The following is a 72,089-nucleotide window of genomic DNA, read 5'->3' on the forward strand; positions in this document are numbered from 1 at the left end:
TTCCTTTGATTACATCTTGTTATGAGCACAATTACAGAAACTTAAGATTCGTTGTAAGACCAAAGAGAGTGTACTCACTGGTATAAAAATAATATTGCACCCAAAAGATAAAACGAGGCACAAAGTGATTAATAAGTACATTTTACAAGTTACATTGTTTTCAGAATGGTACTGTCAAATTGATTCTAACTATTTTCGACAATCCCATTAATTGTTCTATAAAGTAATCAGAATACATGTACTTTATTTTTTGACACAAGTTTTTTGAAAGTACGCAACTATTATCTTGCTGTACCTTTCTACTAAAAAAAAAAGGCTGATAAACCCATTACAAATCAGTGAAATCAGGGAGGTGGAAGATCCACCTCCCTGGTGAAATGAAATCTGGCACACAGCAATTGGTATCTTTCCAAACTTCCCATTTCTCATATCTAGTACAATGACAAAATTATGAGATTGACAAACATGCGACAAGACTTTTAAAAATCAACATATTTGGAGAAATATTTGCAAAAAGGACATTTTCTACTCAATAATTGATTTTTTTTTCTGTACCACACTTAATAATATCTTTGTCTTCAGTTAATTGCATAAGGTCACTTGATTTTCTATAAATAGTAAAATAGGAAGGTAGAAAGTGTCAGTGTATCGGCTTTTGTTTGTAGAATTTGTTCGTATCATGCCACAAATACACTGCGCTCATCAATGTTTGATAAAATGTTCGCAGACAAACCAGTTTATACAAGTCCTAATCCCATAATGCTAGTATGTGCCTTACACATTTCTTCACGCCCTGGATACACAGACTACACAACGCCACACGGGCAAATAGTTGCATCGTAATGCTGTCAGCTTGTAACCACACTACGGGGACCTGTCACTACACTGCCGGTGGAAAGGAGCGGAAGGCGCACTTACGCAGCGGTTTCGGGCAATATCCGCATTGAAGAGAAGCTCGCCGAAAACCGCTGAGGGATCCACCACCGATATTGGGTCCTCCCGCGGCTGCCAGAACAGGTCCAGGCCTTCCATTTCTGAAGTCTCCCGTAATTAACGAAGTTGCGGTAAATCTTCTTTACAGCCGGCAAATGTTTTTCAAGTGAGGACGTTTGTGAATATCACCTCTGGGCACTGTGTGAAATGGTTGGTCTGTAAAGACTACATAAACTGTACCACATTATTGGTGTGTACAAAACGAGTTTGAGGAACATACATGGACAAACTAATATGGGCCAAGACTGAGAGTGACAGGGAAGGGGCGAATCTAACGGGGATGTGTCATGGCCGAGCCAGGCAGGATGCTCTGAATTACAGCTTCCTGTGGAAACGCCTGGCTGGTGCCTTGCTTTGTGGCCCAGGGTAAATGCTTCCCCTTTTCCTATCAGTTTCAACAACTCCCCCCTTCCCTGCCCCTCTCTCCTCCTACATTTTCCTCCCCCTGTTTTCCCTCAATCAACATTACAACACAAGCTCTGCACTCTCTAGCTCTAGCTCACTCCTATTTTAAGGCAACACACACACACACACACACACACACACAAAATTACAAAATCAGCCAAAAGAATGTAAAAAGCCATCACATGCCAAAAACTGGGGAGAGAAATCTTACTAGATTGTCCATGGGAAAAACAACAAAAGCTTCTTTTGTGATCTGTTGGGGGGGGGGGGGGAGAAACTGGTGCTGGAGCAGACGTTGATGGCAAGGTTGCATGAAAAGACTTTTAGGAGAGAATGCCTAGGGCTGTTCTGCATTCCATTTTCACAGTGAGTGGTCGCCATGGTAATCAGACAATAGAAAGGCGGGGCATAAGGTCGTGGGTTTGTCTGCATTTAGGGAGTCCAGTGTCCAATTTCTGGTTGATGACCAAATCATGGTGAAGAGTATAAACTTGCTGGGAAACTGGTTGTTGAGGGCAGTTTTTTGTGTGCAAAGTCTAAAATATATTCTGTTAAATAGTGAATCTGAAGGTCTGGTACACAGTACTCCCTTCATACTGTCATGATGAAATACATTTCATGTGCCTTGTGTACATGTACAGTTTGATATTTCATCAGTATCTTATATTACTGTAAAAGTGGAAACTTTCCAAAATCAGCACGAAAATAAAAGCACGCGAATATTTTTGCTTGCCATATTATGTTCAAGTAGCTGATGTCTGGATTCCGTGGAAGTACAGTAAAAACATGCGAAACTCTTCTTACCCGGCCGAGTGTGAAAAACTAGCTGCGCGAAAATATCCACTTTTACAGTAATTAGCACTCTGTATTCAGCCTTTCATTTTTAACCAAGGTTTGAGAAGGAAGGGCTCAATGCATCATCTTATTTGTCAATAGTCAAACTGCTGACCATACACAGGTTTTGCAACAATAAATTGTACCATCACTAGGCGTGTCTTCATCAGACCGAAGTTTCAAAATAGCGCGCTATCTTGCGGTTACCAAACTAGTCCGATGTCAAAATAGCGCGCTATCTGTGTAGTGAAGACGCATATAGCGCGCTATTTGATCGGGAAAATTTCCCCCAAAATCTTGGTCTAGTTCGTCAACTAGAGCGCTAATTCGTGAAATAGCGCGCTATTTGGGGTGCGTCTCCATCAGCCCGACATTTTCTCGATCCCTCCACGCTTCTGGTTAGCCAGCTGGCAATGGAAAACGCATGTACAAGCTAGTAATTGTGTATAGTACATTACCCCCCACGCACGGTGTATTCATCCAGGATCACATAGGCCTACACTGTTGTTGACATCATTAAAACCAGGGAGGTGATTTCTCTCACCTCTCTAAAATAACTAAGTGCCGTGCATGCTACTAAATAGCTGTTTTTTGTAAACTTCTTCCTTAGCTGAAAATTCTTGCAGATTGTGTGTATTTTTGATTGGTTTAAACATTGCAATTTGTTAACTTCATATAAGATGCCTCACCGGACAAAAGAGTAGCGTTATTAATATCCCTTTGGAGAGAATTTGCTGTACCGCTCACCTCCCTGGTTGTCGTATCGTACATACGGTGATATAGGAGATTTTGAGCGGGGAAATCCACTTTCGAACCGCGAGCTAGGCAGAGTAATATTGCAAAGTGCGCATGCGTTAATTTTCGGACTTTCCCGAAGCAGTCTGTTCGAGCTGATGAAGACGCACATTCGCTGTATCGGGCTATTTACTAAGACCGCAAAATGTCCCGCTAGTTTGAACTTCGGGCTGATGAAGACACGCCTACTGCCAATGTACAGGACTCAGTTTTTGATAAAGACCCGGTAGCGTACAGGGATACCATGAAGTGGGCAGGCTGGCTCGGCTTGGGTAAATTCAAGAATCCCCAAACAAATTGCGTACAGCTTTATCACAGATCTCTCTGAGTATTAAAGCCTACACACACACAGCCCAAGAATCTTGATTAGAGTCAACTGTTCCAGATGAGCATGTAGATGCACATGGACCCCGTTTACAGTGTGGGGCTGGGCCGAGCCGCGGCCGAGCCCGGCCTCAATTGCGGGGCCGAGCCCCGCAATTTTGTCCGTTTACACTGCCGGGCTCGGCCGCACTTTTAATTCAAACCTTGTCGTAGTGGCGCTGTGCTTGTAAACAAGTTACGCAATTTGATATCGTCTGGTTTTCAGACCCTTTGCCAACTGGATTCCGTGGCGACGAAGTCGCCGTTCAGGCAAAGGCCTTTGCCGAAGGAAAAATCCTTTGCAGGACAAAACCACCTTAAACTATACTAGTTTTCGACGTTGAGGGGGTTAATATCCTAAATAACAAAATAGTACGGGCAGAGGGTTTGGAAGCCAGACTAAAATTGGGTGCGCATTTGGCCCAGTTTGCGTTTACACTGAGAAAAGGCCGGGCTCAGCTGTGGCTCGGCCGTGGCCGAGACCACCTCCAGAGCGTGGCCAAATGCGCGGCCAATTTTGGCCCCGCATTTGGCCTTTTGCGCGTTTACACTGAAATGAAGGCGGGCTCGGCCGCAGCCTCGCCTCGCACTGTAAACGGGGTCATAGATGCACATAGATGCACATATTTGCAGACAGGTGCTGTTCATGGTTTTCGAATGTACCCCGGTGGGCTGCGAATGAAGATCAATTCAAATGGGCAACCAGCGTTTCCCCACCTATGTGGTCCTAGAAGACAGTGAAGCTATGGCTTCCCTCCTAGACAGTGGTACAACATGTCACGAGTATCCTTCACGTGGCTGAATTTGCAAGAGATGAGCCACTGTATCAAGCACAATGTACCCATAGGGATCTATTAACCCATCAAGGACTACTCCCGAGTACAGGCAGGTGTCTATGGGAACACTTGTGTTACATACTAATGTACTGTACAGCAAAATTAGCTCATCCTCAATGGGTTAAGCATTGTGACTGAAGGACAGAAGCAACAGGAGTATCACAAAGAGATTTTAAATCTCAATCTTTCGGCTAGGAACACAAATGAATACACAACCAACAATAAAACAAGACTTCCTATTCACTATGGATAGTTACCAATACCATACGATGTATCACCTTTTTCTGTTTGATTCCTCTCTGCTCTGTGTTCATATTAACTACACATATTGCTGAGGATCTGAAAAGGATTTACTTTCATCACAGCCTGCTCTCTTGTCTCGGAGGAGATTAATTTGACCTTAGCTACCACGCTTGTTCAAGTTCACTACAAATCTTGTGCATCACCTCTTACGCCAACTGATTTTAATAGGATGGCTCTCAGACACTGCCTCTTCAAGGGGAACCTCACACATGCTCATTAAAAATGTATGACCTGCTTTCTACAGGACAGCTTTACAGAAAGTTTTGACCTGACTGAATGTTCTTTTAGTTTCATGGTGAGAATGGTATAATATAGAGGTATGGTCCTGATATTGATAGTGTTATGAAACTAGTTGTAGCCTAACCATAATGTAAATTCTTAGTTTTGTCAAAATATACACAGCCATGAGCAACATACTGTGTGGTTTTGCATGGGAAAGGTCTGATACAAAGTCACATGGGAAGATGTACTTACATATTGTAGGTATCTGGTAACCCCCTCCCTTCCTGTACAAAACAAACTAGAAATGTCGCTACAGCGACTGGTTATACCCCCGCCAAACAACATTTCATAAGCTTTGGTCAAAACACTGAGGAAGTAGTTAAATCCGCAAGATCTTTCCTTGATCTTCTGCCATTAATATGCCGTTACCATGGCAACGTACTTTCGGGTACTGTCGAAAAATGCGTCTTGCACATCTACAACCAAAGGCACACATCTGTACCAAATTTCATGGAAATTGGGCAAAAACTGAGGAAGTAGTTTGCAACACAAAATTTTCCATCATTTTGGCTCATAATATGTGAGCTGTTACCATGGCAACATACTTTTTGTCACTGTCAAGAAATGTGTCATGCTGACTTATATCCTAAGACAAACATTCAATATGAATTCCATGAGAATTGGAAGAACACTGATGAAGCAGTTTTGCCATGAAGCATTTTGCCCTATATTTTACCAATAACATGCTGTTACCATGGCAACGCACTTTTTGCCACTGCGGAAATATGTGTCTTGCACATTAACATATTCAGATGAACATCTGTACCTAATTTCATAAAAATTGATCAAAAACTGTGGGAGGAGTTCGCGACGCAAGATTTGTACCCATTTTTGCCCATAATATGCCGTTACCATGGCAACGTACTTTTGGGTACTATCAAAAAATACGTCTTGCACATCTACAACCCAAGGCACACATCTGTGCCAAGTTTTATGGGAATCGGTTGAAAACTGAGGAAGTAGTTCGCGACGCAAGATTTGCAACGGACCGACCGCCCGACCGACCGCCCGACCGCCCGACCGCCTGACCGACCGCCCGACCGACCGTCCGCTGATTCCTATATACCTATATATATATCCTATATAACTACACAGTATCTTTATACATCCATAGGGTTCTTTAAATCGGTATTGTACTGTGACATTCATGTTCAGAGACAGCCTTTCAAGACAAGCAACTTGGTTGTGACTGCAATACAGCATGTTGTAACATTGAGCAACATTGACACTGTTACTACAGTACAAAAGATCAAGTCTTGCTCACCAAAGCGCAAGGACTCTTTCATTCAATACCGGAAGAATCTATGCATTTCGGAGCAGAGTACAATTCTATAAATGGGATACCACCCACAACCTATTTTTTTTTCCCCATCCTTCCTGTTTATCAGTATCTGACATGTTTGGATCAGTGTTCTCAAAGATGGTACACCCACTGCGGATCCTACGCATAAAATTTGCAATCCAGTCTGCAACTGCAAGATCTGCTTTGCTAGCTTGTAAACTGTCTTGTCTCTAGTATGCATCAAGTAGCAGTACGCTGGTTTTGCGACAGTACTCATGTATTCAGAACCTAATTGTACACGTACTGCAATTTTATACCAGTAACATAAGACAACCTGCATACTACAGTGTACATCATGTGATGCACAAATGTACACACATTGTAAGCATTTTTTTAAGACAGTGTCCTTGCACGCAATATGGCATATAATATATTGCATCATAACACTACAACCATGTCAACATTTGGGCAAACTATGCAGAATATCATATGAATCTAGAGCTACATTGTACATACAACTATATTGGATTAAAAACAAACAAAAAACAAGCAAACATCCAGGATAATACATGTAAATCCCTGCAGTGTGTTGCTAAAATAGTGATTAAACATTTCTTTAAAATCTGCTCTGTACTGGAAATATGCCACACTATTTTTTGTGATGCAGTGAAATGAAGGGAAATACACCATACAGTTGTGAAATTAAAGTAACACATCAATCTCATCACACTGTCTGATGCATAAAATACCTTCAAATGAACATATACATTGTATGCTGCATTTTGCATTTAAAACGAGAATTTCACAAAATCTTACTTTTTGAAAAAAGTGCACATTTCTTAAACTTGTCACTGATTAAGGGTAATATTATTCCCCCTGCCTTCTGAAAGAGAGAATTCGAGAGTTCTTTTGTTATGCAAGAAAAGTGAAAATATGTTGAATTTTCTTTATACTTTCTTTATATCGTTGTACACATGTGACATCACAAGCTATGGTAGTCTTCTCATCCAGCCGTGACTGAGCAGAAACTTCAAAAATTCATAACTTTTGAATGGATTGTCCGATTTTCCCCAAACTCTCACTGATGTGTTCTACTAATATTCCTGCATTCACCCAACCCACATGTCTATAAAGGTGAACTTGTCCTTTAAAATGCATGCAAAAGTTCTTGTCTATACTACAATTACATTATGTATATGCATTGAATGTTATACAGGCAACTCGCAAAAATTTCATGCCATGAAAAAGGCCGTCGACTCCAATTCGTGAAAATTTCATGCCGCGAAAATATTGTGTTTTACAGTATTGCATAGCCACTTTACTACAGTAGCCCATGGGGAATTACTGTATACGGCGAATATTTCGTGCGGTTTTATTGTCGCGAATTTTGCAAGTCAGTTGCTATTTGCGAAACAAGCGAAAATATTGACTCTAATGCCAATATGAATGCGACGTAGGGGTATATATTTCTCCGTTCAGTACAAGACTCCACGATCGCGAATTTAACCACTCGTGAAATTGTTGTGAAGTCCCGATTCGTGAAAATTTAGACTCGCGAAATATATGGCATATACAGTAACCTACATTGCATGTGTGTCATGAAATACAAGTCTATTATGCTCTGATAATGTACATGAAAATCAAGGCAAGCGTACCATACAACTGTACATGTTATCATTTTTAACCCATGGAAGACTAGACCCGAGTATACTCAGGCAGGTGTCTATGGCAAATGCGTGTTACAGCAAAATCAGCTCATCCTCAATGGGTTTTAATGTGCAGCAAAAATATCTTAAATATTTAAAAAATAAATAAATAACTAAATGAAACAAAAAATCAGCTATCACTGAATGAACATCTAATTATGATAAAATACAACTGGGCACAATGGCACTGTACATAGGTTACAATGATTTTTACCTTTAGAATTATTAGGTGACTACTACCTGATGGGGACTGGGATGCAAAATTGCATGAACATGCAATATTCTTACAGTATTTTTCTTTTCTTTTCTCTTCAATACAATGTACATGTAGCTATTCCTTTCACCTGCTATTCTTCCAGGCATTTGTATTTTATGTGCAATTGTGTGTTGTAAAGTTTGGTTTGGCATGAGATTTGTATCTTGTATTTAGTAGGCTTCAACAGCTATAACTTCTCAAACCTTTCAGTTTCATGGCCATACACTTGTGAAAAGAAGATAAAGATGTTTAAAAATGTTGAAGAGGCTGACTTATAACATTCACTAGAATCTACTGTATCAATCTAACATTCATACTGACCAAAAATCACACACACACAAATCAAACTCAGGCTTTCTGCACTCAGTTAAATTGTCAACTAGTTTGATTACTTAGATCCTACCAAGGTCATTCAAAGTGAAAGTGAAACGAATGCAAGATTGGGCAGAAAGGCACAGTATTGCACAAGCATTGACAATGTCACAAACATGGTCTACATTGTAGTTGGTCTACCCAGTAGAGCTCTGAGGTTACTAGCTTCAATTCACTACCACGACTGACTGGTTGCTTGCGATGCAGATCATGCATGTAATCACTGTCTTTAGTGCCACTGGCTCAGCAAAGCCAGTAGACACAAGACTAGACCACCTCTGACATCTAGCTCAGAAAAATAGGATATGACGCTCATCAATTGCAGAGTAAGATGATGGCTCATGAAATATGACAATTATTACTGGTCTCACTTCAGCTTTAATAGCAACAATACAGTACTATCCGACTTCTCCTATCTGGACTTGAAGGGGACCTGCACTCATCCGGGTAAGGGATTTGGTCAGATATGGGAGACTTGATGTTTAATACACACAGCCGCCTATCCAGGTACAATAGTACAATGTACGTATGTATCAATTTTGCATTCATGTCACGTCCTTGTCAGCCAGTCTGAGTTCTGATAACTTGCTCAATTAACGATCACCTGTACCGTGCCCTGATTTAATAATAAGTTTCTGTCCATATTCTTGCCATGATTTTGCCCCGTTTGGGGGTACCGGGTAGTGAGTGTCTGAATGCATGCTTACATGTGTAGGCCCCCCTATCAAAATGAGAATGTTATTTCCCCGTAATTATTGGATTAAAGAAAAAAAAATCATGCCAAGATCGCATCCGGATAATAGAGAGATCTGGATAAAGGTTCTGATTTTATTCTGTTGTTCTGATTTTATTTTTCTTGTTACAAATCTTTGTAAAATGATGTCTGACTTCAGCTTCATGGGGCTGATTCGTGCATGGAGAGGTGAGAGTCACAGCAAAAAGCACCGAAAATATTTAGTCAGATCAGGCCGCTAGGTGTGGCAGCCTGCATTGAGCGAACCCACTGGCGTCCCGTGTTTCAATGGGTCGCTGCACATCGGTTGATTGAAACTGATTTTTGTCAAAAAGCGCGGACATAATTTTGTCTTCTTTTCATCATGGAGAGTGGACACGTGTGTATAACAAAAAAAAATCACCGTGCGAAGTTGCACCAATTTATGTCAGATGTGAAATGGATGAGAAGTGAACAGGGGGAGCTCATGAGTCGCTCTCCCGGGGGCCTCATGAGGATGGCGGAGATACTCATGAGGCGGAGGGATACTCTTGAGGGAGAGCCCTCTCGATTCCCCGACTGATTCGCTGAATTACATTGTATGACCAGGTCTAGGTCACACCTTATCCGCTCAACTCCACTAAAAAAAAATTACTTAATTTACGACAGTTGCACCATGTTTGCGTGATCAGTTAACTTATAGATCTACTTAGCATTCTAAAAAATTGAAACTTCATGGTTTCCCAAACTTTATTAGCTACAGTTGTACATGGTACAGTGCACTCCCGTTATAACGAACATGGTTATAACGAGATTCCGGTTACAACGAAGTAAAAATTCAGACTGCAAAATCATCTGCTGTTTGTTCTTTAAAGTTCATTTGTTCTTTAATGTTTATTTGTTTGGTTATAACGAAATTTCGATATAAATTATAATAAAAGAAAATTGCCGGTCCAGAGGAGTCCACTGTACCTACGTTTGTACACAGAGCACAGACCAACAGAGATGGATCCACTCACTACGAACCGTCATTGTTGCAGTGGCAATGCCACACAACAGTGGTCTACGTCAAGAATCTATAATTTTATCTTTTTGCTCTGATGACCTCTGCCAAGACCGAGTGGATAACGTCAAAAACACTGACTAGGACTGACTGCTGACTTATACAAATACACAAGCAGCACATTGCAAATTACCGGTACATCAGTTGTCTTGTTCGACTTCCGAGTTCAGCTCCTGACATCATCACTGATCACGAATGGACATGTTTAATAATAAACTCCAACTGTCTGTATGGTGTAAATTAACTGCAACTCAGTGTCCAACTTAGTTAGATTCTAATGAACTACCAATTCAATTAGCTTAGCTAGATTCGAGCCATATCGGAGGACAGATGATTATTTCAAACCAGTTCTCGGTGACAGTGACTTGAATGGTCATGGATGGTGTTTTAGATCTAATAGTCTATGTAAAGATGTAATTTAATGTGTATGAAGAATCTGTTACTGTTAGTCCTCACTAACTGTTACGTTTAGGTAGGGAAACTGAACGCACAACTCCACAACATACCTCATGATCCAACTGCTGAATAACCATGTCTGACAGGGTAAAGGATCCCTGCGTTAGTGGTCCCAACGCCAGTTTATAGGATTGTTTTTCACGCCCTTTCTCCCACAAGATTTCCCAAGCTGTAGCGTTGACTACGTGTTTTTACCGGGATTTACACATCTGTCGCTGTATAGGATATCATCACCAACCTCCATCCCTCGTAGCGCGCCATGTACGAAGTCACTGCACTTGCACTCTGCACACAGCTAGCTAGGCAGCTAGCTAGCTCAACAAACCTTACACCTCTCTTTACAGTAGCTGTTCGTGGTTTTCGATCTTCAGCGCTGATAAATTATGATACTACAGTAGGACACTAGATGGCGCTATTCAATCAAAATCGATGGTTGCTATTGAGTCAGAGGTCAATCGTCGGCAATGCGATGGGCGTCGTGTCCTAGGATCCTGCGGAGCTGGTGGATGGGCGCACCCCTGGGTTTTTCCGTTCGTCTCGTTCACCCACACGCCGCCAAGGGGTAGGGGCGCTACTGCAGCCAAAGATCGTATACTAGTACTATTACTTATTCAATCGCAGCGCAGCCGCTCCCGGATGGATCCCGCATCCCGCTAACTCGGTCTGTCGGTAGTGCAGTGTTGTCGTGCGGCAGACACCACACACCATCAAAGGTAATAAACTGGCACTGACTGCATGCCGTATATTTGCTTTCACAGTGATACACCCTTTGGTTAGAAACCCTGAGCTGCTTTACTGCTCATTTCTGTTCACTGGAATCACGCAGCAGCGCAGAGTAGCGTGCCTGAGAAATTTTGCTGGCTGTTCTTGTCTAGTCGAGTGTGATCGAGGCGTTGAGTCAAGCGTACCCGCTAAGTCACCCTTTCTGGCTTTCATCGTGCATACTACCACTAGCACTACCCGGAGCGGAGCGGAGTAGACGCGCTGAGTGACAGTACCTGTATCACTAAATCAGATTCAGAGGTAGGCCTATTAAACATTAGGTTCTATTAGTATTAGCGAGGTGAGAGGACCTCTCCCTGGTTCTATGTAAAATTGTTATTACTAGTCTACAATTGGTACTGCCTAAACTGCTTCCCACCATTCTTCTTCTTCTTTTTTTTAAAATATCAATAAGTGAATATTAAAACTCTGTGACTGTCTGTGGTAGAAACTGTCTGTAGAAACTGCTACTGACATTTTGAAGGAATGTTCCCTTCGTGGGGAGTAAAGTCAGTATGAGTACAAAAATTTCTAATAAATATCTCTATATGTAATATCACATTCTCTGGTCACTGCAGCAAGATGGCTCAAACTGGTCTCCTGTTGCTGACCGCTCCACTGAAGCAACTTCACAAGCGCATCCAACTCATTCTGTCGAGTGCTGCCCGCAACATACGGCAGGTTCTCTACATTCAATTCCAGCCAGGTTTGGACTCCGGCGTCGTGAGCACCTCGGCACCGTTTCCAGCCACCAGAGAGCTGGCCAGCCTCATCACCCAGGTGTACTCCTACTCGGGAAATGAACACCAGTCGCTAGACGTCCGCATTCTCCTCGGCAACATCGGCAGTGCTTGCCCGGAACCGCCCATCCCGCAGCACCTCAGTAGCTCCCCCAATCTGGTACTGACTGACAGTTTTCTCACCTCGGACCAAATCATCCACCACCTGTCGAAGTGGGTTGTGATCCCGCCGGGCCCCCAGGTGGAAAAGCTGCAGAACGATCACCCATTGAAAGACAACAACTCAGGTCAGCAGGCCATTTCAGATACCAGGTCATCATCGGCAACACCACCATCCTCTGCATCTCCTTCCAATCCTAGTCTTCCGACCTACAAGCATGTCGTCCTTGGGGGCACCTTTGATCGACTCCATGCTGGTCACAAGATTTTACTCTCAGAGTCGGCCCTGAGGGCCCGGGAAAAGATCACTGTTGGCGTGTCTGATGGCCCTTTGCTGAGCAGTGAGTTTTCTGAAAGTTGAATCAACCACAGCACTTTGCAGTCTCAAAGACAAAAAAAATAATGTAATAAAAAAAAAAAAATGTGTTGTGGAATGTTGTCAAATATTGAAAAATGTTAAAGTGAGTGAGAAAAGGAACATCTGCCAGCAAAGACGAAAAGGCAAACTAGGAACTACTGTAAAAGTCTTTTCTTTTTTTTCTTTTTTTTGGAATTTCGCGAATCACAGTTGGATGGCAAATTCAAGAACACGCAGAAATGTCACCATGCACTAGGGTTATAGTGCAAGTTTACAATAGCATCTGTGTCAATTTGTGAAAATAAATCTTTTCCAAATGTTTATGACCTCATTCGCGAAAATGCATGTATCCGTACGAGTAAATAACAGCTTATACAGAAGTTTACCAGTACACCTTTCTCTCATATTTTTGTTGTTAATTTCATCCAATAGTAGGGACTACAGCTACAGGTTGATGCACACGCGTGAAACCTTTGAGAGATGTAAACATGTTCAGTTTGGATGATGTTAATGTTTATTTCAACCATATATGTACATGTATGTGGTAGCCATCAGGTATACCTTACATGTACACTAGCTGATTTATCTTCTTATATGGCAATGCACGTGACACATTGCATGGCCCATTGAATCATCCTTCATACTAAGTGTTTGAAATGCCCCAGTTGTGGCTGGCATAGATCACAGACTTTTAAAACTGAATCAGTCTGTACATTGCATGTACTGTACATAGCTATCTCCTGGGTCTGTACTGCTGTTCTGTACATTGACAAACATGTTGATGATATACAAAGCAAATGAAAATGACAACTGCTGTAGCAAATTGGACACGGGTTGAATGAGATGCCCACTGTGTTGCTTTGGCAGAGGAGTATGCAAAAAGATCTTGCTGGAATGGACCATATCATTATATGAATAGTGACTGGTCACGAGTGCGATGGTACAAGATATCAACAGCGACAGCGTGCAATGGCACTTTTCAACTGCACATCACATGATGAGCCTTTGACCAATCGGATGGCTAGAATCTTAGTAGGAGTTGTAAAAAATGATATATCTGTGCCAGTCTGTCTACTTGAAGGTCCTCACACCTTCAGACCACGTGACCAGCCACCTGATGTCTTTATGTTTTTCTTCTTTCAGATAAGACTCTGTCAGAACTCATACTTCCCCTTGAATGCCGCCTCGCAAACGTGACTCAATTCATCCGAGACATCAAACCCTGTCTCCTCCACCCAGAGGCAGTGGTTCCCATCACCGATCCCTTTGGTCCAAGCATCGTCGTGCCAGACATGGACTGCATCGTGGTCAGCGATGAGACACGGAAGGGAGGAGACAGCGTTAACAGACGCAGAGTGGAGAAGGTGAGATCTATTTTAATATGACACGATTGTACATAGTATACTTTGGTTTTTCCGGAACAAGGGAGGTGGATGGGGCGATTCTGGTGCATGTGTGTATTGGCTAGCTGTGCTCTCATGTTCATATGCAATCTCGCCTCAATAGATCTGAGTTCTTTGCCTTTTAACTGTTTATCTTTGGGGGAGTGGGGAAAAGTAAAATGGGTGTCTCATTTTAAGCATTTTAACAGTGGAACCTCATTTTCTCCAATTTCTCCTTTTTGCTTGTAGATTGTTGAAATGGTTTTCATTTATTAATCTGTGCACTCTGAATACAGTAAGACTTCCAGAATTCAGCTATGTTATCATTATGGTGAGACTGTTAAGTGTTTAATTAATGATTTGAACATATATTATGTATTCAAAGTAATGAATTCTTGCATTGATTTGTTCCTATTGCAACTAATTAACAAATTGCCCTTTGTCAATGTAAACTATAAGCACCGATTACTCAGTGTTTAGTAGTAGCTGTGATGTAAATGGGCATACTTACTCAGGTTGGTTATTATGTTTGTTACCCGGTGTCTTTACAATGTATACAAATTGACAAGCAGAGGAGTGTCTGTTTGCTGTTTTTTCAATATCAGTCTCCACCTAATCATTGATGTCGTGATCGACTTCCCCCATAATCAGGGTCTTACTCAACTTGACATCCACGTCATTGACCTGGTCCAGGACAAGAATCATGCGGAGTACGAGGAGGCCAAAGTCAGCTCCTCTTCTACCAGGGCGCGGCTGCTGGGGAAGCTTTTGAAGGAACCAAAGGTCTCTTTCTGTTCCTCTACCTCTTTACTCGGTCTCGACATTTCTCCTGCGACAATTCTTTTCTTCTTCTATGATACTGTCCAACACCCCTAAGTAGGGGCCAACCGGACAGGGGATGCGCTTGTGTTTATAGCGCGGAGAGAAATTTAGAAACTAGTTGCTGTGCTCTTGAGTCTTGGATGTAGAGAAGGATTGCTGCTTTGAAGGAGTCCTTGTTTGTGATGCCAGTGACCGTCGGTGGGAGTGTGTCCCAACAAAGATTTTGGTCGTTAATAAAATTAGTAACTCCAATCTAACAGATAAGTGAAAATTGCCAATTGTTATAACCTGCTGGCTCTACAAAACATATTAATACCTTTTCTTTATTACATATTTGTCCATATGAATGACTGCATATAGACAGGAATAACATAGTGATTTTTAGTTATCATCACTTTTATGAGATATAGTTTGTGCTAGGAATGGAAAGGAGACGGGGTGTAGTATTTTGTTGTTGTTGTTGTGTCTGTTTTATTTTCTCATGACTCACAGTGACTCTTACATTGTACTAGAGTTTACTCTGCCAAATAATGATGTAATTTTGATATTACCTTGTCATTCAGTAGAGGGTATGGTTGGAAGGTTGTCTTTTGTTGAACAAAACTTTTAATGTTTGTTGCGCTTCCCATGTGCAGGTTCTTCCAGACAAATCCACACCCTACATCATTGGTCTCACAGGGGGAATAGCCAGTGGAAAGTCTTCAGTCTGCAAACGACTCGCAAGACTCGGCGCAGCCATTGTTGACTGTGACAAGCTTGGTCATCGGGCCTACGAACCGGGCACCCAGGCTCACCAGCAAATTGTTGAGGAGTTTGGAGATGGTATGAACAGATCCTGTGCAAGCAATGGACAGAAGACAGCACAGATAATTTGTTTGGACCTTAATTTGCAAACATGTGGAGAAAACTTCTGGGAAATCCACAGCTGTTTTTACAGGTCTTGAGCTTGTGCTCTGGATGTTGTCTTGAGCACCTTGGAAAAGTCACCCTTTAGTGCTGATTATTCGAAGGAAGCCATTGTTTTATCCTTCACTGTGGTGTAATTTTGTACTCCAATTTCTGCAAGTTTAAAGAGCTACTGCATCATACTGTGTGTGATTCCATTTTAAGTGCTTTGAAGCAACAATTTGTGTAAGGAACTCAGATTTTGTAATTCAAACTCACTCAAGCACTTGATTTCAAAAATCATTAAACTGTTCTCAGGGTTTCTTCAAAAGTAATTTTACTGTAAAACAATGTAAAGATGCCTTTATTTACTGGTATTGTAAGTTACTTTTACCTTTATCATGACTTCATGCTTACATTGCTACGGTCAGCTTGGATGAGACTTGGCCCAGTGATTTTGTGGGATGTCTGAGTGATATGAAGATATATATTCAATGAGAGAAAGGATCAGATTGAATATAACAAAATATCTGTATTTAGATGGTCTCTGACTTTTAACCTTTTTTGTTTTGGTCAATGTTTGATGCACTAGAGTAATCAATATCACTATTTGGGTGACAAAACCTCGTATCTAAAAAATGTCAAATGTTGAGGAGAGCAAAAAAACATGGCAGCCAAAGCACTGTAACAAACAGGATCGCCTTTCCTTTGACATGCCATGGTGGCTTCAGTTGGGGGGGGGGGGGGGGGGAGGGGTAAGACAATGTGGATTTGGGCTGGACCCTGAGAATAAATCTGTAAAAGAGTAATTTTAAACCGAAATTTGAGAGACATGGTGTTTTCACCCCAGCGACGATATGTTCTTTTCCAAACTCATTCAGATGTAGTAGCAGATGATGGGACCATCAACAGAGCAGTTCTTGGACCAAGGGTCTTCTCCAGTCCAGATCGATTGCAGAAGCTGAATGAGATAGTCTGGCCTTCCATCCAGAGACTAGCCCAGGACCAGATCCAGGCATATGCAGACCAAGGTTAGTTTGTGGTGCCGGCTGTACTTACTCAGCTCCTGTCTGCTTTGCCTCAAGTCCATTTCCTGATCATGTGACAAAGCTGTCACACCTGAAGGGAAATTGGTTCCTTTTGGAGAGAGTGTAGCTATAGAGGTTTTCCTTTTGCTGTTTCTCTTTGTATATTAGATAAGATGCTCAATCTGTATTCATTATAAATACCAAGTGAAAAAAGGAACCAGCCAAAATCCATAATTATGATGAAGCTGCTACAAACCATGTCTGTGACAGGCAGACGCAGAACATTCCTCTTAAGTCCAGATGTTGGCTATCAAATTGATGAACTGTTATTGTTATAAACATGCACTCATAAATGATAGTAATGATTATGTATGCAAACTATGCATACATTTGTAACATTCAAAATACTTGGTTTTCAGCATTTTTTTATCGGTTTTCAGGTATTTCAAACAGACTCGATAGACAAATTTAAATCCATGTTAAATACTTATTTGTTTATTGAGTAGTCTTATATCTCATGTCTAACCATCTCTGAAATTGTACCTCCTTCTTTATTTCTTTCTTCTTCCTTTTCTATTTTTCCCCATAGCGCTTAGATACATTCCATGTGATAATGCGCTATATAAGTATTGTGAATTATTATCACTATTATTATTTTTTTCCTCAAATGTCTCTGTTTAGATTTACAACCACAAAATGATTATCACTCGTAGCAGATATCCGTCAGAATCCCTCACTTTTGCTGTATCAATATTTCTGTGTGAACAGGTAAATCAGTGTGTGTCCTTGATGCTGCAGTCTTATTGGAAGCCAACTGGGACCGGTTCACACATGAAGTTTGGACCTGCATTGTGCCAAAGAAAGAAGTAAGACTTTAAACTTTTCTTGGGCCAGTGACAATAGCATAGTGCAGTTAAAAATAACCTAAAGAGACAAAAAGGTGCCCTTTATCAAGCCAGTGTCTCTATTTATTTGCTTGTTTGTTTTTTCAGGATTCTACAAATTGTGTACAAATAATTTATGAGTTGTGAGTGCATAGGGCACGAATATCTCACGAGGCGTGAGATAAGCCACTGGTCTATTCAACAAGGCGCGTAGCGCCGCGTTGAATAGACCAGTGGCGAATCTCGCGCCGAGTGCGGTATTACGTGCCCCAATGCACGAACAAAGTCATAAATTATTCGTTTTATACAACACCTTGTCCACAATCACAGTACTAAATTAGTGACCGCCAACTCAGGAAGGCCCAAAAATAAATGTAACAATTAGGTCGAGAATTGTAAACCACCCTGTGTACTGCTTTCAAACACTCGTCATGATTCGACCACACAGTCGCAGGAATCACAAACTCCGCAGGGTCTATACCCATTCTACGCTAACGTTAGATCGAGTTTAGGCCCGACTGTTAGGCCGTTCTGAGATGTCGGTAGATCTAGTAGTAGGTCTAGACTTTGTCTATTTCCGAAAATGATTTTGTATAAAAACACAGAAAAATAATCAAATTACGGTTTCTCAACTTGAAATGAAGTCTTGATTTTGGGATCTTTGTGGTCCACGTAGCAGACCAGAGTCAAAAGTAAAAACACAAAAAATACATGCAACTAGCTAGGTAAAGTAGCTGCGCGTACACGTTAACGTTGCAGTACTCCGCCGCGCCTGGTCTGTGAGACTTACCGGCAGCACAGCGCAGCCGGCCAGCACGTACAATGTAGTTTGCTGGCGCTTTGCTGCTGTGAGCCACAGAACTCTGTGAGCGGCCATGCATTAGTAGCCCCCCGCGTAGCCGTGCTATAGTACCTTCGAGCCGTGCAATAGGCCCATGCCAGGGGCCTATTGTATGGCTGTCACTCTCAATGAGTTTGATAGGTATTTTCTATTGAATGTCATGTGACATGTTCTTGGCCAATCACAATTCGACATCATTCTGAGGTGTTGTATAATAGATAATATTTCATGGAGTTTTCAACTGCATTTATAAAATGTTCACAGTATTCTGAGATACGAGCTGTTCAGTGAAATAATGCTTCATGTGCAACACACACATAATATTGTGCACATGTTTGCCTTAGTAGAGTCTCCAGTTTGCTAGGGGGGTCCAGGCGGCGGGATAATCTCATTTTTGACCCATTGAGGACGGAATGATTTGCTACAACATGCATTTCCCATAGACACAGACACTTGCCCTAGTATACTCAGGTCTCATCCTCAACCTCAATGGGTTAAAAGATGCCTGGGGTTTGAGTCTTTCCTGTTGAAATCGGCATGCACTGAAACTGGTTTAGCTGCTGTTTGAGATTTAGTCTGTTCCATAGAGATGTATACTGAAGCATTCTCTGTATTAAATCCCATGTCTGTCATGTCGCCCTCTGTAGGCAGTTCAGAGGATCATTGAACGGGATGGACTGGTGGAGGAGAGGGCCCTGCAGAGGGTGGAGTCTCAAATGAGCAATGAGGCACGGGTTGCCCGTAGCAACGTGGTGCTCTGCACAATATGGGAGCCCGAGATCACGCAGAAACAGGTGGGGACATCATCAAGGTCCAGCTAGCTATTCACATCATAGAAAATACACATCACCAGGGTCAAGCTAGCTATTCACATCATAGAAAATACACATCACCAGGGTCAAGCTAGCTATTCACATCATACAAAATACACATCACCAGGGTTCAGCTAGCTATTCACACATCATACAAAATACACATAACTTTTGATCTTTCCATGCAAGTTGTATCTCTAAAAATGTTTCCTTGATATTTGTTTACAGTATCAAGTTATTATATCTGTTAGACTGGACTTAGTTGTGAAATTCACAGAGAATACAGTTTTTTGACTTGTGACCATTTCTTTTTCCAATGGGATCTGCTTTCACTGGAAAATCAGAATGATTTTCATTGATACCTACGGTACTTCTGTGCAGAACACGCCTGTGTGACCATAGTCTTTAAATTCGCTTTTCTTCCCCTTTTTTTAATGAAACTGCACCTCCTTATTCTCTCTTCTTTCAACCACTTTTTGATTGGGTTAGGATGGTCCAAAGTTTTATATTGCGTTTAAACTTAGAGCTTGCTGTTTTTGAAACTATGTAGAAAAGGGAAAAGTGTTGTTGGCCTACTTTTTATGGGTTTTTTGAGCTTGGCAGTCACACTTGTTGCAGTGTTGAGTATAAGAGCACAATTGAATTTGTTAACCTATTTGGAAAAAAGAACAATGCAGAAAAACGTTGAGATTGAATTCAGACCGTATTGTATCCTCTTACCCTTTTTTTTTTTTCTCTTGCCAGGTTGAGAAGGCTTGGTCAGGGTTGACGGATCGCCTCAAGTCCCGATCAAGCACAAAACAACACAAGCTCTGAAATCGAACTTTGCGCCTAAGCAGTGACTCTTCAGTGATGATTATCTGTCTCTTGGTGATGTATATGGTGCAGAGATTTGGTAGATGGTGTGAAATAAAAAAATTGGTTGTCTGCCTTATTGTAGCCCTCCTCCCCGCCGCTCAGGGAAGCTTCGTAGACTCGTTATGTGCCAGAAAGCCGCAGTTTTTCTTGGCAGTGCCACCTTACTTCAGTTTAAACTTGACTCTGCAGGTGTTGCATATGAAGAGTTTTGGCGCTAAATGAGCGAAGTCTTTTCTTGTCAAGTTGAGATGTTTGTGATTAAAGCTGCAAAAAATGCCAAAGGGAATAATGAGAAATTACAGGATATACATGTATTACTATTATATGTAGCTTCAAGAATATTCCTTGTCATGTTACAAGTGAGCCCAGGTATCACTGGAAAAGTTAATTTTGCTCTCTCTGATAATGGATTTACTTTATAATTAGATATGGTGCTTAGCCCATTTTGCAATGAAGCTCTTCGCAAGTTTCCAGATGTTTTCCTTATATGTGAATGACCAATAAGCAATGCTAACATGGGAGTCATTTTTGTTGTTGAAAGATTCCCACGCTTTTATTAGCTCTCGTGAGTTCAACTTGTACATAATGTTACAAGTCATGTCATACCTCTCTTACCAGTGAAACCTTTAAACAAAGACCAGCCAAGGGGGATGGGAAGAAAGGTCTCAACAGGTGAGTGGCTTCTCTACACAAGTTTTTGCTACAACACGCATTTCCCCATAGACCCTTGCTCGAGTATACTTGGGACTAGTCCTCAATGGGTTAAAGTTGGATGATGCCCATAGGGAAAACAACTCTATTAGTCGCAATGTACAGGTGGTCTTTGCAGACACATGGGTCAGTAAAATGGGTTTGGCAATATTTGGACTTTGATAGATGTGCTGAACAATGAGCTGACCAATGAGTGGACAGTGTTCTTTGTTTGCCTTGGTGTCCTTGATGGAATCCAGAGGATCTTATTAACTATACACCTGATTCTAGAATCTTGGACGCCACTCTGCAGCTGAGAACTCTTCATGTTTAGACCAAGTGATTTCCCTTCCTCTAATTCAAAACTGTATCCAGTTGAGCGATATTTTAGTGAAAGGATGAGGAGAAAGTTATCTCAGCTCAATTTGAGTATTCCTCCTCCCCTTCACATCCAGATAGTAATTGAAAGACTAAAATCTTCTACAGAACAACAATTCTTTTTTTTTTAACTGTTTCTTTGGGAAGAATTTTTAAGTGTTGAAAACATGTGTCTCATTTCCTACTGTGAGGATGCTATTTGCGAATCTAACCTGAACAGGCATGTAGATTTACATCTTCTAAAAGAGACACGAATAAGGAAAATCTCGATTCAAAGTTTTGCTTGACAAGGATTTGAACCTCGGTGATTGAGGTCTTGATTTACTGATTTACTTGAATTACTTGTCATATGTTTGTTTAAACTTGTCTATCTACTTCACTGCCAATAGCAGTAGCTGCAAGGGTTGTTGTTTTTGTTTGTTTTTTTTTTTTTTGCAACAAGGTTACTCATAGACATTGTCGCATACATTCCAGTAGGGTAAAAAAAAAATGTTTCAGACAATTTTGATTGTAGGGAAATTTGAAATGTCTTGTGTCATTCAAACCTTCTCTTTATGATGTCCAAACTAAAAGCTTGTGTAGCATTTTTTTTTCAAAAATACTCACATGTTGCTAGAAGTTTTCAAGTGTGCACACAGTGAAATGTTTGTGGTATCAGAAGAGTTCAGAGCAGGTGAAAGTTATTATTGCTGTAAGTGATTGTTTCTCTTTTCTTGTTGCCATTACTTCTTTTTTGTTGTTGCTGATTGGGGGAGAGGGTTATGGAACACCATTTGTGAAAACAAAAACTAAATGAAGAGCATTGATGTGCGTACATGTGAATCATGTACTATGTAAAAAGTGTGAAACCGAACAATCCAAATGCACTGGAAAGCAAGAAGGCAAATGGCAGCACATGTATACCCTGTTCATATGACTTCCAGTCAAAGAAAGCTATGTGCAGTACAGAATTAATGAAAAGAGTTTTGAGAACTAGAAAGGTCATTGTCTTCCATATTATCTTTGATTTAATGTTACGCAATCAGATTCAGAACTGTTGCTAGATTGTATAACCAGTACTACGCAGTGTTGACAAGGTATTGACTGATTCTGTGATGCACTTTGTGTATTATCGGCATGGGCAGCACCATTGCTGCGGTGTCCCAGCCGACCCCCCCCCCTCCCACTTCCCCACCCCTCTCCCTACATTAGCACGTGCACGGAATAAAAAACTGATGCATGGTTGCTTTAGCCAATAGGCGTCTCGTACTGAGTGCGCGAATGCTTGCTTAGTGCGCGAACCTTTGTAACAAGTGCATGTACTTCTGCTACAAGTGCGCGATAAACATGTTGCCCGTGGGGTGGGGGAGAGGAGGGGGGTAGGCTGGGACACCGCAATTTGAGCTAATGGCTGCGCCAAGTGCCACAAATTGTCTGCTGCCCTCAACGAACCGGAATCGGTCTGTAGGCATACCGAGTATGTGAATGCAGCTATACTGATCTTGAATGCACTCGTCCTTTTGGCCATCTTGCAAAAGAACAACAACCCACCGAGTTTAGTGGCAGAGAATCGTAAATACTGTAAAAGTAGTTTCTTTCGCGTACAGAATTTTTCGCGGTTTCCATCGGTGCGGACTTTTTCGCGTGTGTTTAAATTCGCGGTCGGTAATGATAGCGTTGTACAAGCGACGAGTTCAAAACATTTTCGTGTGATGTTAAATTCGTGGTTCAACCTCAAAGCGCGAAAAGCGTGAAAAATAAAACCACCGCGAAAGAAACCACTTTTACAGTAGGTCCATGCTTTAAACTTCATGCAAATACTTCTGTACCACACTTTTATGGATCTCTGACCCACGTACCATGATGAAGTGATGAATGTCATTATTTAGAGCATTGTTACTTTGGCTTATTTGAGGCAGTCTTATATTTTTGCTGACATCTATAACACTCAGAACTGTTCTTTTATTTTTGTAAATTTGGAATTGTTTACCAACTCAAGAATTTGATTCTCTGTGTCACTGTAAGTAGTTTGTTACATTATGTTGATTGATTCATGACTAATTCTTTGTATGGATTCATGTAAGAAGTGCAATAATTATGATTTGTCTATATAGTGGTCATATAATTGATCTGAAATCATAAAGATTATTATTGATGTAATGAACTCAGCATACTTCTGTGCTTATCTGTTTTATATCTGATTACTATGTGTGGAGGCATTGTACATTTATACGGTGGGAATATGGGATCTGTTATCAGTAGCGGTGTGTGGTGCTTAAAAATCAAATGTGGGCAGAGCGTTGTTTTGAATGAGAACTCATTTTGTGAACATGTCCTGTATTTGCAATGTTGGTTTCACAGTCATAGAGTGGTGTTTAATCGACTCATATCTCTTTATCACAAGCTCCCTTTGGTGTATGACTCCTCAAAGTGCTCTAGATGCTTTGGCAAGATAATCTAGACTTCACTTCATACACTGTGTGTACATCCCGACACCAAGTGTTTTACACATGGTCTCTCTCGTCGTGTTAAAATTTACACCTACTCCAAAAAGAAAGAGCAACAGTCGCAAATTTTATTTTACACGGGGCGGGTGTATTCTTACACTGGATATTTTACACATTATCTCCTCCATGGTGTAAAAAAAAAATTGATAAGGCAATACTTGAATAATAATCATCATGTATTCTATTCCCATCTGGTGTGTGTATCCTTACACCGGGTTTGTACACACTGTCACTTGGCAAAACCAGTGTAATAATAACAGTTAGGACAATGAGGAAAAGCAGCAATAAAGCTGTAAAGACAAGTGTTACTGGGGTAACGAGGGGAAAAAACAACACAAATAAGGAAGTAAAACAGAAACTGTAGAAGTTGTTTTATATCGCCAAGCTAAAATGCTATACAGGATGACATACATTTGACATGACGGTACTCAAAGCTGTTTCCTTGCATCATAGGATCACTGCGTGTTGTGGGAAGTTGTTCTTGATTCACAGTCCAGAGCTCTATCTTCCTCCGCCCAGTGTAACGGTAGTTTACACATGATCTTTTCTCCAGAGGTGTCAAAGGAGTAGCACATTGTGTGCAGGAGTTACAACAAGGTGATAGATAGGACCCCACCCCCCTCCCCCCCCCCCCCCACACACACACACCCGGAAGCATACACCACTTGAGAGCAACTGAAGAGTCTGTTCGCAAAAACCGATAAGTCCATTTTTTAAGATTTTGAAGTACGGTCTCTGTCATAAAGTACAAAATAATACCTAATAAATGATATATTGGTCACTACATATAAAGTAACATTCTTGAAGTTATGGTAAAAAGAAGCAAAATTTTTCTTATTATTCTCTTTATTTTTCTTGACCTTTAATCGCAAATATCTCCATATGGCAAATATGTACTTATCGGTTTTTGCAAACAAACTCTCCATCTCCAGAAATATTTGAAGACAGTAGAGAGGAAGGAGAGGAAAAAGTCTTTCAAAGACTGAGTGTATGCTGTATGGGGAATTCTTCTGCACTGAAACACACACACACACACACACACACACACACACACACACAATAAACATCAAATAAATGTAAATGTTCAAGAGATTTTTTTTTTTTGCCAAGGTGCCTTGACTCCAAATTTACACATGTCCTCTTTTTCAGCCCACAAAGTTCCTTCTCTGCTTGATGTACATTTATTAGAAGCTTGTGTCTTATCGCTTTTACTAGCTAACGCCGTGATGGTATGAGCCACAGTTTGCTCTCCTGTTCATGTGTGTTTATGATGTCCTCTAGTTTCGTTCATATTAACATGATGGCAACTCTTAAAGTATTCATAGTACTCTTTTTTCTTTTTTCTTCGACAGGTGCATTTTAATTCAGCCTTCGAGAATAGAATCCTCACAATAGTCATTTGAACTTCTGTAACACGTCTGTAACACGTCAGTAAAGATGTATTATATGTCATGGATGAAATTCAGTGACAATCGAAAATCAATAAATTTATATGAAATTAATAATACATGTATGATGATGGAAAACCTGAACTATTTAATCTTCTTATCCTTATACCGTGTTATGTAGAATCAACAACGGCACACACGTAAAGTGTTAACAGGATTAGTGATTGTAGTGCATAATAAGACTTTGGGATTTGGTTTTGTTTTAGAGCCCCGGCCTTCTCCTATGCCAGACCGAAAACTTCGTTAGTTCCGCTCACTTGTCTCTAAATAGAAAGTATCTATACAGATCAGTGATTCCGCTACATGTTAAAGCGTGCGTTATACAGCGACTGAGAAAATCAATCCCAGGATTTCAGCTGTGCGCTGATTGGCGGGAAGCCGAGTTGCGTGTGATCCCGTGACTTGCGGTCAATCAGAACTTTTTGTGCAGGGTGCCCTCACCTTGCGCACCAGTGCCAGTGGGTGAGTATCTTCTGTCGTGGCCCAATGCACGTTGTATTTGCCATCCTTTGCATTAATTTCATTCAAATAAGAAATCACCATCAGACAATGACATTGATTGAAGTGAAAAACAATTTATTGCTTACTTGTTCGTCGCGGAGCCGATGAATTTAGCGAGCCAACGAAACACGAAATGTAGCGTAGCACTTGGTTTATTTCATTCCACCACTTTCTAATCGCTATTTTCCCCCTTGATTTCAACTTGCCGGGCACAGTCTTCAAATCGTTAAACGAGTGGATACTACAGTATTAACTTCCATTTCCAAATGAAAAGTTGTAATAACTTTCCAAAGATTGAGAGAATAACAGGACCTTTTTCTTTTTATTATACAGTGTATACCGTATATATATTAAAAAAACGGAGACATTTCTGTCATCCTTTTCCCCTTCAATTTCTGACATTCCGCAGCAGGCTCATTGCACGTCATTACAAGTTTCCAAAGCATTGTAGTCTTGAAATTCGTCATGTCAAATTAACAGAATAGTTTATCTATTTTCTATTTTTGTTACCAGTATCACTTACAAATTTAACTCTTTTTTTTTTTGGCTGAAACTCGTCCAGCAGAGAGAAAGGTATCGTTACTTTTATTACCAGTGAATCAACTTTAAGGTGATTTTTTTTATCATACATCAGGCGGCGAGTGGTATGTCGTTGACCGAAAGCTAAGGTCAAAAGCGTTCCCTTCTTGAAGAATAAATCCCCAACCACCTCAAAATACAACTGCTTGTCTCTGGAAAAGCACGGTACATATAGTATAATGTAAAAACAACTGGCTTGCACTTATGTCTCGATCATCCTTTCTACAAAATAGATGAAGAAATTATCCAAAATGCTACATTGCTGAATTTGTATTGTTGTGGCTCGTCGTAAAAGAGCAGTGATGATGTATTTGGAGCTGGGAAAAAATGGTGACGAACGCCGAGCTGTCACAAGACGTGGTCGTGCTCCGAATCGATGCCGTATTCGGGTAAATTCGTCCCGCGCGTGCGGTAGAAGCCCTTCATGACACGCTCGATTCGCGCGTGCTGTCGTGTGTTCATCTCTATGGGAGGTCGGTGACCGTACGCTGATGACGTGAGGGCGGGAACTGCCTTGTTTGATTCCTGTATAGTTGAATGAAAAGGGCGAACGTGATTTAAATGACATCACTGACGTCATAGCGACGAAAGTGTTCACCAATTCCGGAGAGCGCTTGAAACAAAATCAGCCAGGCCACAAAAGCATCTTTAAATGAAATATAAACGCCGTCGTCGACATTCACTATCTATGAATGTAGGCCTATACTTGTTGTCGAAAAATGTAATAAAGTGGCATTTTCGTCAAAGCCATAGTCAAGGCAGGATATTCCGGAGGATACATGTATTCCATTCTTCGATTTATCAAGAAGGAATGTCAAAAAAAAAAAGACAGACTCGGAAACAAAAAGAAAGCACCTCTAATGCACATAGTCTGGTAGATGGAAGGTAATGGATCAAGTCGTCAGTCATCTCGCTCAGTTTACAACGGAAGGCGAGTCTGCAATTTAACATACATGTACACAATATCCAAGCTTCTTTCAAACTCCGAGTAATTAATGTGCATTGAATAATCACTAGATACGTATCATAATAACTAATGATATGGAAGTACAGTGTATATCAAAATAATAGAAGAAAGGGCAATCGAAGATGTGCACAAAGAGTTATAACTGTTGGAAGAATTGAGTGTGATGTGATAGCTAAGTGAGATGGAGAAAGATGTAGCAAAATAGATTAGAAAAAAAAAAGAGGAGAATGCATTGAATGAAAGAGGACGGCCGAAAACGGGGGGGGGGGGGCGGGATGAAGGAGAAAAGCGTGAACATTAGGGAGCATTGTTTTTGTTTTTGTTTTTGTTTTGTTTTTTGCAACGCGGACGTTCAGAGGAAAAAAAAACTGTTCTGCGCATGTGCATATTTGATTATGGAAATCGATCTCGCGTCGTCTTGAGTTTGCACGGTCGGTTTTTGCGCTATTTTGCGTCCGCTCAAATTCACACCGCAGAGAGCTCTTGATGCAATGATTCTATGGGGCGCCATTTACTTCGTATATAGGCTGGGTTCTCGGTAATCTAAAGCTTCTTATCAGCGCGACGCAGGGAGAGAGAAGAACGTTCAACCCAATATGCATCTTCAAGTCGCAAAGCTAAAACTTCCTATATCGGAGAACGACATACGTACCTCTTCAAACACGTTTAGGCCTCTGGTGTGTTCTCGGTCATCACGATGAATCTTGCTCTGGTAGCCATGTTTCACGTGGAACAAACGGTCGTAAGTCGAGTTGTATTCATGCTGTTTGTGTACACGAATGATGAGAAAAATTCAAATGATTAGTAATCCAGTCGATCAGGGCCCCGTATCATAAAACTTGTTATCATTGAGAAAAGTGCCACATTTCTATGACAAATTTGCTCTCAGCCAATCTTACACAAGGATTTCGGTAGCCTGTAACAACTATCACAACTTGTTACTGATAACAAGTTTTATGAAATGGGGCCCTGATTTTGCTACATTTTTCAATAAATGAATATAAGATAACAAAGAAATCTTCCAAAAATAGGTACACATTGAAATTATTGAAAAGTAGCACGTAGGACCTTTATACTATTCATAGCAATATACACTGATCATGCAGTTGAAGTATCATTCATAACGAAATCATTTCTAGGAGACCGCCATCTTAAGCGGAAATTTGATTTTGATGTCTGAGCCTGAAGAAAACGTGCATATACACGTCTCACTCATTACCAAATCTATTATTGGATTCAGCCTTTATTCATAATTTGTGATGCCAAACATCAGTGAGCTGATGTAGGTTCTTTAGTCATCTCCGTGAAGTGAAACTTCGCTTAACACCACCAGAAGAACGACTCGTCCACGCGGAGAACGTGAAGTTAGTAATCTTACCACGGATTGTTGTAATATATAAAGTATCTTTCATGTCATATTTGCATTTCTATTTTCTTAGTTACAGTATATCCATCAAACACACACACGCACAAGAACAAACACACACACACACACACATACATGTATATATATATATATATACAGTATATATATATATATATATATATATATATATATATAATACATACATACATGCATACATACATAATATCATAAATTGAGAGGAAGAGTTGACATTCAGTTCAAGCTAGTGGTATGCTCTTGTAGCCGGCCTATTATAATATTTACCTTCTTGTTGTTATTGAAGTAGGTAATACCCTCTGCTATCTGGTCAGGGGTCGGGAGTTGGTCCTTGATACCCGTCCAGGCTCCAGTGGCTTCACCTTTGATGGCCAGATGACTACCTTTGATTCGCTGCTCCCTCTGCCACGGGTGTTAATACATACATGTAATGTGGTTCATCATTGAGGCAGCAAATTGAAAAAGAAGAAAAGAAATCACTTTCAATAGTCAAGAGTTAAATTGTGGATGACTGTACTTGAAACATAGTATCAGATTTTATTTGATTTATAAAGTACATCATTTCCTGTTTTAGATCTACATACTTATTGAAGGAGCACTGCATCAAAGAAATACATTCATTCGATATGGCATGTGTAAATATGAGCACATTAATTCACATCACTCGATAACCTTCACCTGGGCCCCATTTCAAAAAGATGTCAGGATAGCAACTCTTGCTGGAATGACAAACTTCCCATGGCAACAGCCATGGCAACAGCCAATCACGAAGTTGGTTTCTTGTCATTACCATGACAGTTGCCATTCCAGCGAGAGTTGCTGTTATTATAACATTCTTTTCAATGAAATGGGGCCCTTTACGCAAGTGATGTCCTTTATTTCCTGTTTCGTCCACTCGTAGCGAACTAACGATTGATCACAGTGGCTAGTCATGTTCTTCATATTTGTTATGTGCTTGTAAATAATATCTGTAAATAAACTGTAATATAATGTAAATTACACAGTCTGCAAGAATCTTCAGCCTATTGAAGGAGGCAGACTTAACCAGAAGGAGAAGATAACACTTAACAGGTTTAGACAAAAGCACATTGATCAATATAGCAATTCGATAGACACAGACTTACTCCGACAATTTCCACCCAGAGGAGTTTCTGTTGCTCGGGGGTTTGTTGGCTGAGACCGTAGTTTGACATACCCTTCCCTTCTCCTGGGTAAGACATGGCTATCTTTAGTACTTTTGACAGCAATGGGTTACTAAATTACCTATAGAGGAAGTTAGTGATGGGCAAACATCGATATGAGAAATGAATGAAAATTATTATCATCAACATTCACCATTCATATCACTATGCAAACTCCATGTTGCTGTAGTGACGCGTTTTTGCGCGCGCGGTCAGGTTTCAGACCACTTGTTTCGTCACAAAGAATGCGCGTTCATACAGTATGCGCTCTAATTTACGAGTTGTAATACAGGTTGTACATAATGGTATCTTGAAATTTGCGGAGAAAAGCCGAGAAAAAGAAACCCAAAACAAAACTGACAACTCATCTCTGAAAAGAAAGATTTGTTTTATGTGCCCTTTTCACCAAAAATCAGGGTGTTGTTTTCGTAATTTAAGACAGCTTCATACGAACTATACATTTCAGCAATTTCATAATCTTGTGCCAGTGTTTCTGTTCAAAATTAAGTAGAATGCGGAAGCAGTGTAGGTCTCATTAAGTTTACGTGAAGTGTGACGGTCCGGAAGGAAAATGCCTGTGTAAGTTAAGCAAACTATTCCATGTGTGGCAGCTGTGACGGAAAATCTAAGCCGTAACTTCGTATCATTTAACTTATATGGTAATTATTGTAGGTCATGTAACAAAAGAAAATTCCCGATAGGGGAGTTACTTATTTGTACATCGTTCACGCACTACATTCAACACAGCCACTGCATTTTCGTCATAGAAGTCAAATAATGTATACTCAAGATAAGTTAGAGGAGAGAGTTTACAAAAATCGTTAATACTTGAACGACTTGAACTTTACTCTGATGAAATTGGGCGGGAAACCCATAATAGGGGAGAGCGGGGAGAAGTGGGACATCATTTCAAGTTCGCCGATTTTCTTCTTATATCTTTTTATTGAAGAGATGATTACATTTCCTTTCGGGCTTGCATGAAGGTTCATATGGTAGGTTACATAAAGAGCCATAAGCTGGGGGTGACACTGTTCTCAATTTTCTGCAATTAATGAAAAGAAAAAAAAACTTATTTTGGGGGAGAAGTTTTCCCACCCGTGGGTAAAGTGGGACAACAGCAAGGGAGAAATTAGACGGTGGGGGTAAAGTGGGACATCCTATAGAAATGTCAAAGTTGGAAGGCATAATGAAACATTCGTAATGAAAACAGTCAAACATGCTTTAAGATGATCTTTATTTCAACAAAACAAGTTTGAACAACATGTTTGAAAATCTGAACTGCTTTTGTTTCCTGAACAAATTATGCCCAGTAGTTAATAAATAGGCCTATAAACTTTGGCCTGCTGTATCTCCATTATCTTTATTGGTCTTTGCATTTTCTTTTCAGAGTACATCAACTGTGAATTTGGGTAATGAATATTGTTTGATTCAACTTTCATCTTAACATGTCTGTTTGTTTTAAATGAATTCCAAATACATGTAATGGTATTATGAGGGACAAATGGGACACGTTGTCCCAACTGTCCCTCACATGACATATACATAAATGTGTAGGACTACTCAGTAACCATGCAGGCATGTGTCAAAAACAAGTTATATTAGTTGCATATTAATAAGGCTCTCCACCAGCTTAAATTGTGCCCTTGAAATCATGAATATAAAGACAACAGGTTAATTAACCTGATTTCAAAAAAAAATATTATATTTTGGGGAAAATTTTCAATAGCAGTTTATACTTAATTAGAATTTGCCGAACGGCATGGCTTTCTTAGTGTGATGTATGGTTGCTAGGGGCTTAATGTTATAGATATAAGCTTTGCTTTTTTGAGGTTCTGCCTTCCTGTACAATAATTTCAGGCATGTGATTTCCTACATGAAAAAAAGATGGAAAATAAATGTTATACAAACTTGTACTTGATATAAACCAATCGCTAATAGGTTGAACAGTTTTTGATTCAGAGAACGTGTCTCACTATTGACCCGCGTCCCAACTCACCCCGTTCTCCCCTAACGATAAGAATGGCAAAAAATTACAATGAAAAACGCATAAAAACACATAGCATGCACAAGATCGACAATATATGTATGATTTAATTAAACTTGTAAGCCTATATAAGTTTCATAATGGTATTCTTTCTTATCATTCTCACATGGAAACTTATGTTCACACAAATCAACAGAAACTGTGTCATACACCGCCTATTTAATGCAAAACAATAAAGAAAACTCTGGAAATACAATTTAGATGAAACTGGTCCAAACCATTTTGGAATAATGCAAACTCCTTTCATTTCTGTACTAATCACGGAGGAGATGCTGCAAAATGGGTGTTTTTTAGGACAGCTTTAAATAAACACTATAAAATCCTGCAAAAACTGTTTTGCCTTGTACTGTGTAAGCAAACACTCAAGCATCAAAGATAGTCGCGTGTAATGAGAGGTAAGTTACTTTGATCAAGATTTTGGCAAAACAATGGCAAAGATTACGCACGTGGACATGTTCGTCTTGTCCATTCAAATCTCTAATACGCGGCGCTCTTCATTGTCACACCCATGGAACCGCCATTGTTCAATAGATTGTTGTGATGCGGCTTTTCCTTACACAAAACGGAACAATGCGGGACGCCCGACAGTCCATATCAGGACACGTGCGGTCCAACACAGCGGCTCCTGAATAGAGAAGAATTCCGAATTCTAAAGAAGTTCAAATTCATGAAATTCTAAAGAAGTTTTCTTTCTGCACAGTCCCTAGTATACACACATTTATAAAAAGCGGAGCCGGTCATTGGCCCACCGGGCTGCAGAATAGTGCAATAGTGCCTGATTTTGCCCAGCAGTATCATTCTTACTTGAGCTCTTCTTGGACCAAGACTTACCTCGACGCTCTCGCACGCTGTCATTCCCTGCTGCTTACAGTACTTCAGAAATTATACACTCCGAACAGCTGCCGAACCAGTTTACATTCATCTTACTAAATTTTCTTCATTTGAGCACTCAGTTGTCGGGCAGTCGCAGTGTAAGTATTTACACATCTGATTGTTAGTCTCAACATCACGTCAATTTTGACAACTCTTCTCTGTTTTATTCTCACATGTTATACTATTTAATTCATAAATCTATTCACTTAACATTCATAATCATGTTATTTCTTCTTGTTCTTGATACAGGATGCCGGTCCGTCGGCTTCCAGCTGGCCAGTTGGTTCCGTCAGTTTCCACTTCCACCAGCGCTCTACATCCGTTTCCCTCGATAACCGTGGCCACATACGAGCCGGACTTCAACAGGGCGATCGCTTCCGTCATCTCGTCTCGTCACGCCGGGCAAGCGGCATGTCGCATATTCAACTGCGGCGTCACCAACTGCCCGCTGTGTCCGCCCTCGAGATCGTCCCTCCCACGTGATCGACGACAGGACAGATATCACTCGGAGACATCGTCGTCAACGTCCCGGCCGTCTGTCGTGAACTGGTTGATAGATGAATCGAAGACCTCTCTCTCGTCACTACCAAAGGCTTCCTCGTCCAAACCATCTACTGTCGATTGGTGCAGTCCTGCTTCGTCGACGTTCTCAAGCTCCGTTTCATCATCCACGTCCCATCTGCGTGTCGGTTCGATGTTAGGTGACACTTCCTCGAGTGACATCGGACAACGGTGCGCGAAGCGACGCCGGGTATCCAGCGGAACCATCGCGAATGCGCCGCACTGCGATCCCAGCTCAGTTCCGACAGTTCCCTCTGGACAGTGGTTTCGAGATAACTATCACCCTCCCTCCAGCATCTGTCCGAACCGATTCGCCCTGTTCCCCCCGAAGACCGGGTCCCGTAGCAGCTCTTCTCACGTCGTGTCGGATTCACCACGTCCAGCCGTTAACGCCCCACTTCGACCCCGCCGTTGTCCCGATTGTCAGCGACGTCGCAGAGACTTGGTTGAGCTATGGCGAAAGCACCGGGCAGTGTCGACAAAAGCGTCATCGGTCCGTGCTGGAACGAACTGAGACTCAACAACAGCGGAGATGTCCAATGTTGAATATTACAGGCAGTTGGAATCATACAGTTTCACCACCAAAGCAGATCCTGTGTTGAGCCATTGTTTTTGCTGGTGTCATAATATATTGTATGAGTATGTGCCGTTAATTTTGTATCCATGTTTGAACAAAATGTGTCATTTCGGTAGTGTTTAAATAAAGACTCGGTGTGTGAGTTTTGTTTTCCAATTCAGTACGTGTGGTCTGAATCGTTTATCTATATGTTTGTCTCTAGTGTGTAAACTCGCTGACATACTCTTGTTGGATATAGTTGATTTTAACTTCTCTATCAAGATTGAGACGAGGATAGCTCTCAGAATTGTCCACAAGTAATGAATACAATATCTTGGATCCATCGGACTCACTGTACACTTATCTCTATACACTTATGGAAAGACAGATAGAAAATTACATGGGACCCAAACGAGTTGTGTGTGCGCATGTATTATGTTGGTGTGTCTGTGAGTGAGTGTACGTGTGTGTGTGTGTGTGTGTGTGTTCGCGTTCATGCCATTGGATGAGGATGAGATCTGGAGTGATTTAGCGGCAGTGATGTGATCAGAGGTTTGATAACACTAACACTAATTTTGTACTTGGCATCTGGAAAATTCAAAGTATGTCTGAAACAATTTTTGTTTTCTGATATTCTTTATTTGAATGTAATTCAATATCAGGTCCATGTTAACAACGAAATTAATAAAATCCATGATGACAACGAAAGAATACTGAAAGAGCGTTTGAGAAAGTATGGTACTTTATATGTGTGTGTGAGTCAAATCTGACACAGGGTCAAATACAAGTGTACAAAACAAAATCCTACAACAACAACCGCAACGACTTACACAAGACCTTTAAATCGATGTGTGTATATTGAAGTGTGATGAACAGTATGTATGATAGGCCTATATATATATATATATATATATATATATATATGTATATATGTATATATATATATATATATATATATATATATATGTGTGTGTGTGTGTGTGTATGTGTGTGTGTGTGTGTAGTGTGTGTATGTGTGTGTGTGTGTGTGTGTGTGTGTGTCCAGAGTGTACGTACGTGGGCGTACGTGTTTATTTCATTTTTTTTTCCGCGGGGTGGGCCTACTGAGCGACCCGCATTCCTCGCGGACTCGTTTGTTTCCTTTTCTTATTATTTTTTTTGATTATTTGAAATATAGCAGTAAAATATTTTTAGTGCTTTTTTATTTCATCAAAATAAATTCTAGAAAGAAAACGGCTGATAACCCTATTTTAATTACCGTCAATATCTATATAGCGCACGCAGCTGACATTACAAGTTTACGAGTGCTTCAATAAAGATTGACACCAAGAGTGACCATGGAAACGTCGTTTTAGCCGTTGACAAACTTTGAAAACAGGATTTATTTAAAGAGCTACAACTTGTTTAAGAGAGTGCCCTCACCAAAGCTATCAAACAAAAGATCGTAGAATACGAAAACACCAACGACCGCACTGATGGCCTTCAAACTGTTTACAAAGAACCCCCCTAGACCTATAGGCAAGATTGTGTAATAGTGACAACATGTTATCACTATATAATGTAACTTCTCATTCCATGAAATGGGATGCATTATATTGTAAAGACGTGAACATAATAAACTATCGCTGGAGTCTACATACATATACAAAAACTGGATGTAGTTCATATAAACTTCGATATTTGTCAATGGCGATAACAACCTGACGTAATTATACACTGGAATCTAGTAGTATAGCTTCAACTACGCATTAATAGAAATTTACCCCAACAGTACTGAACTACACATCAAATTTAACAGTGAGTAAGAGCTGGATGTAGCAGAACTGGACGCGGCCGTACAGAAACCCCCCCCCCCCCCAATGAGAACAGCTTAGTTCCATCACATTATCATAGTAGAACCATGCCTTCCCATACCTGAGTGACCTGTTTTGATTTGCACAAATTCACTCATTCATTTTTTATTTGTTTTTCAATAATCTTTATTTGATTTCTATAATCTCACATAACAAAAACATCAACAAATTTTGATCAACTAAAAAAAAGGATTAAAAAAATCAATCGGTTCGTGACCCGAAAAACACACAGAAACAAAAACAAAAGACCCCCGTATACCTGTCGTCCCCGTTTACATCTAAATCTGTGCACTTCAAAATATTTCTTCTAGTCAATTTATATTCATATTCTGTTGCAATATGTATTATCTCAAATCATAGGCATTAGAAATAAGAGAAATTAGCAGAAAGAGAAAAAGAAAGAAAGAAAGCAGGCGTTAACACTAAGCCTCAGAGAAAAGAAAGAACAGAAGTTTGAATTCTATAAAACAATTCTATCTCCTTACTATACAGACCCCTGCCGCACTCTAAAAATCAAATGAATAGTTATCAATTTTTTTTCCAGTTTAGTCACACATATCAATTGATTAAAATATTCTCACTTTATCAAATGCAAAGCAAACTATATCCTCTCCTAATCAACTGCTAATTGCCAATTTCTTTTCCTCTTTAATAGTTTCCCTTACCCTCCTCTAAATTACGTTGAACGATAGTAAAATGGCTGTATTTCTTGACTTAAAAATATATTTCAGCAAAATAATCAAAGAATTAACAAACTTAATTTATACACTCACGCACACGCACACACGCATATATATAATCATATTTACACACACACACACACATATATATAAATATATATATATATATAAGATATATATATATATATATATATATATATATAAGATATATTATACATACATTGTATTTCATTTTCGAACATTTACCCACGAACGAGTTGGCTACATGGACACAATGCATTAATTTGATTTGATTTGGTTTCTGCGTTATCTTTGTAGACATGTACACATTGTTGATAGTCTACATCTACGTTGTGAACACGATATTGGATAACAAAGGTGTACATTGTATATCCTAGAACACATGCATCATGCTAACATTGATATCCGGAGAGCAGCATTGTTTTCATAGGTTTCTTAAAAGAATACGTATACGACTCTATATTTCGAATATCACAAGGAAGAACGTACCAGATTTCGGGTCCGGTGTGTCTGATAGATTTCAGAGCCATCGCCTTTTTTTTTGGGAGGGGGGGATCATATAAGTGACAATTTTCAAATTGTCCCGCAGGCTGAGAGTATAATGTCCTTGTTCAAATGAAATATGGAGAGAAAAAAAGAAGCTGGTAACTGACCATTATACAAAAAAAAATATTGACTTTCTTTTGTATGAGTATCGTTGCTATTGTCATAACCTCTTGTGGTTGCCCAGACGATGATACTATAAGGAGATCATGTACTAGTAATTGAAGTGGTCTGTGATCCAAGTGTCATTTTAGATGATACGAACAATTAAGATCTGTAACAGCGAGTTACAGGCCGTGTCACGCCTTTTCGGGCAAGCTACGCCGGCTTGATAGCGAGGAGGTAGTTTCCAGCACGTAGAAGATTTTCCGCGGGCGAACAAGAATGTTTGCAATTTTCGCACTTGTTTCTTACCTACTAGACGCGTGCTACTTAGCTTCTACTTGCGTGCATTCCGTGTGACCTGCGTGAGAGCTTTGAAACCGATCCGTTTTCTGTTACGAGCGACTTTAATATGGGTACTGAGAAGTACTTGCGTAGGAGCTGCCTACGAGGTGCTGCCGGTAAGACTCTCCTACTGGTGTTCTGCGTGTATCTCTGCAAGCGAACCCCCACGACTCACTCGGATCAAGTTTTGAGCATGCTCAAGGCCTCGTCATACCGTATCTGGAGAAGTTTTGAGGCTTGACTTGCGGGGGAACAAATTTGCTCTCCGTAGTTGGTCCGCACCTGGCAGTACCTAGCGCGTATCTTGCCTGTAGTTGCCCGGAGGTGCTCACGCAAGTCCGATTTAACCGCAACTAAGTTTTGAGCATGACCAAAAATTTTTCCGGGTGAGCCGCGGGATGCCCGGAGAGGTCCACGCAGAACGCCAGTGGGAGGCCCTTAGCGGCAGCACTTCGCAGGCAACTCCCACGCAGGCACTTCGCAGTCCCCGTATGCAGCCAAGATAATAACATTCCGTAGGCCACTTTGCCATTGCTTCAGAAAAATTCCATCACTGAGTTGTCAGCCCCCACGCGACTGGTAAACAGGTCACACAGTATACCCGCAAGTAGAATTTAAGTAGAACGCGTCCAGCAAGTAAGACACATGCACTATGTCGCCCAAATCCTTGTTCGCCATCAGAAATTGCCGTTATGCTGGAAAATCCCTACACGCAACAAGCCTGCGTAGCTTGCCCGGAAAGGTGTGACAGGGCCTAAACATGGTTGCGGGTAAAAAGATTTGCGTGCACACCTCCGGGTGACTACGGGTGAAATACTTGCAAGGTGCTGTCATGTGCGGCTCATTCCGGGGACCTCCGGGTAGTAAAAATTGTTCTTTGCAAGTCGCACGCAAGGCTTGCCCGGAAAGGTGTGACACGGCCTTAAAAGGTGTTTTCACCCCGCGCCAGGCATGCGTATTCCAATGGAAACGAATCCAGTGCTTTTGCTTAAATGGCGCGCTGCAATAGGTGTTGCTTCTTTATTGAATGGCCCATTAACGCAGTTTATTGATTTTCCCTGAGACGACCAGTTTAATATATCATATTCTGATCCCTGGAATTACTCAGATAATTATTCATTTTGCACTGCGGCCATATGCACACAATCATGTCTGCCAAAGCCTTGGCACGTTTCATCGTTATAGCGGGTAAGTTACCTCAAAGATCGTGTCACTGCCGGCAACCAGAGGTAGCCTGTTGGGGTGTCGCAGCCTGGAAAGTAGTCGATGACAGGTTTAATTCCGACTGGTTCCTTTCCCCCAACATGTTTGTTAAAAATGTAGATCAGCAGTTGCGTTTTTACAAATTTTATTTGTAGAGAGGGAGACGAAATTGACGAAAACTCACCACAAGATACTTCTAATAGAAAAAAAGCAGCATTTGAGAAGGGAGTTTTCAAAAAAAAATTGTCAAATTCTATTGCATTTTGTTGTATCCTGAAATGTGTGATTATTATTCCCTATTTTGGTACCTATGAACTACAAGTTCTTTTTCTTTTTAGTTTTAATTACAGGTTCCTCCATGTTTTCCCTCTGTTTTTGGTATGTCTTCAAATTCAAAAACAAAAGAAAAAAAGTACGCGATTCATAGTCACTAATTGGAGTTTATTTTATTCAATCATATAAGTTCACTTAGTAAGAATGCAAAGAGATGCTCCGTATCTTACTTATCGTTGGTCATTACATAATACCAATGATGATTACCAATATGGATATTTCGATAACTCATTTTCATCTCTGATTGCTTCCTAAAAAAAATTTTAATTGCTTTACATTGATATTGTATCGCATATTGCGTTGCTGCATGTATTCTCCATGTGAATTAGGTGAACTGAATTGAATTGTGTATGCGTGTGAAAGTGATGTGTTTCTGTGTCTTACCACCAGTGCTTTTTCAAGGAGGTGACCAGAAGGATAGACAATTCGAGGAATGTCGTAGTTTGTGGTACGTGACGACTTTCAGGCCAAGCCTTCCGGTCAAGCCAAGCTCGGTCAACCTCCCGCCCTTACTACGAATAGCTCATCTACGTACCCCAACTACTATCTGCAACGTCCTTTGGACTACTTACAGAGGCAGTATAATAAGCCCCTTTTTTCTTTCTTCCTCTCCTTTTCCCTTCTCTTCTTTTTATATGCCTATCTCTCTGGTTACAGCTCGTTATTCCGAAGGTTCGTTATTCCGAAGGCTCTTTATTCCTAAGATTCGTTATTCCGAAGGTTCATTGTTCCGAATTTCATTTTCCGATTAACCGATCTTCGGAATAACGCCACAAATTTTCGGATTAACGAGCCCTTCTTCATTTTCTGATTAACGAACCTCTAGGTATAGGGAATTTGTGTGTTTCGGATTAACGACCCTTCGGAACAACGAACCTTCGGAATAGCGAACCTTCGTAATAACGAACAGCACCCATCTCTCTCTCTCTATCTATCTATCTATCTACCTATTATCTATCTGTCTGTATAATAATCATCCATAAAATTAATATAATATGCATACATGCATCTTTCCGTGTTTCTACATAACCATCAAAATTTATACAATCCGTATATCTTACTATTCATCAATCTCAAACATTATATGTTCATATTCATTTATATTCTCTTTGTAGATGATTTCTAAGCAATTTAATGCTCCTTTAAAGTCGTTGCGTTTGGAGAATGAAAATCAATTTATGGAACGATGACTGCATGCTCTTACTTTATGAATGATTTTCTCTCACATAACTGTCCATGATCTCACTTTAAATAATAACTCTCAAACGATGTTCATCGCTTGAAATATTTATACCCCTACAAAGTTTATGATGTTATGCCAAAATGACGCCATGAATTTTTTTCCTACACACACAGACACACATACACACACACACACACACACACACACAAGATAAAATACGTAACACTTATAGCAAGACATTTGAAATTGAATGTCTAATGAACCCAAACAAACACAGAAGAAACGTTTTAAACTCTGGTTTGTCTTTTTTTTTTTTTTTTTAGATAATAAATGATTCAACTTGATGATTCTTGCACTGAGTTGTGTATGTAACTATGTACGCCAATGAGACCAGAGTGTGCATTATATACCCATAATTTTTATCAATACACTATTGTTAAAAGCACTGAAAGATCGGTGCTTACTTTCATCGTTTAAGGGCAATTAGTGATGTATTTTGTCTTTTGCTAACTTTATCTATCTACTCAATCGTATACTGTTTATGATGTACACAGGTGGTCCCAGACTTGTTATGACTAGGCATGCATATCACAGATCTAAGAAAATCCTAGATCAAAAAAAAAAATGCATACATTGCTCGTCTGGATGAGAAAAAAACCCAGAAATTTCTTAATCGTGGTTTTGTCTTATTTTCCCGCCTATTTTTGATTCCTTATCATACGTACATTAAACCGAACAGGTTTGCTCTTCTCAAGGAGAAGAAAATCCTTTTCAAATGCAAGACTCCAAACTAACTACTTTCTTTGGCGACACGTTTGGGTCTCCATAATAATTCAACTTTTACATTTCGTGGCAAAACGATGGCATCTGATGCCCCGAAATGAAATGAATCGAAATGAAATGAAATAGAAATGAAATGAAATAGAAATGAAATGAAATGAAATGAAATGAAATGAAATGAAATGAAATAAAAATGCAATAAAATCAAATCAAAATGAAATGAAATGAAATGAAATGAAATCGAAATGAAATCAGAATGAAGTGAAATGACATCGAAATTAAATGAAGTGAAATCGAAATGGAATTTAATTTAACTTCCTCATTGTGGACATTATATCACATACTATATATATATACAGGATACAATATACACGATATAACAAAATATCGTGACTTTTTTTAAAATAAAATCACGAATGTGGAGGAGACTACAAAGAATCACTGCTTGTAAAATTCAGACCACTACTGAGTACAGATAGAAAGGATATCAAAGAAAATAAGAGTTGACAAACATTATATATGCAATGTATTATTAATATTTTTTCTTAGTTTTGTTATGTAGAAAATGACCTCTGATATTTGAATGGAATAAGAAAGATTGGTAGTTACACTTGTCTTTAACTGACACTTATAAAGAAACAGTTGTTTTATCTTTATTTTTTTTTTAATGTATGCCTGTCAATGAAATTTGTATTTTTATATTGTAAACTTATACTGTTTTGGGTGCACCAGGTGGGTTGGGGAGGATGGCCCGAGGGCCCAAGTCATTCAGTTGGCTCATTCCAGACCAGGGCTGCCCAACCTGGTGCACCCTTACCACTCCAGTGTATGTTCTGATTTCGAAATATGTACTATGATATTTGTGAATGAAAGCCGAATAAATGATAATAATATCAATAATGATAGGATAACAAGGAAAATATGTCAGAATATATAGCATTGGTGAGTTGGCGGAGTCGATAGCGCATCGTCCTGCAGATTCGAAGGACCCAGGTTCGATTCCCGAGTTTTTTGTATAATCTAACTGTCCCCTCTAGTAAGAGGCAAAACACTCTGTCCCTCGGATATTATACATTACATGGAGGTCCAGTGCGTGAGAAAGTCACAACTCACGCACGTAAAAGATTCCGCTTCATTCATTCATAGCAAAGAGCAGGGTGCATAAACCGGTGAAGTGGTTCCGCCTCACATCGCACTGAACCCCATAGAAGACCAGCTAGTGCACCTGAATATGAGCGATTCAGCAGAATTTTCAAATGAAACATGAAACGAACAAACATATCATTATTAAATGAAATGTTGATATGATATACAATAAAACAAGACTCTCATGTGAAACTTGGCGATGAAGTGTTGAAAAAAATGAATACTATACTGAGGCTAGACATTTATATTTGATTCTGTGATACTACACATCATAAATTAAACAATTACATACGAGTGCATATCTGCCTCATTCATTATTTATAAACTAAAATTTTAAGAAGGAAAGTCTTAAGTTTTTGAGAAAGAAGATCGTAAAGAAATAGATGTTCGGCCAATAAGAATAACTTTGCAAAAAGAAAAAAAAAGTTGGCCAGCATGTTTGGTAGCCTCATGCCACCGAACTACTTTCAGATTTCGAGCTTGTATGTAATATTATGAATATAATCGTAAGTTCAGTTTAATCATTTCATGTCATTTCGCTCATTTTCAATTTCAAATTAAAATATACACAACCATCATTCGCAACGTAATCATCTGAATAGAAATGTAATATTCTATATAATTTACAATGTTTTCACTTGATCGTTTATCAAATAAATCACTTGTCTGCTTGTGCATAAACGTTGCCATACGTGTCACACGACAAATTATATCTTTGATAAAACTTAAACCAAATATTTTCTCTGCTAGAATGTTCGTACCATGAACTCCTTCGGAAGTACAGCTGCAAGTGTCCACAAATCCAGCAATATGGCATTGACTCAGGTAAGTCTTTTGTTAGGTCATCCTAATTAGCAATTGTTTGAATTGACCTATATTTAATCCATCAAATAAAGTTGCAAATACATAGAAGACGGATTATGTCGCTTTTGTTGGGCAAAGCAGTAGTTCGACACGTCACTCAATACAGTAAGCTCATGTTCGTACGGGTACGAAATGACCTTTCTTCTTTGTTTTCCCTCCCCCCCCCCCCTCTCTCTCTCTTGGTTGGAGAATTCACTCGTTTTCAAAGTGGCATATTTCAGCGAGCTTTTACATTTAGCATTTACATTTTTAGAGCTAAAATTAAACAATCTGGTATGTATACACACTTTTAGTGAACTATCTGGAAATTTGTCAATTAGAGGAGAGTAGTAAGTCTGTGGAGGGAGACTAAGCAGGAGAAGGATGGGGGGGGGGGGGGCTTACCCCCCATAATTAATTTTCCATTAAAAAAAGTGTATAAGAGATATTTAAGGTTCAAATTTTATATGGAAATGCTCCCTCATATGGGAAGGGTTGAGGATTGCCGTCTCCAATTCCCCCTGCTCGCCCCATCCCCAAGTCCCTCTCCCCCTTCCATGCATAATCTGTGAATGCACTTTTAAGATTTAAAATTCTCAAAACATTCCAAAAGATGTGTGGACTAGATCTTTGAATTACAATTATAAAAACAGAACAATCTCCCTCATGACATTGTGTGTGTGTGTGTGTGGGGGGGGGGCTTGGGGATGGGGCGAGCAGGGGGAATTGGAGACGGCAATCCTCAACCCTTCCCATATGAGGGAGCATTTCCATATAAAATTATAAAATTTGAACCTTAAATATCTCTTATACGCTTTTTTAATGGAAAATTATCAATAAAAATGTACCAAATCTGACATAGGGGAGAACTGGGTGGCAAAAAGAGATTTTGCATTTTCAGAATCGAAATTCATCGATCTAACGTATAGTACTATCATTATCATAATTCTTGGACAATTTTCTATCAAAAATACTAAATTTTTCCCATCTCAGGAATGGGGGGGGGGGGGGGCAAAATGATATGCTCCCCCCCCCCGCCCGATCGACGTCCCTGACAATGAATCAAATTCTACATTTTGTCCAGAAAAGTGTCGTGTCCGTGTACATACGAACGCTCTCGTTTAGGCTAAAAAGGCAGGGTCTGCAAGAGGTCTTAACCTTTGTTTGAGCACCCCGAAAAGAAAAAGGAACCAAATGCTGGTAGACATGGTAGAAAAAAAAAGAGGAAAGTAACAAGGACTTATCCACTATAGCCTCGATGATTTCCTCTTCTATCTCAAATTTAGATAATCTTACTTTGGGAAAGGTTGAAAGGCTGCGACTTTACACGTATAATCATACACCCACCTATATTTTCGTTCTTTTTTTCCACCTTCAAAATCTTATGGAAAGGGGGGGGGGGGGGAGAGACCATCCCATCAACTCCGCCCCCTTACTTGGATGCACCCGTGTGGTATTATTAGGCCTACCTGAATTGATAGAGTAAGAACCAGACAGGGGGTTGACGTAATATGCAAACTATGCATTGCTTCTAAGTCCTCCTTATAACAATATTTTTTTTTCTTACGAGAACGCAGAGCCGGACTATCAAGTCTGCCCGTATGAGAGCTTTCTGGAAGTGGGCAACACGGAGTCCAGCGGATACAAACTCGCCTTTCCTCTCCAACGAGTACCTCACGGTGTCTCGTCGGTTGCATTCAGCTTCCGGGGAAGAGGTCTTGTTGGCTTTGCTTCGAATGACAAAAACTCAGCGCCCAGAGTCGTCCTGTTCGGTAAGGCACTAGCGTTTGGATATATTATGACTACGAATGTATAAGGCTAAATATTATAAGCCACTTCGTAGTTCCCCTTTGCGCATGAGCAGAGAACGTCATGTTTTATTTTTAAGCTTTCCAGCAGGCACGATCAGTGGGTCAGTCTTTAATTCACTGAGATAAGCATCTGTGATCTAATATAGCTACTCATGCGATCCATACTTCCCAGCTCATCCACGTGACAGCAACAAAGTGTTCATTAAAGCCTTGTATCGGGTAAAGTTAACTGAAAAAGTTTGTGAATGCGTTCAACGCAACACACGGAAATGGATGCTTCCCCAAGTTTTAATCTTGCGCTCAGCATGATCTGCGTGGATTTCAACAGGAATTCAATGCATTGTTACGTCGGCCAAGTTTATATTTTGCATTATGCCGCTTTGAAAATGAGAATTGCCTAACCAACCGAGGGAACAGAATGATCGCTTTGTACAAACGTGCACACGAATAACTGACGAATTGGCTATAAGTAGCCATGGTTATATGATTGATACAGGGCGGACTATTTGAAACTACTTCGACATCTTGGAGCGACAGACGCTATTCCCATAGCACCGTAATTTGGCAAAATGTTGTATATTTTTGGCACATAATTGTTTGGAATTGCATTATGGTAATGCATTCTAAGACATATATGAAAAAAGTAATCGTTCATTTCTAAGGTCGGACGTCAATAAACAAGTCTACGTTATCACAGGCCCATCACAGGTCCATCACAGGCCCAACGCCTGATGTCATAGGTCAATGTTGTATTCTGCCACCGATGCCCTTCCTACAGATTGTCACTTTTCCCTCCCATCTTTGCATATTTTTATTTTTTTTGCAAGTGCGGGGAAAATGGCAACCGTGGCACGCACAACGAGTATCATTTTGAAGAACTCGAACAAACAAAAGACGTTCAAGGAATTTCCATACACTCCTTAAATTCCGTAAATCGATGTAAACGCCACCATTTAATTCCTGGTTTTGTCAAAGCCAAGCTATAGACATTTCATTGTTATTATATTGACTGAAATCAAATCTTCAGTTTTTGCGTACTGAGGACGGTCCATCACTATTACAGTTACTGACTCCGAAGGTTCATAATTCTGAAGGATCGATGATTCGAAATGAAAATAAGATTCTTTATTTTGTTAATGTAGTCTTGTTACTGTCCCAGTCATGTCTCATGCTCATTATTTTGTTTGTTATTGTTTTGTGTGTAACTGTTTGTCCGTCTGTCTCTTAGTGGGCTGCTAAACTTTTTATGCCAAACTTTTCGTGCTGCTTTGTTGCTATATTCAGTCAAATTTTGCATTGAGTTTTTAATACAAGAGGGGCCCACACTCTACAAGCATTATCTTTTTAGTGAGTCCCTCCGTTTTTTTCACACAGTGCATATTGACAATTTTTTCATTTTCGTTACTTCTGCAACAATTGCAACGTATTGATACTGTTAATTTTTCCCATTATTGTTGTTTTCTTTGTACGAATTTACATGCATTGTTTCTGTCACTCAAGAAAGTGAGATTTATGTTTGTATTACTTTATTGTGGAAAAACGAAAAAATTCAAACTCGAACTTGAACTTGAATGTTGCTATTTGCTAATTCGAAGATGAAACAAAGTTCGTTATTTCGAAGTTTTCTTCGCCGGAAAATGAAATAAGGTTCGTTATTCCGAAGGTTAGTTGGCTCACGCCTTCTTTTTCATCTGCGTATTAACGGACGTTCGGACCTAACGAACTGTACCTTGTTGGTCCCTTAAGCTTGCTCAGCGAACGGTTTCTTTCCCCGATTTCCACCCTGATTTGCAGTTCTCTGCGAAAACTCGTCCTTCGCTTTCAAGCGGTGCCCGGATTGTGCCCAGGAGTTCACATTTACTTCTGCCGATTGGCAATTGACTGATCTCTGCGATGAGTGGAGGAGTGGCAGCCTGTACTGGGCGGACTTCGGAGCGGGGGGTTTCCGTTTAGGGCTGATGAACATTGGGTATCTCTTCAAGCCCATTTTAATAGAATGGAATGACCCAACGCCGTTCAACGTCACCGACATCGTTGTGGGGAGTTCACCCCATTATGACGCTGAATTTTATTTCCGCTGGAGGTGTGCGTAAAACAACAACAACAACAAATAATGAAAATAATAACAATAATGATAATGATAATATTGATAATCCCTATAGAGAAGTGAAGAAAAAAAAGACGTACAGCAGAAATGGGTTAATGCAGACCAATAGACCATGCTCGTGTCAGACGGTTCGTTTTCAAAACGTGGGATAGAATGGCAAAAAATTGTAACAAAACATCTCATTGTTCATTGTTCCTGTCTGTTTGCGTGTGTGTGTAAGGGAAAAATGAGGATTAAAAAAAAAACGGAATTCAGTTCTTTAAGACGTATATCAAACAGGTTTAAGTATTGTTTAAGTGTGGGGTGCCTTAGTCGATAAATTTAACAAAATAATGTACAGTAGGCCTAATGCCAACTCAGTAAGCATACACGCGATCATGAGCGCCGCATTATCTATAGATGAAGTTGAATTTTGTCAGTCTTGTTGACTAATTACTCTGTATAAGATTTCCTGCCGCATCAAACATACAATTTTCTCATTATCGTACAAAATACACTAAGCTTTTGTAGCGGAAACGACAGCGGAAACGACATCGCTGTCCTTTTACAATAATGATCTTGTCTCATGTTTGATCACAAATAATTGTGTGTAGGCGATGGTTGGCAAATACCTTTAAAGAGCTGATATCGGAGGTATACTCGTGTGCGCAGTCACTTTAGCTATACTTGTTATTCTTCTGGTTTTTTGTTGTCAATATTGTACGTAAATACTCATAATGTTCGTGTGATATTATAGCCACTTTTGCTCGTGCACATTTGTATTTATCCACAAGGCTGCCCGCCTATAGGAATGGAGTCTAGCTATCAATATCAACTCGGCAATCTTTGACTTGTATTTTTACTTTGTACTGACGATTTCTTTTTTATTGTAACAATTTTGATTTTTTTTTGTAATTCAAATTCAATAAAAACGAATAACTAAACAGATTTATCACCCACATTCAATTCATATACAGCCATGTACAATCTTGCTTAGCAAGAACTGTTTTGTCACTTTTCCCATGAGGTTTGACGATATGGCATCATACGCATTTACAGTGAAATCAAATATGGATATTTAAATTTGTAGTCGGTAGGGAAGTGTGAAATTATTTCATTACCCTATTCTACAGTCCTCAGAGACTGACAAATATCATTGGTACATGAACACATTAATCACATTACCTTTTATATAGATGACAACCCTAACAATTTGCGTCTAAAAGAAACCCAAAACATAGTGCATCATAAATGATTGATGAAAAGTCGTGACGTCATCTTCTACTGAGGGAAAAAGCGCTACGCTCCATAATGTCTCGCTGTTCTTAGTTATTCCAAATATTATTGACTTGTATGTCAACCATGGCGGAGCAAGTGAAGCGAAAAAAGGCATACCGTCTTAAGACTACTGCATTATATCACTTGACCTTTACATTCTAAACGCACATTAAAGGTACTGTTTGCAATTGGGAGCAGTGATTTTAAAAATGTTCGAGACATCACATTCGATGCATATACAATGTGTAGGTCAGTAATTGTTGTATCACAAACCATCCTACCATATAAACATTTTGAGCTGAAGCCTGAAATATGAAGAGATATCACTATTTTTCTCAGTAAACCATAACTGTAGATAGTTTACTCGAGAACATCTTGTTATAACTATTGTTTTATACATGTTGTATATCTTATAATACATGTACTAAACATTGATTATGCTGACTCGAATTTTTACATGGGTTGTTCCTATCCCTAACTCGCATTTTAGAACTATTTAAAGCACTAAAGCTGGGTTTTTGTTTTATCTGCAAATGGTAAATAATGCCTTTAAACAGCAAAACACTCATTAATTGATTTCAACTTCTTTCTCATAACTTTTCCTCGAAGATAGAATAACTAGAAGGGAATATTGAGTTTCGTAGAATAACTCAATCTACGTCACACTGAAAGTTGATTTCGATGACTGCGTCTATCATAGTCTATAACGGTCCATTGCCCCAAGACCTTCAATTGATCTTGATGTAGAACAGGAACATCTATTACTTAAGAAGTAGTCAATCTATCCCATCTAAAGCCTTCAAAGCACTACTAATACGTCACACATGAAACGCTCCATTTTTTCTTTTGTGAGAATAGAAGTAGTGTTTTGGTATCCCTGAAGATTCAAAGTTTATTTGTTGAAAATTGGTTTTGAAATTGCTTAGATATCCAAAAACAAAGAGGTCATAATGAAAGGTGGGACCTGTTGAATATTAGGACAATTTTATTTTACTTTGTATTTGGATATCTCAGTGTGTTTGAGAAAGCATGGTATGCATGTGTGCGTGTATATTTCTTTCATTTTTGTTTTGTTTTGTTTTGTTTTGTTTTTATTTTTTGCTTTTGTTTTTGGTGCCAGGAGGGGTTACAGGATAGCCTTTTGCCAAGACCCTCTGGCTGTGTGGTGTGAGCGAAAGGGGGGGGGGGGGAACGAAGCGAGCTCAGCTGAGTTTGAGAGCATGAGGGCCTTTTGATATCTGATTCGCACCCTTAATAACCCTTTGAATTTGGGGAACATAAATCGACCAATCTGCGTGTGTGTTTGCAAGAGCCCGATTTGCATACGGCGAATTCCATTGGTTGACGATCTGTCTTGAATAATGTGTGAAGCAGATCTCAAAAGGCCCTACTTGATCGCGCTGTCGCGCTCGGCTGGGCTCGCTTCGCTTGCTCGTTATAGCCGTCATACAGCGAGAGGGCCTTGACAAAAGGCTAGGCACAGCCACCCGCATTCCTCCACGTTTGTTTTCAGATATTTCATCTTTTCTATTTGCTCGGTGGAATACAGCAGTAAATTATCATAAACAAACTAGAAAGCAAACGGCGAAACAACCAGTGACACACTTTTGATTGTTGTTGTGACGGAGATGATATTACGACAAGTTTTCAGGTGCTTCGATAAAGATCACCACCAAGAGTAGCCATGGAAACATTATTTAGGCTCTCACCTCAAACAACCTTCTGAAAAACACAGTTTGTTTTAAGAGCGACGACGTGCTAAGAGAGTGCTCTCATCAAAGCTATCAAAGGGTCGTAAAATACGAAAAAATACGACCGCGGTGATGGCCTTAAAGGGGATGGCTAGTAACCGATCAGTGGGAATCAGTGGGAATGCTGAGGGATGATTGTTCCAATCCTTGTGGGATTCATTTAAGAGTACATTATATATCTACTGTTGTGTGAAAATTATTTGCTTCAGAACGGTCTCATATTCAAGTAATGTGCAGATTAATGCCCCGTCACTGACCAGGCACGCTAACCTGGAAACATTAAACTGCTTACTTACCAATATTTTTATGCCTTTATTAAACTGTTTACTTACCAATATTTTTATGCCTCCGCCACGAAGTGGTGCCGGAGGCATTATGTTTTCGGGTTGTCCGTCCTTCCGTCCGTCCGTCCTTCCGTCCGTAATGAATTTTGTGGACAGGGTAACTATCAAAAACTTTTGAGGTATCCTAATAAAACTTGGCATGTATGTGTATTAGGGGGTGAAGTTGTGCCTATCAACTTTTGGGTGCACACGCTCAAGGTCAAAGGTCAAAAGGTCAAGGTCAAATACATAAAATTTCACTATTTCCACCATATCTATGCAATGCCTGAAGATATTTTCTTGAAACTTAGTGTATACATGTATTACCCAATGAAAGTTTGGGTCATGAGGTCAAAGGTCAAAGGTCAAAAGGTCAAGTAAAAATATCAAAACTTCATCTTTTTTCTCTGTACCTTGGAAATTGTTCAAGGTATCTTCATGGAACATAGCATATATACAGTACTGCCTGGCAGTGATTATCATGAGAATTTAGGGTTCATCGGATCAAAGGTCAGGGGTCAAAGGTCAAGGGCAACGCTTCAAAATTTTACTATTTCCCACATGTTTATGCAATACCAGCAGGATTTTTTTTTTACACTTGATTTATGCATGTATAACCGAACAGAGATTCTCTGGAAAGTTTTTTTTTCTTTTGTTTTGCCTCAGAGGTCAAAAGGTCAAAGCTCAAGTGAAAGTGATGAACTAGTTTTTTCCTCCATATCTCGGAAGTGGCTCAAGTTATCTTGAAACGTACTACATATTTATGCATGTTCTGCCTGACAGTGATTATCTTATGAATTTTAGGGTCAAAGGCCAGATGAAAATCGTAACAATTTACTATTCAATACAGAAATTGCAATTTTTCTCCATACCTTGAAAATTACTCAATGCATAAACGTATGAATGGGTCAAAGTCAAGTTAAAATCCTTAAATCCCAAATACATGCTCTCCTATTCATCCAATTAAACCTAGGTCAAGGAAGGTGAACATTCAACATATTTGTGCCAAACTAAGCGTCTTGTCATTTTAATATTTTGCCAATTTTGTGAAAATGTAATCACACGTTGTCCACATGTACTATCTATACCTATTAGGAGAATCATGCATTATGGCGGAGGCATACCAGTCGCCATAGCGACATTTCTAGTTTCATTTCATTTCACATTTTGTCGAGTCCTGAATCATGGTAAGCAGTTCCCCCCTTTTGGTACCTATAATCTACAAATTCTACTTTTGATTAGGTTCCTCCAAATTTCACTCCATGTTTGCATGTCTTCATCTTAAAGAGCAAAAGATGAAAAGATGAATGGATTTATGCCCGTCATTCATTTAATTCAATCATTTAAGTTTAGTTAACGAGGTTAATGTACGTGTAAATAGACACATGCGTATTACTTATTATTTATTTTATTAGGTAGATGCCGATATAAATATCTTTATCATTTATTTGAAATGTTGATTGATTGATTTATAATTGTAATTGTTATTAATTCATTAATATCATATCGTATGTTTTACGTGAAAATATAGAAATAAAGTGAATTGAATTGTCTATGTGTGTGAAAGTAATGTGTCCGTGTGTCTGACCACCATTGACCAGTGCTTTTTCAAGGAAGTGACCAGGAGACTATCAACTACGAGGAATGTCGTATATTGTGGTACGTGACGACTTTCAGGCCAAGCCTTCCGGTCATGCCAAGCTCGCTCAACCTCCCGCCGTTGCTACGAATAGCTCATCTACGTACCCCAACTATCTGTGGGAGCATTTGGCGAACTTACGGAAACTGTGAGCACTTGTCTCTCTATCTCCCTCTCTCCGTTCTCTTTCTCTTTCTTGTTTATCTACCGTATGTCAAAAAACCCATTTAAACGGTTCCCTCCGCACCGGTAACTTTGTAGGTAGTGAATCAATCCTAACACAATTTCAGAGTATCAAACTATAACTCATTACCCACATCTTACAGTAAACCCCAGTCGATTTGCTTCAGTGGTCAGAGAGAAATGATGATTTTTGCAGAGCATGTCAGGAATCCCTTCCCTCCAAGTTTTGTCTGTTGTGTTTACACATTGATATGCAGTTCCAATAGCATCGAAGTGCTAAACTTGGAAGAATCAGACTCGTGACATGCTTTACAACAATCCACATTAGTTTCTCTGTGACCGCTTAACCAAACTGAAAGGGTTTTCTGCAAAATATAGCTAAGATGTTATATTTAAAGGTTCTAAAGTAGCAGTTAGACGGTTTAATCATATTAGGTGTTATCAATGCAAAAATCCGATTGTAATTTTAATTGGGACATACAGTATTACTAATCTATCTATAATCACCTATGAAAACATGCATGCATGCATTTGTTTTCCTTCTTTTATATAATCATCAAAATCTACACGATCCTGCAAACATCTCGCACATCATTCATCGACTCTGTTTATCTATTCTTGCATTCTGTTTAGTGATGATAAGCAGCTAAGTGACCCGTAGTCACTGCATTTGAAAAATGAAAATTAATCAGTAGGAACAGTGATTTTTCTCGTTTTGATATACATGTATATGGTTTTGCTCTTGCATGAGGGCCCGTAATATAACCTCATTAGAAAAACATTTCTGATAGTCGAGGTTCACTAAATGAACTTGCGGACCCTCTGCAACGATAACTTTAAAAATAGTGAATCAATTTAAATACAATTCCAGGGTATGAAACTATAACTTATTACTCACATCTTACTGAAAAACCCAATCCGATATTTTTCATTGGTTAAGAAAAATGAGAATCTTTGTAGAGCATGTCAGGAATTCCTTCTCTCCAAGTTGTGTCCATTGTGTTTACGCATTAATATGCAGTTTCAAGAGCACCCAAGTACTAAACTTGGAAGAATGAGACCCATGACATGCTTTACAAACGATCCACACTTCCCTGTAACCGCCCAAATCAAATGGAGTTTTCTGCAAAATATAGGTAAGATGTTATATTTATTTTGTAGACCCTGAAACAGCATTCCGATAGTTTAATCATTTATTGAAAGTTATGAATGCAGAAATCCAATTGTATATTTTTTCCTTGTGTGTGTGTGTGGGGGGGGGGGGGCATACTATATACTCACTAAGTTAATATGAACAGCAATGACATAAATGTTCGTCTTACCTGAGAAAACAAAAGTGAAATACGTATAACATTCAGCGCAAAGCATTTTAAACCGAAAATTTAGATAGTCATGGTGAAATCACATGATGAATTTTAATCCATCGGAGAAGATATGTGACTTTTTTTTCAAAATTGATTCAACTACAGGGGGGAATACAGGAATTCCGTAAAGGGGAAATTAAAGTGGGGCGGACGTGCCTGTCATTTTTTCTATTTATTTCTTTCGTTTTAACAAAAAAATAAAAATAAAGAGGAGGCGCGCGCCCGGTGCCCCCATCTCTGGCTCCACCACTGAACTAAGTGATCGTTGCTTGTAGCTGCCTTTGTATAGATGTAGGCCTATCCATGAAGCCCGAGTGTGCCTGCATGCCCATCATCTTTATCATAGCTTTTTCTCAAAACACTGAGTGACCGATACTTAAACGTGGATTAACTGATATCATTAGTGGAAATATGTTGTCTTTTGTTCCTCTATCTATCTATCTATCTATCTGTCTATCTATCTACGTAATCGTATATACTTCATTTACCAGGCTGTCCCAGACGCGACATGCATAATTTATTATCATGGATCTAACGAGATTTAATCAAGTCAATATCAAAAATGATAAACCGTATGCATACCTTGTATGGCTGAAACAAAACTAGAGACTTCTAAACCATGATTTCGTCTTCATGTTGGGATTTTTGAAAATGGTATTATGGGCAGATTTGGTAGAGTAGTGCTCTCTCAGGGAGAATACCATGTAAAATCTTCATATTTTATATTTTCCTGCCAAGACAACGGAATTTGGTGTCCCGAAGTAATAAGCATGATAAAAAAGAATAGAAATATAAAACAAAATGAAATAATGTAATAAGACATTGGGATAATACATTAAAACATGATAATCATGTCGAGCTTGACAGGATATTACAAATACAGATATCATATTGAGGGAGAAACATGATTTTCTATGACATTACAAAAGTATGAATTGAATGAAAATATTCAACATAAACGCACATACCTACTTCCATAATTTTTACGATTTATCAAATAAAGTTTTAAGAAAGAAGTTTAAAGGAGACCTCCGGATGATTTTCAGACTTTTACATTTTAACAACTATAAATTAGTTATACTGAGGACAGAATTTCAGAATTTATGATAATCGGGATAAAGAATAAGAATATTTTCGAAATTTATAACAAATTATCATGAACAAGGATGATGACATGGCAGGGTCACCATAAGAATGCATGCGTTGGGGCTCAAGGGAGCAGAACAAAAGAAGAAGGCATGCATAGATTATACAAAGGTGAACTCGCAAGCATGCGGTATTGTAATGGAATTACACCGCTACATTTCTGAAATATGTGAACCTCCTATGTCATCATCCTTGTTCAGTGTAATTTGTTTAAGGTTTTTTAAAGTATTGTTTCTCTGCTCAAGAACCACACTGAATTCCACATATCTATACATGGAGCTGTTGATATATGTACTACATGATGTGAAATTATGAAAATCATCTGGAATGTACCTTTAAAGATAAAAAGAATTTTACTGGCGGGGTCTTCAAAACATTCGGTAAGAAAGTTTGGCAAAATTAACATCTGTGGTGGCCCCGTGCCACTGAGACACTATAGATGTCTGTATCATATTAAGTCATTCGTTCATTATAATTAGTTGATTTCATTTCATTTCATTTATATGTAATCAAAATATACAATTATAAATACAACTTAATTGTCTGAATACAAATGATATATCTTATAAATTAGTATGTAGTCATTTAATGGTATATCAAATGAATCACTTGTGCATAATTACTGCTATTCACGTCACATCATAAACCATATTTTTGATTATTAAAGCTAAACCACATCTTTTTTCTGCTACGATGTTCGTACCATGAACTAATTCGGAAGCATAGTTGCAAGTGTCCACAAATCCAGCAGGAGGGCATTTTCTCAGGTAAGTCTTTTTTCTTAGGTCTTCTTAATTGTTTCAATTGACCTAGATATCAATGTAATCCATCAAATAAAGTTGCAACTACATAGAAGACACACTATGTCGCCTTGCAGCCTTGGTTGGGCAAGACTATTATTTCAACAAGATCACTACATAAGCCAGTTCTAAGTTAGCCCATGTGCGCACGGGTACAAAATGACCTTTCTTCTTTTTTTTTTTTTTTTTTTTTTTTTTTTGCTCTGTGTCTCTCTCTCTCTCATTTGGTTAGAGACCTCACTCATTTTCAAAGTGACATGATGCACAAGCTTGCCAGAGTGACAGTATTCATGAAATTCATCAGTCATGTTCAAACAAAGGATGAACTTTAGCGTAGAACACGTGATCAGAACGGTCCGTCATCCATTTCATTATGTTGTCTTGACTTTATCAACAAACTGTTTCTGTCGGTATTGCCAAATACATCTTTTGTTTCCAGGTTGCTGTGCTTTTTACGGGATTACATGAGCAATAATTACATCGCAGATGCTTATCTCAGCGAATTTAAGGCAAACATATCTTGTTGGTACAAATAACCTTCTTTTTTTCTGCTCATGCGCAAAGTGGAACCACGAAGTACCTTATCTTTACTGGCAAGCCGCGTACGATGCACTTAGTTTCTTACTTTTTCTCATGCAATCATGAAGAATAATACTTTGTATTACTTTATATGGAAATAAAATCATTTTGAATTGAATTGAATTGAATAATGATGAAGATGATAAAATTAGCGCCATAGATTTTATACATTGGACCGATATCCCCTCAAACTTTAACAAAGCTCTGTATACTTTAAAGTCACTACTTAACTTTGACAGATGCAATGATATACGGGTAAGGTAATGTTCCTTATTCCAAAGGTTCGTTAATCCGAAAAATGAAAAGAATGTGCACACTGATGAACCTTCAAATTCAATTTCAATTTCAAGTTCATTTTTACTTTTCTCCAAGTCAACGTTATCAATAAAAATATATACGCACAAAGCACATGAAAGTAAAATGAAAATAAACATAAAAGGGTACATTATACGTTAGATGGGGATTGCAGAAGTTTAGGTATTATAATGATAAATGAATCAGAGGATGGACATGGGGAACCCACTGAAAGGCCAAGCTTGTAGAGAGTTGGTCCCACCATTCACAATGTATAATGTACATACAAAAAGAAAAAAAAGTATAAAAGGAAATTCTGAGTCACCAAACCCAATTCATATTGCTAAAGATAACAATATAAAGCAAATTCTACTTCTTGAACTACGAACCGTATCTATATGTACATGGGGCCTACTAATATATGTATGTATGTATATATATATATATATATATATATATATATATTTATATATATATATATTGTTTTGGGATTAACGAACTTTTGGAATAAGGAGGCTTTTGTTTATTTTCGGATTTGCCAACCACCGGCAAAACGAGCTTCATCTTATTTTTGAAATATCGAACCTTCGGAATGTCGAATCTTCGGAATAACGATCGATCTGTAACCAATATCCTATACATTATCATAAGTGCATTGTCGACCAGCGTGTCTGCAGGCACGGTTGTAAAACGTAAACGTGGCCACCAAACATTGTGCACCAAAAGAAAAAACAAACAAACAATCAAAATGGCGGATTTATGAAAGGGCTTGTGAAAATGGTCGTCTTGACATTCGACATCAAAATAGTTATCTTTACTATGAATAAAAAATGGATTTTTCTTTACTTTAAAACAAAGAGAGTTTGGGAACAAAGATACAATCGAAAAAAAGGTAGAGGGCAACGATTACACTGGTCATACTCCGTGCCAGAAGAAAATCAATGAACTTGTAGGAAAAACTTTGGAAAAAAGACATCTTTAATAAGTCTGATCCATTATTAAAGGGATGGGTTTAGTATTGGTGGAGATGGAGATTGGGCTTTTAACTTCAAATGTTGCGAGATACTAAGAAACCACTTACAAAATAGCATGGATCATGTTATTCTACAAGGAATTCAAAGTATATTTGTTGACAGCCGATTTTGGACTTGCTGAGACATCCAGAAATAAAGTAAAACAAAGCGATCGTAAGAAAATGTGGGTCCCACCGTTATTATGATTGCTCTATTTTGGATATCTCATCCATTTAAAAACCAATTTCCATCAAGTAAACATTGAATTCCTCTTGGAATTAGATCCTCTTTCACATTGCACAATAGATTGTCATTATTTTACGTAATAAATGTTAGAAAAGAAGAAGAGTTAGGTCTCAATCAAACCTTCACGAGCCCTTTAACGGCAGGTTGGAGAAAAAATAAACTAAACAGACTTCTCTACCTTTTCTATTAGTTAAATCATCGACAGCATGAGTGATGTGCAGTGATATACTTGAATGTATAGAATTAGAACTATACATAGAATCATAAAAATACTTTAGACGTACAAATATGGCGTGCTAGTTGCCTTTTTATTCCGAAAAGACATATCTGTCGATAAACTAAATTCATAGATAAACATGAATTTATCGTGATAAGATTTTCAACTCGGTAAACAGAGTTCTCCATAAAAACCGAGTTTAAAGAATGATAACAAAGTTTTTCGGCGAAAAAACGAAGTTTCGACTTTTAAACTTAGTTTGTCGGAATTACTGGGCGAATGACGCGACTTATACAAGGCATTCATTGTTTCCGAAGCCTCCCTAAAAACAGAATGTTCATTCTTACGAGACCACAGATCCGGACTATCCAGTCTGCAGCATCCGGTCCAGCAGTGAAATATTTCCGCACGTGAGCAACACGGAGACCTCCGGATATAAAATCGCCTTTGCTCTAGAACGAGTACCTCTCGGCGTCTCGTCGGTTGCATTCTACTTCCGGGGTAAAGGACTTATCGGCTTTGCTTCGAATGACAAAAACACCGTACCTAGAGTCGTCCAGTTCGGTAAGGCTCATAATAAAAAGTAAGCCACTTCGTAGTTTCATTCTGAGCAGAAACGTGTCATTTGTACAAACGGGCATGGCTGGTTTTTAATTCATCGAGATAAACATCTGTATACGTTAATGATCGGTATGTAAATCGATGGAAACGATGCTTGCCAATACATCCTCTTGCCAGCAATAAAGTGCTCATTAAAATCTTTAGTATGGACAAACTTATGCATCATCATCAAAACCTATAGTAGAGACGAGCCTATGCATCATTTCGCTTTGAGAATGCGTGAATTGCCTAGCCAATAGAGGGAAGAGAATGGTCGTTTTGTTTTAACATGCGTGTGAGCTGGCGACGAACTAGCTTATAGGTAGTTCTGGTCATGACAATATGAGATTGACAGATGTCTTTAAATACCAGACTCGTATATCTTATCATAATTTAAAATGTTTCGTTCTTTGACTTTTATTGATTTAATTATTCACATCTATTCAAATCCCTATTCATACTAATATGCAGTTCTCTGCGGAAATTCGTCCTTCGCCCTGAAGCGGTGTCCGGATTGTGCCCCGGAGTTGGCGGTTACTTCTGTTACAAGAGGATAGCGACAAGTCTGCAATGAGTGGGACGGTGGTAACTTGTACTGGGCGGAATTTGGAGAAGGAGTTTTCCGCCTAGGGATGATCAACATTGGCATTCTCCAAATGACCGTTCTAACCGAGTGGAATGACCCTACCCCATTCAACGTCACCGGCATTTTTGTAGGAATATCATCCCATTATGACGCTGAATTTTATTTCCGCTGAAGGTGTGCGTAAAACAAGCAAAAATATTCCTATAGAGAAGAGAAAAAAGACGCACAGACGCATTCATGGTGACGACTCTTATTAAAAAATGTGGGATACAATGGCGGAAATTATAACAAAACGTGTCGTGTTTGTTGTTTCTATCTGTTTGTGTGAACGGTTGTGTGTTGGGGCTATAATGAAGAAAAAAATTGGAATTCAGTTCTTTATGACGATGCACTTTTCATATCCCTTTTTACGTAAAATAAACTCGTTGAAGTAATGTAGCTGGGGAAGGTGCCTTCATCGATAAATTTAACAATATAATGTACATCTATCATGATGATCTATCTACGAATATAGGATTCTACGGTATAAAGGTAAAATGTGTGGTAGTTTTTGAAGTATACCATGTGTCGGTATAATATGACTTATAGACTTAAGTAGGCCCTATATTGTATGTAGTTTGACAAAGTTCAAATGTTTGCACGTTCCCTTTCAACGATGCAACTCCAGAGAAGCTGATGCTAGGCAGAGATCATGAACTGATAGAAACCAGCGTCCATAGCATCTGTAAGAATATGTGAATTATAGTCACAATGCATTCATTTTCAGATAGTCACTTCGCGATGTTTCTATATTAATATTATATTCCACATACTAAGAATCTTGCTATAGGATTGGTCAAGAGCTGATCACGTGATAAAGCGTAGTTTTGCCCATCACATCACCTGAGAAGAAAAGTTCGTTACACTCTATGATGATAGTCATTTTGTTTCGCTTATCTCCTATTCCACACAGTCCTAACACGCGATATAACTTGCAATTTTGAGTACGCGCGAAATAAAAGTGCGTTGCACTGCATGGTCTATCATTTGATCTGGGTCAAGTGATAGACCACAGTGCAACGAACTTTTATTTCGGTGCCACGCGTGGGGGCGCGGAGAAATTCGTTGTTTTTTCATCTACGCGCATACGTCTAAAGTAAACAACGTAGCCCAAGCCCTAAGGATACCTAAAGACAGCTAAAACGGTTTCAGATGTGGAATTAAATGGGAATATTTAGGACCCTAGATGTGAAATATAAAGCAAATAATCAACTTTCGGTTTCAGGCAATGAGACAAACTATCACTTCCTCGGCGATCTGAATGTGTCCGCTATCTTTCCTCAGCTGCGCTTTGGAAAGATAGCTACATCCAGATCGCCTCGGAAGTGATAGTTTGTCCCATCACCTTCACCAACGTTGGTTATTTGCTTATTATAAAATGGGTTCAAGAATGTAGCCAATTGGAAGCGCTGAAATGAGTCACGTGTGCGTGCATTATTTTCTTCAGGTAAGCACTAAGAAGAGTCTCTCTTCCACCTCCCTGGCCTGACGTACGTCACAATGTTTTACACTAGCAGTGCGCACTCAATCAGTTGTTACAAGTGCGTCACGCGCTACTATACGCGCTGTCAATCCTGTAAACAACTTCTAGTTCGGGCCGCGGGCTGCCACATACTGCAGCCGGCGGCCTTTCTTGTGCATAACAGTACGTGGCGTACGTATACTCTTATACGTACGTACAGTACTAGGTGAGTGTGCGGGATTTCCGAGTGCGACGTGCGTAAATGTTTGGGACGAACATCTTCGGACATCTTGACTTTTGAGCGAGTGCTACATGTAGCTGACTGGTATTGACCCACAAAGGTACGTGAATAATGCTGTTAGTTTTCGACCCATTTTATAAAACTAATGATGCACAGGATTATTTCGTGGCGTTAGTGAAGGTGCGGCTCACTCTCGAGTATTGACAACGGTTGCAAACATGCACTCGGCTGCGCCTCGTGCATGTCGCACCATTGTCAATACTCTCGAGCGCGCCGCACCTTCACTAACACACTCTTTCCTGTGCATCATTAGTATACTATATACCCTGAGTGGTGAGAGACACAAATCATACAAACATTACAAATGCAGATACAAATACACTTATCTGTAGACTGAAAGACGGCTATTAGAAAACTTTTTGAAACCAATCGAGTTGTGTGTGTGTGTGTATGTGTGGGATGGTGTATGTGTGTGTATTTGTGTTGGTGTGTGTGCTTTTGTACTTTGCATCAGTCAGATTCAAAGAATAAGAATACGGAAAGAACATTTGAGAACGCATGCTGGAGTGTGTGCGTCAATTTTGAAATAGGGTATCATGGTGACAGCGAAGTGTGTACACACAGACACAGACATAGACATACACACAGATATATATATATATATATATATATATATATATATATATATATAACACGTCTTAATGGCCGTCAGTATCCACTGACACACGCAGGCAATAATTATTATGACAAGCTTGCAAATGCTTCGATATAGATCTCGATCAAGAGATAACCATATAGAGGTAACCATAGAAACATCATTGTGAAAACACAGTTTGTATCAAGAACGACAACTTCTTAAAGAGAGTGCTCTCATCAAAGCTATCAAAAGGTTGTAAAATGCGAAAAAAATATACGACCGGGGTGATGGCCTTAAAACTGTACAGATAACCGGAAAAAAGGACATCCTGAAGTAGTAAAGTTGATGTAAGACTGCCACCATCACTATAATAGCTTCCCCTACTCTCAAGTGGGATGACATAACAACCTGAACGCAATAGACTATCGCTGAAGTCTACATACCAAAACTGGATGTGCAGTTTACCTATAACGCTGATGCATTCATTCATTAAAACAATAGATTATTTCATTGACGATATAACGTGATATAAAGACTTTCATCTAATGGCTTCAACTTCTTATACAGCAAATTTACCCAAAAGCTACATGATATACAGATTTCACAGTGACTAAGAACTGGATTCAGTAGAACTAGACATCACTTACAGAAAAACTAAAAACCGACACAGCGCAATCGCATCGATTCTCGTAGTACCAATTTAACATCCCACATTATGTTGACATTTACATGTCAATGAAGTATGCTGTAAAGTCTCTAGAGCAAAAGGTGAAATCAATAGTATACGTGCAATCGTACCTTCTGAAATTCTTGTTAAGTCATATTACACTTTGATTATGCCTCATCTTACTGTAACGTAATATGGGGAAATTGTGAAAAGTATCTCTTAGACCGTATTATTTTCTATTTTACAAAAGCGTGTAATCCGTATAATAGTAATAGACCATTTTTTAGCAAAGCAGGTCCGTTATTCAAAGAACATAACTTATTGGCGATTTTTTATATGAAAAAACTCTTTCTGGCTGCTTTCATCATATGAATAACATTTTGCCAAGGTTTATTTACAACGAAATGTTCATTTCGTTAACGAAAATTTTTGATGTTGGAACTGCTGGATGAGGAGACTACCTTAGAAATTATGACGTATGTGTGGACAACGATATAAAGAGAATGTAAACGGAATTCCACAAATTCATTTTTCATGAAAATAACACATTTCATAAACTTGATACTGACATACTATGTTAAGGGTAGCAATTATTCCCGCTGCTTTTTGAAAGCGCTTAGTTAAGTGCTATTTCATTATGCTAGAAAAGTGCATATTTATATTTTCTTTATATTGTTGTCCACACATAAGTCATAATCTCCAGTAGTCTCCTCATCCATCGGCTTCAACACCAAAACTTTAAGAATTCATAACTTTTGCATCGTTTGTCCGATTTTTCTAAAATGTTCACTGATGTGTTCTACTAATCAATGTCAGTTGAATGTTGCTACTTTCACTCAATCCGCATTTCTCTTTGGGTTTGGATTCCCTTTAAGTTTTTGCTGCATTAACTTTTTAATGCCCTGTGAAAGATACACTTTTCTTCTTAAAATGCTTCCATTTGGTGGATTGCAAAAAGTTTGTAAGACTGTGAGGATTGCACAGTTGAAATAATAAACACACTTTTTGTGTCGTGGAAAAAGCACGTTGATCACGTTCCTTGTATTTCAAGTGCAAAATAATTTAGATGATCTAATTGGAACGAATTAATCCAGTAATAATTTACGATGGTGTTTCTGTTGGGCCGAAATGGCATGCGTGTTCCGGTGCTTTCACTGAAATGGCGAGTTCAATTTATCGTTGTGTTACTGGCTAACGAAGTGACCAATAAACAGTTTATTGATTTTCTTGAAATTACTAGTTTGATATAAAATTCTTCGCCCTGGAGGAACTCGGATGTTCATTTTGCACTGCGGCCACCATACATACAATTATGTCTGCCAGAGCCTGGGCATGTTTCATCGTTATAGCGGGTAAGAGTATAATGATATTTCTGTTTAAAAACAACAACAGCATTCGAGAAGGAAGTTGTGAAATGATATTTTTGGTGGTTTGTTTTTATAATTTCTTTGCATCACTGATTGATTGATTGAAGATCTTAACTCTAAAACACACACACACACACACACACACACACACATATATATATATATATATATATATATATATATATATATATATAATTGTATTGTTCTATGTATTTTATGTGAAAATATCTAAACAAAGTGTATTGAATTAAATTGCATTGTAATATCTCAGTGGATTCCAGGTATCAACTTCCTAATTGGACAAACAGCAAATGGGGGAACTGTGCTAAATCTCTCTTAAACCGCATTTATAATCATTACTCATTGTCAGCCCCAAATCCACACAGAACCCTTGTTAAAAAAAACAACAAAATTGTTATCGGTGTATAAAATCAACAAATTTGTTACCTGTACTTTCGCACATTCCTATATATCAATAATATCTTGCCAAAATTTTCACACACAATTGCTTCTTTGAAAACGATACTTGACTTGCACACAGTACTCGTCAAAGTAATAAGTAATATTCCATTTTACAAATACAATGTTTCTATATAGACGTAGTATAGAATATGCTGTCCTTCTGTTATGGAATGACCTATCAGATGCACCGGAAATCTTTCGTCCTTTAGATAAAAGTATAAACAGTTTCTCTTGATTCAGTAACCTCGCTTGACACAAACATGAATGAGTTAATATGTTATTTTGGCTAATCACTTGTTTGTCGTAACATTTTTGTTGTCTGTATAATCCTATGTATTCTATAATGTTTGATTATGTAATTTTTGTTCATAATTGTACCATATTTATTTATTTAACACGGATCAGTCTGTGAAAGGCCTTTGGGGCTAATTGTTGATTCTTTCGCGTTTAATGTATTATATTTATTATCTTGTATGATGTGAGTTACAAATATTGTAATGTTTGGTTGATTTTTACTTAATACATGAAAATAAATGCTTTGAGGTTGAAATTGTATTGTAACTGAATTGAAAATGCTTGTTGAACTGATATATTTTGTTTCTGACCACCAGTGCTTTTTCAAGGAAGTGACCAGAGGACTATCAATTACGAGGAATGTCGTTTATTGTGGTACGTGACGACTTTCAGGCCAAGCCTTCCGGTCATGCCAAGCTCGGTCAACCTCCCGCCGTTACTACGAATAGCTCATCTACGCCCTCGTACCATTTGTAAGACCATTCGGACAACCTACGGACAGAGTGAGCATGTTTTTGTTGTGTTTTGTCTCTCTCCTTTCTCTTCCTCTTCTTTCTATGTTTCTTTTTCTTTATCAATCTATCTATCTATCTATTTATCTACCTATCTATATACCTATCTTCTAATCATTCACGAATATATGCATGCATTCATTCATATATCTGTTTTTTTCCTTCTTTCTTTCAAAACCTATATCTATAATCCATATATTTTGCTAATCAGCCATGAAATATAATCAATATTGATTATTCTATTTGGTGATGATTTCTAAGCAGTTTTCATGCTCTGTATAGTCATTTGGTTTGAAGAATGAAAATATCTCTATGAAACGGTAATAGTCTTGTTTTATGAGTGATTCTCCTTTTACACAATGGCCATTTAATCTATTTCTGTTTAACCACAGATTTCTGAAGAGTTTCATTACACGAACTTTCTGTTCTCTCTCAAGAATTTAATGATGATTATGTATGCATATATATATATATATATACATATATATATACATATATATATATATATATAATATATTATATATATATATATATATATATATATATAATTATACGTTTGGGAAGGGAATTATCTCTCGCACTATATATATATGTAGTGTGAAAGGTGTATTTTCAGTTGTTAAACCCCAGGGACGTTGCATCTTAGTAGTGTGTAGGTGAGAGAAAGGATGAGACGATAGACGAAGCTTGAATCCTCAGTTTGATTTTTATTCTCAAGCTTTCGGGCCCTGCCCTTTATCAAGACAGAGGATCAAAGAAATCCGACAAAATAATGATGATGGATACAGAACATGATAAAGATATTGTATCCATACAAAAAATAATAGTGATCAAGACAATAGTGAAAATAACGATAATGATAGAGGCAAAAACAGCAAAAAATAACAAAACTAACAGGAGTGTATGCGTCAATCATACATAATATAACATACATACATACAATCACAAACAAGCATACATATACACACGCATAACCAAACACACGCGCACACACTCGCAAATATATACAAATATGCATGCATATAATATGTGTATGTGCAATTGAATTTGGTGTCTCCCCCTCCCCAGAAAAAAAGGATAAGAGAAAAAAACACACCAAAATATCTAAAATGCAGAATTATTGAAATATTCATTGAAGGAATGGACCAATTAAAAAAAAAATACATATATATATATATATATGTATATATATACATGTATATACATTATGTATATATACATAATATATATTACATATATAGTACATATGAGTGTGTGTAAAACTGGGAAGGTATGATAAAGTGCTTCGTATGCGACGTACAGTGAATACTATTACTAACATAACATAAATGAGGCATAAACATGACGTTTTGTATGATACTACTGAATTATGAATAAAATTACTATATTTAACATAAGTTATATATGCATTTTTTAGCATTGACATTATTTATCAATAACTTTAACAAAGAACGTTTTTTAGTTTTTAAAAAACAAGCTCGTAATGTTTTTGTAGCCCAATTAGGACATCAAAACATATATTTTCCCCCCCCCCCCCCCAAAAAAAAAAAAAAAAATGTTGGCCAACATCTACGTGGCCCCATACCCCAGGCCACATGTCGACGCTTTATGATAATCATACGTTCATTACTCTTATTTATTTTCATTCTATTTTTTTTTTTCAATTTCCGACGAAAAAAAAAATCATACACAACTATAAAGCACTCTGAGAGCGCAGACTTCTGCCAAGCAGTTCATTTCCACTGTGGCTGTTGCCGCTTGAGGTCCGTCAGACCCTATCTGCCGAAAGATTAAAAATTCTTCAAAAATTCATGAAAATTCATGAATCACTACCAAAATTTAATCGTCTGTACATTGTGTCAATGTCGACCTTTCCGGCAGTTTCATTTAAATCAAGTTTTTAAAGTCATTTTGCACACAGACAGTTTGTCTGACAGGCAGACAAACAAAACAAACAAACGAAAATCCTCCCTGGTGGAGGCAATAATGAACACAACGTAATTGTCTAAATACAAATTAAATATTTTCTGATAAAATAATAGTAAATGCAATACACCACGTCTGAATAAATGCTTTGATACATGTCACATGATAAACAATATTTTTGGTAAAACTTGAACCATATCATTCCTCTGCTAGAATGTCAGTACCATAAAATCCTTCGGAAGCATCGTTGCACGTGTCCACAAAGCAAGAAGGAGAGCATTTTCTCAGGTAAGGCTTTTTAGGTCTTCCTAATTGTTTTGATTCACCTAGATATCAATTTATTCAGTCAAATGAAGTTACAACTGCGCAGAAGATGCACTACATGTATATCACATTAGCTTTGTAAGACATGTATTTCGATAAATCACTTAGTAGGCTAGTTCTGAGTTAGCTCATGTGCGCACGGGTACAAATGACCTTTCTTCTTCTTTTTTTTTCTCTCTCTCTCATTTGGTTAGTGACTTCCATCGTTTTCAAAGTGACATAATTGAAAAGCTTGCAAACGATTCATGGAAATCATGTTGAAATAGAGAATGAACTTGTGTGGACCAGATGACCAGAATGGTCCGTTAATGATATTGTACAGACGGTGAAGATTAGCTCGTAGTTAAGTATGGAGCGCGAAGGGTCGCATGGTCTGTTTTGTGTTCGTGAAGAATTCCTTGGGTTTTTTTTTTGGGGGGGGGGGGGGGTGAAATGACCATGTCGTTGACAAAATCACACGAAATTACAATTACGTCACGAAGAAATTGACGTTGTGCATTGTCAACGAAAATACGATGTCGTGACGAAAGAGATCATGTGACATTTGACGCCCTATATACTTAACTGCGAGCTTTTCCTCGAAGTTAAAGATCACCGTCTGAACGTAACTATTACTATCACTTGGAATAGCATCCATTTCATTCTGTTACATTGAATGTATTAACAATCTGTTTTAAATGATATTTCAAATGATATTCCTAATACATCTTGGTTGACGTGCTGGCAAGCACCATTAATAAGGATTACTTGAATACTTATTACATCACAGACACTTACCTCGGTGAATTAAAAAACTAATATGTCCTGTTTGTACAAATAACCCTTTTCTGGTCTTGCTCAGGGTGGCACCCCGAACTGTCTTGAAAAGTTCTATAAATTGGCATATCGCGTAAATAGGCCGTGCATTATATGTTTTACAACCTTGTCTAGCCAACATTAGCCTGTAGCCAATGCTGTTTTGGCTTTATCCAAAGGCTAAGCCAACATCGCAAAATGACAACTACTATATAGCTCCCTCAACGTGTCTCCTGACGCAAGCTGGTAAACTCGGGAACCGGTTTAACGAATTTGAACACCTCTGGCACCCGATATCTACGATATAACTGCATTTCTAACAGTATAATTAAGTTTTGTATGGTATAGTTATCTATTTTTTTGTTTCATCTATCGCACAGAAAGCTATGCAGGAGAATAAAAAAATAGATCCATTGTGTTGTCATTTCTTTCCATGCGTATTTTGGAGTGCTGTACTGCACGGCCCCATATCGTATGAGGCATTTAATTTGTTACTTTATCTCATGCAAACACAAGAAAATAAGGATTGGGATTCAAAGTTCAATTGTGGGTTCATGACATTACCTCCGGACCGATGATGATGATGGTGATAGTGGATATTTATGCTATAAGTCCACCACAGCACCATAGATTCTATAGCCGTCACGTCATTATTCCTACAAATTCTAACAAAAATCATACTTCAAGTTCCCTACTCAACTTTGACAGACGCAATCCAACTGGTGTTGTTTGTTATTCCGAAGGTTTGGTTGTCCCAAAATGAAAACTATGTGCGAACTAACGAATCTTCTTCGAATTACGAATTTTGTCATTTCATTTTCGGATTAACGAACCTTCGGAATAACATCAAGCCTTATATAATTTCTCATAAACAGACTTTCAGGATAATGAGCTTTATCTCATTTTCATAAACAAACAACAATAACAAAAAATTAAACAAACAAACCTTGGGAATGACTACCCTTTGGAAACTACCCTTTGGAATAATGATCCTGCTGTAACCAATCGAATAAACGTTATTTGTGCATTTTCGACCAGCTCGTCAAGGCATGGTTGTAAGATAAAACGCGGGCACCGAACATAATATGATGGTGGAAAGAAGACCTCCTAAAATGGCGGATTTTATGCGAGCACTTGGTAGAGCCGTCGTCTTGATAACCATCCTTATAATACCTTTACTATCAGTAAAGAATGGATTATTCTTCATTCTACAACAAAGGCAGTTTGTAAATGAAAATATTAATGTCAGAACGATCAAGAGGACAACAATTCAAGCAGTTCATCTACTCATCTAGAAGAAAGTTTACTGAACGTTGAGGGGAAAAAATGAAAATTGACTTCACATCTATTTTCAGGCAATCCACAATTTTAAAGGGCCTGACTCATTTTCAAAGCCAGATTTAAAAGAAACCGAACTGAATCGACCAATTTTGTTTACTTTCCTTTCCTGTTTATCAAATGCATCGACAGTCTGAGTGCATGTAGTGAAATTATTTGAATGACTGGTGTTAGAACCAAGCAGAAATAGGCGTGACATAATACAAGGCATAGGTCTATATAGGTACATTGTTTTTCAAGCCCTAAAAATGTTCGTTCCTATGTGATCGCAGATCCGGACTATCACATCTGCCCGTATGAGATCTTTCCGGAAATGGGCAACATGGAGTCCCGCGGATACAAAATCGCCTTTCCTCTCCAACGAGTACCTCTCGGTGTCTCGTCGGTTGCGTTCACCTTCCGGGGTAAAGGTCTTATCGGCTTTTCTTCGAATGACACAATCTCAGCGCCTAGAGTCGTCCTGTTCGGTAAGGCTCAATAATGAATAATAAGCCACTTCTAGTTCCACTCTGTACGTGGGCAGAAAAGTGTCATTTGTACAAACAGACATGATCAGTCTTCGATTCACGGAGATAAGCATTTTGGCCCCATTTCATAAAAAGTTGATATGATACAGTAGTTACTCTTGCTGGAATTACAATTGTTATGGTAACGACAAGAATCTAGATTCCTGGAACGTTGCTATCCTAACATCGTTTATGAAATAGGGGCCATGATGATGTAATAATCATTCAGGTAATCCATTAATGATACGAACACATCCACATGCATTCTCTTCACAGAATTCGAAGCCATGCTATAGACATACTATAATTATTGATATGAAAATGATTGAAATCAAATCTTCAATCTCTGTTTATGAGCACGTGACAATCCAATCCCGTTTGGTTAGTTATGATAATAAGAAAATTAGTTGATTTACCTTTAATGTTTCGTGAATATCAGACGGTTATATTTAATCATGATCAAGCACGTTTCGAACCTTGACTTTCATGTAAATTTGATCCATTCTTTGTCATGCTTTATTACATTGCCGGCCAAAAAAAAAAAATATTGCTGAAGCAAAATGAAAGGAAAACGAAAGATGTTCTACAAAAATAGTTGATATAATGACGGATGAAAATATCAGCATTTTCATATCACCGGACAGGGAAGGAAGCAACTCTTTTAATCAGAAATTGCAAAGCGGTGATAGTATACAAAATTAATATCAACTGCTTCATAGGGGGATGGTAAAACTATTTGCATCCAGGGCAAACATTTTTACCATGACCCGAAAGAAAGCAGTCGATATTTGTTTTATAACACTCTCGAGCATTTTACGAGAGACGTAACGTTAGTTCCAGGTCGTGCTAGGGCAGCAGCTTAGTGCATGCAGCGCGTAGCGAACGACAACGCTGTGTAATGTAATAGGCAGTCGTGTATGAATTCACCGTTGTTAATCCGAGCTATACAGCGTAGAACTACGAGAGGAGATCTAACCGTTAGGACTAACGTTAGAAGTAGGCTTAAAGCGGATTCGTTATCCAGATCATCTTCAACATCGATTTTAGTTTCCTGAAATAATTCCTAAACCGTACTGATATGTTGTACTTCTGCTGCAATTTACGAAATTCCTCAGTTACTTGAAGCAGTCAACTTGTCAATTGAGCTGAATTGCATTGATCACACACACACGCCATCGCACCACAGATTTCTTTAATGCCGGTGTCACAGGCGATCCGTTCCGGCCAGTCGATAAGTTCCGCCGGAACTTATCGGCGTACTGTGGCCGGTATATAAGATCCCCCAGATCCAATCGGCGGGATTTTTGCCTCACCGCCGATAAGATCCCCCACCGCCGATTCGTTCCGGGTCTCTACCGTACAATGTATACAAAGTGGTAATGGGGAAACACCCCTTCAGTAAAATGTACTCTTCCAGTCTCCCTCTACAGCCAATGAACTTCTCCAAATCTCTCTGACCAGCCAACCGAACAAAGTTGCCAATTTGAAACCCGGACTACAAAGCGATTCCTTTTTTCCCCTCCCTTACTAGTATCTCTTTCATCGTCATGGTGGCCATGGTACAGTTACAGAACTCTGCTCTGTAGAGTTCTGCACGATGTGACGTTGGACATGCCAACCTCTCTCTGATTTGAATCATTTTGAACAGAATAACCGAATGAGTAACTGTAATTGGGATGTTCGGCATGCTTCATGTTAACTACTGTAATACAAGGACCTTCATATTAAACATACTATGAGCTCAAATAGTCCACCTTCATTTTAATGTCTATTTTCAGGGCACAGAGTCTAATCATTTTAGTGCGATATAACGACCAATATGATCGTCAACGTCATACATGCATGTTCGTTTGGTTCATTATTTTTTAAGTTGTAACAACTAAAAATGACGCGATGAATTTTGTTTTTGTGTGTTGAGTTGTCTTTATTATATGTTGTGTCCGTGTGTATGTGCATATGAATGTGTGTGTGTGTGTTTTTTTCCTCTCTATTGGGGAGGCGGTCTATCTATACACAGAGATTACTTCAAACAGGAAAGGTATTCTAAAGAGATACAGTATAGTTTTGGTTGAGATGGGCGATTGAAAATTTAACGTTTTGCAAGACTTGTAATTAGAAAGCACATTTGAAATAGAGAGCGTACGATTCTAAGAGAAATTGAAAGTACATTATACAAAATCGGTTTGGACTGAAGAAAAGACATGTGTAGTGGGCAGATAAGGTGGGTCCATCCTTTAATTAGGGTCTCTTTGTTTATACAATGCGAATAAAAAAAACGCAACAAGATTTGATTTCAAATTTGTGAAGATTGTGTTAACTTTACACCAAAGTGAGTAGCAACATCTTAAAACCATATGATACTCCTCTTCAAAATGATAATTATTTATGCATACACGGTCATGGATGGCTGAGTAATAATTCTTTTTAGACAATGGGTAAATTGGACTTGGGACCAAGTTTAGACCCTGCAAGAATCAATGCACCTTATCAGAAATTAACTTAAACAAATTAATGGAATAATGAAATTAATAACCACAACTTACCATTGTTTTTTTCGGATATCTCTTTTTAACATTACATCCCATGCCCCTCAACATGGCCACCATTCCTTCCCACACAGAGATTAGCTCTTTTCTACATCTCACGCACAACTCTGCGAATCATTGTGGCTTGATGGCGTAGAGCTTCAAATTCAATGATTCTTTGTCTCAGAGTT

At 38.8% G+C, this 72,089-nt stretch overlaps 2 protein-coding genes across 2 annotated transcripts; one reads left to right on the top strand and one right to left on the bottom strand.

Annotated features, from left to right (window-relative positions):
- Nucleotides 1–11,587: 11,587 nt before the first annotated feature.
- LOC139731217 (bifunctional coenzyme A synthase-like) lies at nucleotides 11,588–20,321 on the top strand. Its single transcript, XM_071642099.1, has 9 exons — nucleotides 11,588–11,681; nucleotides 11,999–12,660; nucleotides 13,821–14,041; nucleotides 14,711–14,842; nucleotides 15,517–15,703; nucleotides 16,648–16,797; nucleotides 17,563–17,660; nucleotides 19,167–19,313; nucleotides 20,076–20,321. The coding sequence occupies exons 2-9, from the start codon at nucleotides 12,003–12,005 to the stop codon at nucleotides 20,145–20,147; spliced, it is 1,665 nt and encodes a 554-aa protein (XP_071498200.1). The 5' UTR covers nucleotides 11,588–11,681; nucleotides 11,999–12,002; the 3' UTR covers nucleotides 20,148–20,321.
- Nucleotides 20,322–26,619: 6,298 nt separating this feature from the next.
- Nucleotides 26,620–29,860, bottom strand: LOC139731252 (cilia- and flagella-associated protein 90-like). The gene is made up of 4 exons (XM_071642139.1): nucleotides 29,765–29,860; nucleotides 28,908–29,042; nucleotides 27,891–28,001; nucleotides 26,620–26,796 (listed from the first exon to the last, which is right to left on the bottom strand). Exons 1-4 carry the CDS (start codon nucleotides 29,858–29,860, stop codon nucleotides 26,620–26,622), a joined length of 519 nt encoding a protein of 172 aa, XP_071498240.1.
- Between the last annotated feature and the right edge of the window lie 42,229 nt (nucleotides 29,861–72,089).

This window comes from Diadema antillarum, unplaced genomic scaffold (assembly GCF_040938485.1).
Source record: "Diadema antillarum isolate AM-2024a unplaced genomic scaffold, OU_Dant_1.0 seq00000367_RagTag, whole genome shotgun sequence".
NCBI lineage: Eukaryota > Metazoa > Echinodermata > Echinoidea > Diadematoida > Diadematidae > Diadema > Diadema antillarum.

Coding starts and splice junctions, on each gene's coding strand:
- LOC139731217 (XM_071642099.1), top strand. CDS start 12,003: ATGGCTCAAACTGGTCTCCTGTTGCTGACCGCTCCACTGAAGCAACTT. Junction 14,042..14,710: donor ACAGACGCAGAGTGGAGAAG/GTGAGATCTATT, acceptor CCCCATAATCAG/GGTCTTACTCAACTTGACAT. Junction 14,843..15,516: donor AGCTTTTGAAGGAACCAAAG/GTCTCTTTCTGT, acceptor TCCCATGTGCAG/GTTCTTCCAGACAAATCCAC.
- LOC139731252 (XM_071642139.1), bottom strand. CDS start 29,860: ATGTCTTACCCAGGAGAAGGGAAGGGTATGTCAAACTACGGTCTCAGC. Junction 28,002..28,907: donor ACTTCAATAACAACAAGAAG/GTAAATATTATA, acceptor GTACACAAACAG/CATGAATACAACTCGACTTA. Junction 26,797..27,890: donor GCCTAAACGTGTTTGAAGAG/GTACGTATGTCG, acceptor TCAACTATACAG/GAATCAAACAAGGCAGTTCC.